This window comes from Lepidochelys kempii, chromosome 1 (assembly GCF_965140285.1).
Source record: "Lepidochelys kempii isolate rLepKem1 chromosome 1, rLepKem1.hap1, whole genome shotgun sequence".
NCBI classification, from domain to species: Eukaryota; Metazoa; Chordata; order Testudines; family Cheloniidae; genus Lepidochelys; species Lepidochelys kempii.
The window spans coordinates 34,015,376-34,087,031 of NC_136380.1; the positions used below are offsets into that span (position 1 = coordinate 34,015,376).

The 71,656-nt window shown below is 42.1% G+C and overlaps 3 protein-coding genes across 3 annotated transcripts; all 3 read right to left on the reverse strand.

The window, feature by feature from the left end:
• Positions 1–6,426: 6,426 nt before the first annotated feature.
• Positions 6,427–10,420, reverse strand: LOC140909315 (interstitial collagenase). Its single transcript, XM_073338337.2, has 4 exons — positions 10,295–10,420; positions 8,764–8,923; positions 6,942–7,045; positions 6,427–6,705 (listed from the first exon to the last, which is right to left on the reverse strand). The coding sequence occupies exons 1-4, from the start codon at positions 10,401–10,403 to the stop codon at positions 6,605–6,607; spliced, it is 474 nt and encodes a 157-aa protein (XP_073194438.1). The 5' UTR covers positions 10,404–10,420; the 3' UTR covers positions 6,427–6,604.
• An 11,114-nt stretch (positions 10,421–21,534) lies between these two features.
• On the reverse strand, positions 21,535–30,339 carry LOC140909305 (stromelysin-1-like). Its single transcript, XM_073338310.2, has 10 exons — positions 30,161–30,339; positions 28,871–29,115; positions 28,610–28,758; positions 27,470–27,595; positions 26,816–26,977; positions 26,472–26,628; positions 24,619–24,752; positions 23,883–24,042; positions 22,324–22,424; positions 21,535–21,827 (listed from the first exon to the last, which is right to left on the reverse strand). The coding sequence occupies exons 1-10, from the start codon at positions 30,257–30,259 to the stop codon at positions 21,727–21,729; spliced, it is 1,434 nt and encodes a 477-aa protein (XP_073194411.1). The 5' UTR covers positions 30,260–30,339; the 3' UTR covers positions 21,535–21,726.
• Positions 30,340–35,163: 4,824 nt separating this feature from the next.
• Positions 35,164–44,135, reverse strand: LOC140901166 (stromelysin-1). The gene is made up of 10 exons (XM_073319555.2): positions 43,985–44,135; positions 43,582–43,826; positions 43,115–43,263; positions 42,895–43,020; positions 40,388–40,549; positions 39,394–39,538; positions 38,183–38,316; positions 37,418–37,577; positions 35,547–35,650; positions 35,164–35,356 (listed from the first exon to the last, which is right to left on the reverse strand). The coding sequence occupies exons 1-10, from the start codon at positions 44,090–44,092 to the stop codon at positions 35,253–35,255; spliced, it is 1,437 nt and encodes a 478-aa protein (XP_073175656.2). The 5' UTR covers positions 44,093–44,135; the 3' UTR covers positions 35,164–35,252.
• Positions 44,136–71,656: the final 27,521 nt, after the last annotated feature.

The following is a 71,656-nucleotide window of genomic DNA, read 5'->3' on the forward strand; positions in this document are numbered from 1 at the left end:
AAAGGCAGGTGGCAACAGAAGGTGACTGACAGTCAGCCGGCAAATGAGTGGCTGGAGAGACGCAGCGAGTGGCCAGCAGGGCGGCTGGTGGAGAGGCACAGGGAGTAAAGTGCCTCCTTATTTCCACCCAGGGTGGGAGGTGAACTCTGCAGCTGTACCTCTGAACTCTAGCTCCACACTGACCAAGGTCTCTCTCACCAACAGAAGTTATTCCAATGAAAGGTACTAAGTTAACCACCTTGTCTCTCTAATTTCTTAGATAGTCATCATTAAAAAAAGTTGAAGAATGAGTGAGGATTTTGTTTCTCTACCCACACAGAGCTAGGATGAAGAACAAATCCATGACTTTTAGCTTCTATTATTGCACATGCTTCAAAGTAGCCAAAGAATATTTGTTAGGGTGATTTTTGTGGCTGAAGAAAGCTGACTCACTTTCTGTCTGTCTGTGGTACTGTGACTATCCCAAAATTCAGCCTCAAATTAGTATTGGTCTGAATTCCAGCCAAAACTCGAACACCCAGCTTTAGGTAAATACATTTTTCAGCACCTGTTTGAAACTGAATAGTAAGGAGGTAGCACAACTTAGTCCCTGTGAAGACTAAGAAAGGAAGCTAGCAGACTGAAAGGAAGCTGTGTGGGAGGGGAAAGAGACTATTTGAAATGGAAAGATGGCCTATGATAAAACCAATGGTGTGGAAGTCAAGATCTGGGCTCCATTTCTGCCGAACTGCCTGCATCACCATGGGCCACTCTCTCAGTCTTTCTATGCATGGATTCCCATGTATAAAAGGGGGATAATAATAATTCCTTTCTCTTGCAAGCATTTGCGGACAGGAACTATATTTTACTATGGATTTGTACTTCCTCAATGATAGCTTGAGCCTCTCAATGCCATTCTAATAGTAAAGAGCGATATTAATGTTTTGTATGTTTTCAAATTCCAGTGGGCATATAGGCCAGGTTTCATTGTAATGAAACATAGAAAAATGATCCACTTGACTATCAGTGGCTGATCTCAATTATTAGGGATGAATTCCCAGCATTGTCTTGTAAAGTCAGTTTCCTCTCCTCAAATGACAGCAACAGTAACAAAGATTAAAGCAGTTCCATATTTGTATTTAGTGGACATGTATAAACAAATTACTTTAGCCACATTTCATTTCCCAGCAGGAATGTTTAATCAGGAGGTTTTTTTCCCCAAATATGTGATCTTAAGTAGTTTTATAATTTGTTGTGATTATGTCATGACTCTTAAAACCAGAGATAGGCCTAAGCAAAACACCCCACAAGTTTGAGGAATGTGGGAAGGAAATCTAGATCCAAATTTTGAAACTTGAGACCTTCTCAAGAGAGATTTTCTGTAAAAAGATCCTGTCATTCATTTCAGGAGATCAGTTTATTGGAGCTAGGTATTCACTTTAGGAACCACCCAGAGTAATGGGTAGTGCAGAAAAGCAACAGGTGTCACCTCTGAGACACAATTCATTTGCTGCTTCCTTCTTGCTCTGCTGGCCTCTTCTAGTTTCAAATTGTGACACCCTCCCACCAAACCAGTTCAACTTCTCTGGCCACCAGCTGTGGGGTGCGACCAAGTCACTACCCCTCTTCTCCAGCAGATGCAGGGAGTAAGTAAACATGCAGCACCCATTTAATTTTATATACATGAATCTGGGTAGCCTGTATAGATGAGTAAGGTGAGTTCTTACTTCCCCTCAATCCCTTGCATAGGTGTTTAGTCTGAGTCACAATCTAGCCCGCAGTGATTTCTGCTGATGTAATCCACACACCTCCTGGGTGTGGTGTTCTGTCCCATCTAGTGGCACTGAGACCAGTTAGAGAGAGCTTATGACTCTGCTCTACAGCCTTAGTTAACATTGGGCATGGGGAAAGAAAGTGGGAGGTTCTGCAAATGTGGACAAGAGAAAATTATCGGTCTCATTGGTCTTATACAGGACATTTCTTATTTTGGGTATTCAGGGAATCTTACCAGGGACCCCGTGTCACCGTGCCTCAGTGGATCACAACTGAGAACACCAAATTCAGGACAAACTGCTGAGAAATAGGGCAGACACACTCCAAAACTGGTGGGTAGTCTTCCATAAAATATACTACCAAACCAGCAAGAAAAGTAAACTTCTGTCTCAGCACACTGGCTAACAAGAAGTCAGAAATGCAGCCTCCTTAGGTATTCCAGTCCTGGATTCAACACTAGACTTAATGATGAGTGGTTATTCAAAACCAATGTAATCAAACAAAGGGTTCTTGTGATCCCAAAGGACCAACCACAAACCCAGGTCAATATATAACTCAGATCTTACCCAATAATCACGCTGTTGCCAATCTTTTAGTATCTAAAGGTTTATTTATAAGAGAAAACAAAGAGGTGAGCGTCCATTAGGTGGGGATGGGCTTCTCCCATGGCCCATTGTGTTCATTGATGGGCCGTCAACTTAAACATTCCCTTCACAATGTGCTGGCTAGACTGTATGTAAATACCTTGTGGGTGTTACCAGGACCAAACACATTTGAAATACAGTTACATAGTCAATATTCATAACTCCAGATACAAAAATGATACATGCATACAAATAGGACAATCACATACATCAGACCATAACTTTTCCATTGACACCTTACATGGCATACTTTGTACAAGATTTATTGCAATTGTATAACAGTGGTAGATCCAATGAGCTACATGGTCATATTTTACTCTTGTAAGGTCACACCTTGCTCTTAGATTCATATTGTTTAATGCAAAACTGGTAACTGATACAATTCCCACCATCTGTGATTTAATCATTGATATGGTCTTTAACTCAATGGCCCCTGAGTACTGGTCCATGACTGAAGGGCCTAGGTGCTAACACGATATACATACCTAATAATGATCAGTGGCTGGTGAGTCGCACCCTTGTCCTTGGGGCTAGTGACAGGAAGTGGAGGAAGCATTGGGCCCACTTGTTCCTGTAAGGGGGTGCTAATATCAGCAATAATCGTTGACATTAATACTTCTCTTCAGGTGGCTATTTCCCTGAAATGAGCAGCAGTTAGGGCATTATTCAGGAAGCCATTACTGGATGCTGGCAATTTTGCCAGTTATTGCCCTGTTTTTAATCTTCCTAACTGGGGGAAGAGTACTGCGTATTGATAACAATAGTTGTCAGCTGAAGCCCTCAGATTTCCTTGAGCAGTTTCAGTCGTATTGCAGCTCTGGGTATGGGACAGAGACCATATTGGTCTTGTTGTTTGTAGTTCTCCATGTGGTGGTCCACATTCACCCTTAGAGAACTGTCAGTAACCTTTTATACCACTGACCATGGATAACTCACGCACAGTCCCCACCTCATAAACAGGACCTCTTTAGAGTGCTGCTGTCCTTTTACCTCTGACAAGGGTCCGAGGGCTGCTTTAGGCTGCGGTTCTATTTTAAAGGCTCTGTTTTGTGAAATGCTGCAATGGTCTGTTTTGTATATGAGAGCACCAGGGGAAACAGTGAGACGTTCTGGGCCGGGCTGTCGTCAGCACACAGAAGTGGTGGCGCACAGCTCCATACCTTGTCTCCATCATACTTGGATAGTGCACTGTCTGTGCTTCCCTTAGTGCCTGGCTAAGATTGGGACTTCCAAGATGGCAGAAGAAGAGGGGAGCCTGCGACTGTGCTGAAAGTGGAGTTAGAAAGTGCTAAATGAAATTCAACTAATCATTAAGAAACATACTGTAGATAGCTGAGTAAATAAAATTACTTAACCAATATGTGTTTTACTCACTTAATAGTACTGTTCTCACAGGAAGAAGAACATCCATGTTTTACAATGTATTTTTAAAAAATTATAACCCTCATGCTTCAGGACATATGGCAGTCCCTAGCTGTCTGAAATTAGGAAGAAATTCATCTTATGTGCAACTTATTCCATAAATGAGACATGAATCACTACTTTGATTTGGTGTAGTAATTCCTACGTCTTATGTTTATAAGTAGAACTGGTAGAATACTGCAAATTCAGCGAGTGTTCCCTCAAATGCTGAATGACTGTTCATTTTCACTAAGGCCGGTTGAAAACTTCCATCTAAACTATTTTTCAATGGAAAACTGGCCTTTCAATTACATAACATTTTTAATGGAAAGCGATTTTTGACAGAAAGTGGCTCTTGGCTACAAATTCAGTTTTTCTGACCAAGAAAAAAAAAAAAAGAAAAAAGAAGAAATTTGCATTGGGAAAAAGCTCCTATTTTGCAATCAGCTCTAATTTCAACCATTTGTTATTTATTATTTGCTAGCATTAGTGTGAAAGGGTTTCACTCCTATCCGGGAGGAACGGCTACTCTTTTTATGAATACTCATAGCGCATGCAAAGAAAAGTATGCATGTAAACAAGAATGTTAACTATTTATTCATCATCTGTTATTCATTACTCTCTCATTTTAGAAATTACAAATGCAGTTTTGAGGGCAACTATATCACAGAAACATCATCTGCAGCCCAGTATTGTAGAATTAGGCTCTGGGCAACTAGGTTTGCCTGAATTAGCTACTTTTGTGGCTTTTCTGTGGAATCTTCTTCTCCTATTGCTTTATGTCTGTCCAGTGCTTAAATCCCATCACTGTTCTGCTCTCCAACTGAATCAAGTTTAAGCTACTTGTTCTTCTTTTCATGGCTCTAAACATCTTTGTTTCACCTTATGACGGGTTCTGTCACAGAGCTCCCCTTGGGACAGTCACCTGATGTGCTGAGACTAACTCTGAGCTCATTTTCTCTGCCAATTTGGGCCTCCAGAATCCTGCCTTGTTGAGCCAGACATGCAAGCTTGCTGCAACACAGATCCAGGGTCTGAACCATACCCCCAAAACTGCAGACTTAACTGAAAACAATTAAGTGCTCCTTATTCCACCCAAATACCCAGCTCCCAGTGGGATCCAAACCCCCCAAAAAATCCCTTTGACTCTGTATAAAGCTTATACAGGGTAAACTCATAAATTGTTCACCCTCTATAACACTGATAGAGAGATATGCACAGCTGTTTGATCCCCCAGGTATTAATCACTTACTCCAGGTTATTAATAAACAAAAGTGATTTTATTAAGTATAGAAAGTAGGATTTAAGTGGTTCCAAGTAATAACAGACAGAACAAGGTAAGTTACTAAGTAAAATAAATCAAAATACACAAGGTTAACTTAATACACAGTAAGGATCTAGTTACAAATACCAACTTCTCACCCTAGATGTTATCTCAGGTACAATCCTTTTCGGACCAATGTTGTAGTTTATGGCCTGGGTCCAGCAATCACTCACACCCCCGTAATTACAGTCTTTTGTTCCAGTTTCTCTCAGGCATCTTTTTGGGGTGGAGAGGCCATCTCTTGAGCCAGCTGAAGACAAAATGGAGAGGCTTTCAGGGCCTTTTATATTCTCTCTCTTGTGGGTGGAAACCCCACTGTTCGTCTGTGCAAAATCACAGCAACAAGATGGAGTTTGTAGCCACCTGGGCAAGTCACATGTCCATGAATGATTCAGCTTTTTGCAGGCCAACACCATTGTTTACATGTTAATTTGAACATTCCCAGGAAAGCTCAGATGTGGATTGGCATCTCCTAAAGTCCATTGTTAGTTAAGTACTCCCAATTACTTAAATAATCCTTTCACATATAGGCCAAACCTTCCCTATGTGTTTTCTACAGCAAACACTTTAAATACAAGCATAGAGCCAACGCTCATAACTTCAGATATAAAAATGATAGATGCATACAAGTAGGATGAATATATTCAGTAGATCATAACCTTTGCAAATATATGTTACATGGCATATCTAACGTAAAGCATATTCCAGTTATGTCATATTTCCACTCATAAGCATATTTCCATAAACAGTGCAATGTCACACACCTTAATTGGAAAATGAATGTGTAATATGTAGGTGACTATACAGCATCAAGCTCTCCACTTATGTTGCCATTTTGTTTTCAAGTTTTAAAATGTGGATTCTCTTAGGAATTAATTCTGGGCTGTAAATCTTCCTGAATGTAGAAGGAGTAATGCAGCTCCACTGTAGGACAAAAAGGATGCCATGAAGTTCAGAGAAGCAGAGCTCAGCAGATGGCCATGGAGAGAAATCTGGGTCTTGGGTGGGCTGGAAAGGGGAGAGGTTTGAGTATGACTAATGGATTGATGAGAGAGGGGGTATATTGGCTCCACAGAAATTTTCCAGTGGGCCATGGATGGTAATGCAGCCTAGAGCAATGTGGCTGCTCCATTCTCTGCTTTATACCTTAAGTCTCCATGTAAGTTCCCTGTGCACAGTCCATTTACTCAGCCTGTGCTTGGGAGCAGAGTGTAGCTCTTGAGAAGTGGTAATGATCACAAGACACAGGAAGTGGTAGCACAAATATAAAATACTTTATGGGTAATCGAAAGTCCAGCCTATAATAATATAATAATTTACATTATGACAGTATTATAACATTCTGTAGTTATTCAGACAGAACTCCCAGAGGATCAGGCCAGAGAACAGTACAATTTTTTTGATTTTTTAAGATCTATTAATAGATTAATAACACTGCATATAAAACAATTGCAACACGCAAGAAGGAAATCAATGGAATTAATCAGCAATTAAACCAGCTATTGCTTTTCATGACACTGACCACTCTCTTGATGTTAGGATCAAACTGGAACTGTCTTGTTCCTTGGAAGAAATAGATATATCCTAGAAATAAAAATAAATTGAATGTTATATTTTATAGGTGAAATGTTTTCCAACAAATATTTCTATAAAGCAAAATATAACATTGACAGTACCTACATATTCATTTGTGTTAATTTCTGACCTTAGTACAGTAGTGAAAATATGAATAATGATTGTCTTTTAAAAGATTTCTTCAACCTAGAGAAGCACAAATATTCTAGCATAGTAAACTGTTTTTAAAGGTTTGTTTTACTTACTACCATGCTGGAAAGCAGCATCAATTTTTTTGCTAATTCCTCGGAAGTCATTGATTATCTTCTTTGGATAACCCTGATCCATGGACCGACTGTTTTCATCGTATCTGAACAGAAGAAATATATTTATAATGTATGGTAAATAAATGACATTTAAAAAGTCGAAAACAAACCCTGACACATAAATGAGTCTATTCTTGGTAGAAAATCCATTAAGAATGAGCTAAACTAACTGAACTCTTAAAATCCTTGCTATTATGTTTTCAGGTTTGCGTGCATATGAGAGAGTCTAGAGGTGGAAATTCTGGCCCCATTGAACTCAGTGGCAAAACTTCCATTGAGCTTTCACCTCAGGAGTGTGTGTGTGCACGTGTACAGGAGTTTTGGCTGAATGGGCAGGGACAGGCAGGAACTGCATGTGTGGTAAAGATAAGCTAGAGACTGAGCTGGTGAGTTTGCTGGACAGTTTTGCAAGGCTGCCCCAAAGGAATAAAACTCTTCTTGCCTATATACAGCTTTGGCCACCACATCCTAGCCAATCAGTGTTTCCTGGGAAAGTGGAGCTCCAGCACGGGGAAGCAGAAGCCCTGTATGTGTAACTCTGAAATCATATTTGTCTTAGTGTCAACTGCTCAACAGATATATAATTTATTAATTAAAAGTCTTCTGTATCTTTGAGGGGTTTACTGTTATATTATGCAAGGGTGGCACCAGCTCCCAGTGGAGGGGCTGAGGTGGGCCAAACAGAAAATTGCCTCAAGGCCCTGCCCCCTCCGTGGCACTGCCCTGGGGCCTGGTCAGAGGCTGGAAGCCAGAGCTGGGCAGTGCAGGGTGCTGGCTGCTCGCAACTGGTAAGAGCTGCCCAGGCAGGGAACCCAGCTCGGGGGCTGGCAGAGCCCTTGGGGAGCAGCAACTGTGGGGTGCTGGAAACAGAAGCCCAGGCCAGAGCGGTTCAGTCTGGGCTTCTGTGGGGTAGCCCTGGATCCTCCACCTGCCCTGTGCAGCGTGCCCCAGCAGGCAGGGACATGGGCTGGGGACTGCTCTCAGGCACCCCAGTACCCCTCCAGGGCTTACTTCTCCGCTGCTGCTGGAGCTGGGCACCCGGCCAGCAGCTACCACTCTCTCCACTGTGCCTTCAGAGCTGGATGGCTGGAGAGCAGCAGCAGCTACGGGGTGGCTGCCGGGGAATAAAGGCAAATTTTGGAGTGGCAAGCCCCCACTCCTGCCCTTCCAGCGCTGCTCCTGATATTGGGATTCCAAGAGCTCCATTCAACTGAATTCTAAACTGTTTTCAGAGGAGAAGCCAAAGAGCCATTGCAATGTGATGCAGGTATTAGTTCAGCGAGGTAGTTTATTGTAAAAGTTTACTGAGCTCCTATGAAATATAAACAAACCGTAACCACAAACTACTGCATAATCAAACCCATTTGACTGTTCACACCGAAGGAACAAAAATCCAGTATATTAATAGTTCTGTTAGCTTGAAGTTTGAGAGACCCAGGAGTACAATTTCAGAACCTTACATCCTTTGCATAATTCTTAAAGAACTTACTAGGTTTCTACAGGTTTTGTGTCTCATCCTCTAGAATGTAATTACATCCCTGCCACAGATTTCTACCGGATGATTGGGAAAAACCTATAGAAGAAAGGTTAGCGTTTTCTATCAGACTCCCTAGGTTTTAAAACTAACTTCCATCGAACCCTATTCAGTTTTGCGGAATCCAATTTGTTTAATCCCTATTACATGTTATTTTATGTTTCCATATTAACCCTCCAAGCCTAAAGAGAGAAATATACCTTAACTCTGTTGAACATTAAATCTTACCTCCAGTACTTGTCACCTGCAAAGAAGTATGTTTTCCCTGAATTCTTGTCACTGAAAGCTGCATTAATTCTCTTAACATTTTTTGGGAAGCCAAAGTCATAGATGCTTTTTGGGCGGTTATACACTAAGTCATACCCACTGAGGACCCAATACTTGTTCTCTACAAAGAAAAAATAGAAGTAAAGCTTTCACCAGCAGCTTCTGCTCATACTAAACAACATCTGATCATGGCTTCTGGCTTAGTACTTTCATTACAATGATGATAACAAAGCAACTTAATTTGCAACAGACATGTACAGATGAGATTTCATTCTCCCCTCTTTTTTCAGTAAATTAAGGAATGGCACTGATCGTTGTATTTTAAACATAGCATAAAGCCCAGAGGAGATGTCCTTCATGTTTCTGAATTAGACCTTGGAGCAATGAGTCCAAGAAGAACCCTTCCCGTACACTTATACACTTTATACATTTTGGGAGAAGACTCCTTGAATTCTACAAATTGTTAAGTAATCCACCAAGAATTGTTTACTGGGATGCAGAAGATTAACAATACTTGGGTTGTGTTCAGATACTTTGGTCATGGAGGTGTATACATGTCTAAATAGATGTATATACAGAACCTTAACTATTAATAAGTGCACGTCTTATCTAAATGATCAGGTGATCTTATTTATAAAACCCTGTTCTTTTCTCTTTCTCCCCTCCCCACTTAAGAGTATAGTTGCTTGAGCTGGTTGAACTATTTCAAACAGACAGCTATTTTCATCAACAAACGGCCTTTTTTACTAAAACAAAATTTTTCACAAACGAGTGTCAGCATTAGCAACATTTTGGGTAGGGAATGGGGATTGTGGAAAATTTTGTAACCCTTTTGATATTCTTGTCAAAATTTGTAACACAAATAGTATTGAAATGCTTCTTAAAATGTTTGCTTACCAAAAGTGTTCTCTTTTGAACACTTCCAAAGAAAAACAGTTTTGAAATTTTTCACTCAAATAGGTTTTCATTTTTTAACCACCTCCAGTAATTACCCTCATCTGTATGTCCTGTCTTCACCTAGATTCTAAGATTCTAAGATCTCTGGAGGTCTCTGGAGGTCTTTTGTTCCCTGTGTTCCCTAAGGTGCCTAACAGACGTTTGGATGTGGCATCAATAATTAACTAATTCACCAATACTCTGCTGAATGCTTTTCAAAACAGCTGCTAGTTATTTGACTTAATACTGACAATTTGTATCTTACTTCAAGGCCAGAAGTGATCTAGCAGATTAATAGCCGTACGTTATGTCCTATGATAAAACTAGATTTGAAGGAAAAGTGAAGCCATTTTCATATCTTGCTTTTCAGAACATTTACATTAAATAGATAACCGACCTTTAATTTCACTATTCACACATTTTGGGGGCTTTTGTAATTTGAACATTTGAGTTGTTTCATGCAGTGTCATCTAAGGAGAATTGCACGTTCTGTGGAGCAAAGTATTCCCAGTAAATTCATATGTCAGAAGAACTAACACATTTTGGATTCCATTACCTTTAAAAAGAAAAACTTGATCCCTTTCAACATTTTCATAAGCAGCTTGAATTCCAGATGGCAGATTTGGCCAGAATAAAGAAATGAAATTGAGGTCGACCTCTGTCATCTGAGGATGCTTGTGCCAGAAATACCTGGTTTAAATAAAATTGGTATATTATAAATTGTTCCTGCACATGCCATAAATGTAATACAAAGGTGAAGTGTGTCTAATTCTGTCTCCCTTTAGAGTTTGATCCACAGTGAGGAAAAGAGTCTGCTATGACTGATACCTACTAGAGCTAATCTTTTAGCCAATGAGCTACAATGTGGTGGGGTCATGACAAAGTAGAGTTCCAGTGTGTCACATAAACATACCAGTTGCAAAACATGAGTTTGCAGCTGCCCTCTTTTTAACTGAATGTAGAGTGGTAACAAACCTATCATTCCACTGATTACAGCGGCAGAGTAGTTGGAATAGAATCTAGGGGACAGTCCTGACTCACCTTCACCAGCCTTAGCCACTAGACCACTAACATTTAAGTTCCTCTCCTCTGATCAGAGCTGCGTATAGCAGAATCTGGGTCAGAGTTCCCATTGAAAAGAATTAGAATTCCTTAGAAACTACAGTACAATGGTTGGTGCCCTATAGCCATTTCACCATTTGATGCAGCCACTTTGGAAACAGCTAAAGCATTTTGTCATGCCTGAGAGAAATGTTAGGTAAAGCTAGGCACCCATCGTCAGAGAATTTGGTCCTCCTTTTGTATGCGATTTTTATTGTTAGTGCTTGTCATAAATATAAAGGGAAGGGTAAACCCCTTTAAAATCCCTCCTGGCCAGAGGAAAAATCCTCTCACCTGTAAAGGGTTAAGAAGCTAAAGGTAACCTCGCTGGCACCTGACCAAAATGACCAATGAGGAGACAAGATACTTTCAAAAGCTGGGAGGAGGGAGAGAAACAAAAGGGTCTGTGTGTCTGTCTATATGCTGCTTTGCCAGGGATAGAACAGGAATGGAGTCTTAGAACTTTTAGGTTTCAGAGTAACAGCCATGTTAGTCTGTATTCGCAAAAAGAAAAGGAGTACTTGTGGCACCTTAGAGACTAACCAATTTATTTGAGCATGAGCTTTCGTGAGCTACAGCTCACTTCATCGGATGCATGCTGTGGAAACTGCAGCAGACTTTATATATACACAGAGAATATGAAACAATACCTCCTCCCACCCCACTGTCCTGCTGGTAAGTAATCTAGCTAGGTATGCGTTAGATTATGATTTCTTTAAATGGCTGAGAAAAGAATTGTGCTGAATAGAATAACTATTTCTGTCTGTGTGTCTTTTTTGTAACTTAAGGTTTTCCCTAGAGGGATTCTCTATGTTTTGAATCTAATTACCCTGTAAGGTACCTACCATCCTGATTTTACAGGGGTTATTCCTTTACTCCTATTTACTTCTATTTCTATTAAAAGTCTTCTTGTAAGAAAACTGAATGCTTTTTCATTGTTCTCAGATCCAAGGGTTTGGGTCTGGTCACCTATGCAAATTGGTGAGGATTTTTACCAAACCTTTCCCAGGAAGTGGGGTGCAAGGGTTGGGAGGATTTTGGGGGGAAAGACGTGTCCAAACTACGTTTCCCAGTAAACCCAGTTAGAGTTTGGTGGTGGCAGTGGTTATTCCAAGGACAAAAGATAAAATTAATTTGTACCTTGGGGAAGTTTTAATCTAAGCTGGTAAAAGTAAGCTTAGGAGGTTTTCATGCAGGTCCCCACATCTGTACCCTAGAGTTCAGAGTGGGGGAGGAACCTTGACAGTGCTACATTTCTAAATTACTGTTTCCCCTCATGTCTCATGGGAATTAAATGATCAGAAATATTGTTTTCTTTTAAGTACTGCAGTTCAAAGGGGGCGGAGGGGGGTGAGAAAACCTGGATTTGTGCTGGAAATGGCCCAACTTGATTATCATACACATTGTAAGGAGAGTGATCACCTTAGATAAGCTATTAGCAGCAGGAGAGTGGGGTGGGGGGAGGTATTTTTTCATGCTTTGTGTGTATAAAAAGATCTTCTACACTTTCCACAGTATGCATCCGATGAAGTGAGCTGTAGCTCACGAAAGCTTATGCTCAAATAAATTGGTTAGTCTCTAAGGTGCCACAAGTACTCCTTTTCTTTTTTCAGTTCAAAGAAGTAACTCAGAAGTTCTTTGCTGTTATCTGCCCTTAAAGAACGGCAGTTCTCCACGCATGGTAGCGACGGCATCAAAAGTCAATTTTGGATCACAAGTTACTGGCGTTGTGGGTCCGGTTGGTTGAACGGGGTTATCTGACTGTCCTACATGAAGATTAAAGAAAAATTGGCATTGTATAATATGGAGAAATACAGCTGAAAACCAATGTTATGAAGGACTTGGTGGACACACAAAACCTTCCCCTGAAAAACTGTGGTGGTGGTCATTAATCATAGAATCATAGAATATCAGGGTTGGAAGGGACCTCAGGAGGTCATCTAGTCCAACCCCCTGCTCAAAGCAGGACCGATCCCCAATTAAATCATCCCAGCCAGGGCTTTGTCAAGCCTGACCTTAAAAACTTCTAAGGAAGGAGATTCCACCACCTCCCTAGGTAACGCATTCCAGTGTTTTACCACCCTCCTAGTGAAAAAGTTTTTCCTAATATCCAACCTAAATCTCCCACACTGCAACTTGAGACCATTACTCCTTGTTCTGTCATCTGCTATCACTGAGAACAGTCGAGATCCATCCTCTTTGGAACCCCCTTTCAGGTAGTTGAAAGCAGCTATCAAATCCCCCCTCACTCTTCTCTTCCGTAGACTAAACATCCCCAGTTCCCTCAGCCTCTCCTCATAAGTCATGTGTTCCAGACCCCTAATCATTTTTGTTGCCCTTCGCTGGACTCTCTCCAATTTTTCCACATCCTTCTTGTAGTGTGGGGCCCAAAACTGGACACAGTATTCCAGATGAGGCCTCACCAGTGTCGAATAGAGGGGAACGATCACGTCCCTCGATCTGCTGGCAATGCCCCTACTTATACATCCCAAAATGCCATTGGCCTTCTTGGCAACAAGGGCGCACTGTTGACTCATATCCAGCTTCTCGTCCACTGTAACCCCTAGGTCCTTTTCTGCAGAACTGCTGCCGAGCCATTCGGTCCCTAGTCTGTAGCGGTGCATTGGATTCTTCCCTCCTAAGTGCAGGACTCTGCACTTATCCTTGTTGAACCTCATCAGAGGTTCCCTAATCAAACTAAATTTCTCTGTATCTTTTTGCATTCTAGCCACTGCAGACTAATACATCTTCTGTGAGGTAAACTATGAGAAACTGGCACAGGAAGTTGCAGAAATAGGGAAGCAACACATGACGGATCTCCTTTTCAGCCAGACATATCTTCAGTCTCAAGATTCATCATCCAAAGAAACACAATTTTTGATTATTCTTGTTTCATCATCAATTTCAGGAACCAACAAACAGTGGTACGTATATCAGACACAACTCCCATGACATGATATGTTCAAAGTTGTCATGCTCAAAGCCAATGGAACTCTGGCATCGACTTCAGTGCCCTTAAATAGCAGCAAACATTGTGTTCGAAATAAAAAAAAAATAGGTGGAGGGATAGCTCAGTGGTTTGAGCATTGGCCTGCTAAACCCAGGGTTGTGAGTTCAATCCTTGAGGGGGCCATTTAGGGATCTGGGGCAAAAATTGGGGATTGGTCCTGCTTTGAGCAGGGGGTTGGACTAGATGACCTCCTGAGGTCCCTTCCAACCCTGATACTCTATGAATGTTCTATCTATGCTCTTATTCATCCACTTGGGGCTGAAAAAGCTGTCCTTGTTTATCTAGTCTAGTCCTGTTTATGAAAAAGAGACTTTTCCATAAACACTTCTCCTTCTTGTGTTTTATACAGGCTATTGTATTTTTAGCTTTGCTCAGCTACCCCATGGGTAACAGTGCTTTGCCTTCTTCCTTTCTTTTATCATTTTGTCTTTATTTGGTTTTTGAAGGAAAGCTAAACACATTTAAAAACACACATACATGCAGCACAAAGGACAGACAAATATTAATGAAAAATAATGTCAGTTATTAACTTACAGGGTATTAGCAAATCATGGTGCATCCTAGATTGCATGAAAAGACCCATACATATGAGATTTTGGCACAAGATTCCTGGGTAAACATCAGCTCAGGCCAGATTTTAAAATATTATGAACAAAAGGATCATGACCAATGCAAAGGGAGAGAAGAAGACATGAATATTTTCCACAAGGCCCTAAATAGGTGATTTTTTTCATGCAGTTTTCACAGCTCACTTAAATGTTTCCAGTAGCGCTATAGATTCTGAATATGTCACCCTTACTCACAATGAGCAGCATTTTACCATACAGGTAGTCTCAGTGAAAACTGTTACATGACTAGGGCAGTAAGGTACTGCTGAGGATGAGTAAGAGTAGCAGAGTTGGACCCATAAAGAATAGCTCACGTAACCAGAATAACTAGAGGGGATTTGCATTTTTCATTTCCTAAGCATTCTCCGTTTTCTCACTAATATTACAATCAAGAACCATTTTATATGGTTAACTTTCCACCAGTAACTCTTATTCCATATGCCACATTTATATCCTATTATATCTGCATACCTTTTCATATGAATGACTTTCACAGACTTCATTTGTCTGCTATATGCAGGATATTACACCATGCTACAAAATGCTACACATGCATATCCGAGGTTGTAGAAAATGTTATATAATAATAATGCAGTATTTGAGAAACAGGGTGTGATGAAAGACTGTGTTATGATGCATACAAACACTGGATGGATTTGTGGTTGCTCATTATGGAACTTGTCTTCCAGCTTGCTCTTGTTCAAGTCCCATTCTCAACTGGGCAGAAAGCAGGGCTGGCCCGAAAACATTTTATGAAATGTTTTGAAGTTTTGAAATAGGTGGAACAAAACAGACCTTTCAAAATTAAAAACAGAACAAAACAAAAGCAAGAGAGAGACCTACTCAAGAACAGCCAATACACTGATATTTAGGCACTCCCCAGTGATGTGGGAGACACAAGTTCAAGTCTATGCACTACACAGTTCAGAGCGGGACCTTAAACCCACATCAGAGGTGAGTGCCCCAACCTCTGGACTATTGCCTCTTCTGGAGTGGGGCTTTCTCTCTCTCATTGAAACTAATACATTTCCACACAAAGTTTGTCTTCAATGAATCAGCATTTTCCACTGATTAAAACATTTAATCAAAACATTTATGACCATCCTGAGCAGAGTTTCACTTAGTCTGTCCCCAGACAGTTCAGAGTCCCCTCTCCATATTTAACATTGATCTTACCTGAGACATACATTTCCTCATTTACAAAATGGCACCTCTGTTATGCATATCTAGGGCACAGCTCTTTAACTGGACCCATTCTTGCTGCATTAGCTTCTTATTCTTGATATGTTAGGACCCCATCTACATTGGAGCTCAAAATTGTTTGAATCTGCAGGCTACTTTCCTTTGTTCCTTATTTGTAACTGATAAAATCTTTAAATGTTCTAGTGATTTTCATCCCCAAAGGGCTGGACCCAGGGCCTCTTCCTCTCAGGGGATCCTGCCCTCCCCCTCTCCCACCTCCGTAGCCCCCCGACAAAACAAGTCAGGAAAAATTCCTCAAGGGCAGCCACATTGGGGTTTCCTCCTTCTGCGGGTTTTCCTTCATGAGGGGGCAATTTGGCCAGTAGTTTTTCCATTTATACCATTTTTAGTACTATGAAAATTAAGAACAATAATTTGCAATTCAAAGAGCTGGTTTTAACAATTTCAGCATTTGCTGTGGCAAGAGCTATAGTCAGTTATACTTTTCCACCAGTAGGTGGCACTAGCAAGTTCTGTATTTGTTCTAAGAGGACAATTTGTACCTTTATGTGCAAACATCTTGCAGTGCCATTTGTACCCTAACGGGGTCTGCTTTTCATCTCTTCTGAAGCAATAAAAAGTAATGTCTTCATGCAAAATAATGTTATGCTGAAACAAGCTTTTTTGCTAATGAGTCACTTTTTTATGCACAAAGTTGAACACAAAAGCCATACACTGTGCTATTGTATATCAGTGTTGTATATCATGCTTTCTTTAACCGCTAGAAAATTCACACTGGGGCCCTGCACATTTTGATACTAACTTGAGAAAAAGGAGGCCTCCCCATGAAATTTGTCTCTTTAAGACTTCATACAAGCTCTTGATGTGTGTTATCGTAAATGAGGTGATAGCTAATGTTGGACATTTTCTTTAACCAAACAGTGTAGATTCTGCTTTAGGAGAATTATCTATCAATCAATCAATCAATCAGATAAAACAAACAAAATGCCCAGTTTCACCCAAAAGTCATGACTTCTGTGACGTCGGCTCAGGCCATCAGCAAAGCCAGGAGGCTCATATTCCCTCAATTCAGAGAGGTGAGGAGAGGGCAGGGGAGGAGGGATAAATGCTGAGTTAGTATAATTAGTCAGTTGTATTTAAACAGTAACACTCTGACAGGTGATAGATGGGGCCAGCTCCTGAGTTACATCTCAGTGACTTGCCCAGTCTCAGACGTAACGTCATCAACTGAAATCAGTTGGATTCTATTTTAAGGATAGGCAAAGGAGTGCCACCTTTAGAAGCCAATAAACTGTTTCCTGAGTACAAAAACAATATGGGATAGATTAATCATTCTTGCAGGCACACCGCTCTGTGCCAGCCTGGACTGCTGAATCCCAGGCTGGAAGTTACCTGGGAAGGGAAGACTGGTTGGGATCCCCTGGTGCAGTTTCCATCAGAGTCATACACTTTGTTTGCCACTCCGCTTCACAGATATCCCCTGATTTGTATAGATTCCAGGGAATCTACAGGAAATATGAGCCACACTCTTTATCTATTACTCCCTCTGGAATACCCACTGCATCAAAAAGAAGATCACTGCCATCTCTCTGAGATCTGGATAACCTTCTGTGAGCCTGCATCTACACTTACTGATGTGATACTTCTTTTCCTTACATCCCTAACCCGAAATCATCCCCAAAGAACTACAATAGGGGCCACTTGACTCCTCCCATCCCTCCTCCACTCCATTTGACTCTAACCTCCTGACAGCTTCTCCAGTCAACATCTCTGCACCTTTCCCTACCACATCCTCAAAGCCCTTCCTGAGCTGGTCTGCAAAGCTGAAATTTTATGTGTTGTTTAGGAAAATGTAAAGCATTGTAAAATGTTGACATTTAACTCATTGTCATTAGGCTTCAGAGTTAATCTCTATTGAGTCAAATGACAGCAATATATTATCTTTTAGAGCTACTGCTTCTGCCCATAATTATATTCAGACAGGTCTGCACTGGGTTCCATCTGGGAGGTCTTCTTCACCAGCAGCAAGGCCAGAAAAGGAATTTTAATTACAACTTAAATCCTATAGACAGTGAAGGGGCCACCAAACCATTCATGAACGGCATATTGGCCAATACTGACTCAACCATACACATTCCTTCTATAGGGGAGAATATACAGTGTGAATCCCTGACCCACTCAGGTCAATGGCAAATCTTTCATTAACTTCAGCGGGGCCAGGATTTCATCCTTAATAGTGAGTACTTTTGAAAATCAAAATGGTTACTCAATTTATGTTCTTGTTTTCTTTTTTCTTGCTTCTATGATGAATGTAGACATAATTTAACATTGCCATGAACAGATGCATTTGATTGTCAGCACAATCGACAAAGGAAAAATACTATTTTATGTTGGGTTTTTAAAATTGTTTTGGTTGTTGCAGTAAATCATCATTGCAAGTTAGTGTTTGAATGGACAAAGGTGCAAAATAAGACCAACCTTTTTAATAGTGCGGGTGTTTTATCCCTGGAACAGTTTACCAAGTAAAGCGGTCAATGCATCCTCAGCTGGAGTCTTTAATTCAATGACTGGATGTCTTTATCAAAGGTATGGCCTACTTCAGCCACAAGTTATTGTGCCTAATAGTGCTCAGTTATGTAGTAGGAAACATAATTCCCTCCACTGCAGCATAAACTGGGTAAAATGTTATGGCCTGTGTTATGCAGGCGGTCAAACTAGATGATCACAGTGGTTTTGCATCCAAGGATCGCATTAGCCCTTTTGGCCAAAACATCCCACTGGGAGCTCATGTTCATTTCCCAAAACTTTTTTAAAGTCACTGCTTTCTCGGATAAAGTCCTTGGAATATAGACTACATTCTTTGTTCCAACATGTATAGCTTTACATTTAGCCATATTAAAACACATATTGTTTGCTTCCTCCCTGCTTACTAAGCGAGCCAGATCACTCTGAATCAGTGACTCGTTCCCTTGATAATTTACTATTCTCCCAATATTGGTGTCATCTGCAAACTTAATCAGAGATGGTTCTATGTTTTCTTATAGCTCAGTGGTTTGAGCTTTGGCCTGCTAAACCCAGGGTTGTGAGTTCAATCCTTGAGGGGGCCATTGAGGGATCTGGGGCAAAAACTGGGGATTGGTCCTGCTTTGAGCAGGGGGTTGGACTAGATGACCTCCTGAGGTCCCTTCCAACAATGATGTTCTATGATTGATAAAAACAGTTAAATAGCACAGGAGCAAGAACTGATCACTGAGAGACCTCACTAGCAACACACCTGCTCAGTGATAATTCCCCATTTACAATTACATTTTGAGATTTATCAAGCTTTTAATCCATGCCATGTTAATTTTATCATTCTACTTTGTTAATCAAAATGTCATGTGGTGCCAAGTCAAATGCCTTAGAGTTGTCTAGAGAGACAAGGTGGGTGAGGTAATATCTTTTTTTGGGTCAACTTCTGTTGGTGAGAGACCCAAGCTTTTGAGTTTACACAGAGCTCTTCTTCGGGTTTGGGAAATGTACTCAGAGTGTAACAGCTAAATACGAGGTGGAACAAATTATTTAATGTAAGTAGTTAACACATATTTGAAGTGACCATTCAAGGTGAAGTGGCCAGTTAACACCTCTGTAGTCATAGGGGGAAAAGGGAGGGGGGAAAAAAAAGCTGCGGGGGGGACACTAGTGTGTTATGGATTGTTGTAATAAACTATAAATCCTATGTGTCTCTATTCAGTCCGTGATTTTTAGTGTCAGCCAAAGTTATGACAGGTTCATTTTTTGAAAATGTTGTGCAGGTTTCCTTTGAGCCGGGTGAGGACTGATAGGTCAGATACAGAGTGATTGCCTTGTGAAAAGTGTTCACCCACAGGTGATAGGTGTTCTTTGCTTTTATCATTTTCCTGTGTGGGTTCATTCAGGAGTGTAGTGATTTCTTGATTTCACCCATATAGTTGTTTTTGGGGCATTTAGTGCACTGGATGAGGTATACCACATGTTGTGATAGGCTTGTGTAGGACCCTGGATCTTAAAATGTGTGTTGTGGGGGCGGAGGGGTGTTGATCATTGTAGAAGTGGAGATGTGTCTACAGGTTTTGCATCTGTTGTTCTGGTGCCACGTTGAGCTGGTGTGTCTTGGTCTGTGGGGAGCTTGATGATGAGCTTGGAGAGGTTGGAGGGCTGTTTGAAGGCCAGACGTGGGAGTTCAGGAAAGGTTTCCTTCAGGATGTGGTCTCCATCGAGTATGGGTGGTAACTGTTTGATGATACCCATATGGGTTCCAGGCCTTGTCTACATTGCCACTTTACAGTGCTGAAACTTTCTCGCTCAGGGGTGTGAAAAAACACCCCCCTGAGCGATGCAAGTTTCAATGCTGTAAAGTGGCTGTGTAGACAGTGCACAAGCACTGGGCACCGTGCTCCCAGCACGGGTAGCTACTCCCCTCATGGGGGTAGGTTTTTTATAGCACTGGGAGAGCTCTCTCCCAGTGGTGCCATGGCTACACAGCCATGTTAAAGCACTTCCGCGGCAACGCTTTAACGTTGGCAGTGAAGACATACCCCCAGTGTGGGGTGGTTGGTGACAACTAGGGGTGTGCAGTTGGAGAGGCTAAGTATATTACACCAACATAATTACCTTTATCGACCAAATTAGTAATCTCATCAAAATGAGGTATCAAATTAGTTCGATAGTGTCTATTTTCCGTAAACCCATGTTGACTGGCATTAATTCTATTACACTCCTTTAATTCTTTATTAACCTAGTCCCATGTCAGCCGCTCCATCAGCTTGCCTGGGATCAATGTCAGACTGAGAGGACTATGATTATCCAGGTCATCCCATTTATCCTTTTTAAATATTGGCACTTCTTGAGGCTTTCTTTCAGTCTTCTGAAACCGTTAGTGTTCCAAGACTTATTGAAAATCAGCATTCATGGGCCAGTGACCACCTCAACCAGCTCTTTTAAAACTCTTGGATGCAAGTTATCTGGGCCCACTGATTTAAAATGTTTAACTTTAGTAGGTGCTGTTTAACATTCTCCTGAGATACTAGTGTAATGGAAAGAGTGTTATTATATGTTAGGACTACATTATCTGTTTTTTCCCAAATATAGAACATACATTTTGACTGAACACTTCTGCCTTTTCTGCGTTCGTATTGATAATTCTACCCATCTAGTAATGGGCCAATACCATTATTAGGATTTCTTTAGTTCCTAATATATTTTTTAAAACTCCTTATTGTCCTTAAGTTTGCTGATCATAGATCACTTCTTGTTTCCCTTTGCTTCTTTTATCAATTTGCTAGAATTCCTACCTTCTGATTTATATTTATTAGTATCAACGTCCCCTTTTTTCCATTTGTTATATATATATATATATATATATAATTTTTATAGCTTCCTTCACTTCCTCTCTAAACCAGGTGGGTTTTTTTTTACCAATCGTCCTTCTTCCTCAGTTATGGGATTTGGGGTTTTGGGTATCTAGTAAAGTGTTCTTAATCAACCCCCAATTATCTTTCTCATTTTTGTGATTAAATTCTTCCTCCTAGCTGATCTGGCTCATAACTGTTTTCAGCTTTCTGAAATTGGCCCTTTTAAAGCACAGTATACATATTACTGGTCTGGACTTTATTCTATTTGCATATTATAAATGTGATGAAGTCATCAGTATTTGTACCTAAAATACCATTCATTTTTAGTTCTATGAATCAGTTCCTCTTTATCTGTCAAGATGAAATCTAATATAGAATTCCCATGTTGGGTGCAACACTTTTTGAGTTAGGAAATTATCATCTTTAGCAAGTAAATACATCTATCTGGCAAGTAAATACAAAATATCTATATATGATATATATTTATTTATATATACACAGTCATGCTAAGTAGTGCATTTCTGTTATTTACAGAACTGCAGATTTTACAAAAGCTATAGTTTGAATTGTGGACATACGCTGAAACCTAAAGAATCCTGACTAGATGTTTTAGAAATTAATTAGTGAAAAGTAATCCCTGGTGTATTTACAGTATTGTTTACTTCTTTTATACATCTTCCAGGACTTCATGTTCTTAACATGGAAACCAGAAGTTAGTCCTTAGGACACGAGTAACTTTCTTGGCAATAGGATCAAACTCAAACTGCCGTGATCCACGAAAGAAATAGAAGAACCCTAGGAATAAAAGCAAGTTGAATTACTGTATTGCACAAATAAATATTAAGCGGTTACAATAAAGGTTGGAAAGGGCTGGAAAAGTCTATTTGAGTCACCCACTCCAGCAATTTGCAGAACTGTTTTATCTAAATAATACCCTATCTGACATAGGAAAAAAAAACACCTATTCCTGATCATTATTCTCAACACTGTAACTTTATTGTCTTAGGGCCAGACTGCGATATCCTTATTCATGTTGAGCAATACCTTACTTCACAAGTGGTCCCATTGACTTCAGTGGAACTACTTATGGTAGAAGGTACAATACAACATGAGTAAGGGTATCCCAATCTGTCCCTTAGTACCGATCTTTTCATAGCGCTGTCCAAACATTAATTAAGCCAGTATTAATATGCAGAAGTTTCTGGCTCTCAGTAGTGTGCACCCCATTTAACCATGCCTCTTATCACTTCTGAATCATTTAATGCTTCCTTACCTGAGAGTTTCCACTTACTTTTATACTGGAAAACAGCATCAATCTTCCCATTAATTCCTGGAAATTCATCTTTTATTAGCTTTGGCTTCTTGTCCATGGACTGTCTCCTTTCATCATAACTGAGGAAAGTTAAAAACAATAAGAAGACACTTGAAAATAAGCCAAATGGCACGTAAGCCAGCCCCACTCTTTACAGAGAGCCCATTAACAGTGAACTAAGCTCACTGAATACTTAGCTATTCTTAAACCAGATGCATAGGTGACATAAATCAGGACACCTCCCATGACCTCAGTTGAGCTACATCAAATTACACCAGCTAAGGAGCTGGCCCCTTGTGTTAATTACATGTGCATCTTTGAACATCATTACTAATTTACTACTAACTTACTAATTACTAAATTACTACTATCATTACTAATAACCATTACTAATCATTACTAATCTGCAAAAATTATTATGTTTATTTTTTTTTTTGCCTAATAGGCAGGATGTAGAGAAGTGAATTATCAGCTATTGTATGGGAAACAGGAGACTATAGACTTACCCTTAAAAATGTATCGTTGCAATGTTCGCTGTCCACAAGTAGTGTTTATCAGGAGATAATGATAATGATCCCTGTGGGATCATTGTTATATCACATACATTGAGGTGCTATATGGCTACCATCACTGTGCTACCATCACACAGGCTATAACAAAGTGTTTGCTGTAATATTTTTACTCAACGTAGAAATTAAATCACAACCAACTGTGTTCAAACAAGATGAATGGCTTGACCAAAGCTCTCCAAGCAGTGAGTTTTAGGAGTGGAGGATCAGATTGAATCCTTTACTCACCCGATACAGTTTACAAACTGTAACAAATCTGAAATCTCTGGGAGCTAGGCACCTAAATAGCTTTCAGGATCTGAGCAATCGTCACTTCACAGTGATCACTGTGCTGCACACCGTGGCCACTTAGAACTATTCCACAGTGATACAAGTCACATCATTGTGCTCCACATATATAGGTCACTATTACTTGTGCTAAAAGAGAATCTCCTTTATCTGTTAGAAGTATATGGGTTATGACACATAAAGATGAGCAGTTTTGATTGCATCCAATAGAGACAATGATGAACATGCACACAAGCCAATTCACCGCAATATATGGCACATGCTTTGTGGCATAATAATGCCATCTCTTGGTAACTGGACAGAGGAATTGAGGATAATAATCTGAACCTTTTTTTAACCCCAAGAAAAGGTTCTGATAAAAGCATTGTGCACACTTACGACTCAGTATAATTAGGAATTATTGTTTGTTTTAAAATGTGCAGTAAAGCTTTAGATATCTTTTTTCTCTATGTAAGTAAAATTTAAGCAAAACTTTATGTATTTTGAAAAGAACTGTTTCACCGGCCTTTCAAGAATATTATTTTTCTACAGGCAGTGGTGACAGTGTAAAAGACTGGCTAGCAAGTACGCTACTAAAGCATCATAAGGCAAATTAAGGGTAGAGTTATTGGTGATGTGGGTTTTGTTTGCTCAGTGGTCCCTATTACCAGAGACTCAAGAATGTTGAACATGAAATCTTACCTCCAATACTTGTTAGACACAAAGAAGTAGGTTTCCCCTTTATTTGCATTATAAAGAGCTGCATCAATTTTCTTCACACCCTTTGAGAAGCCCAAGTCATGGATTTTCTTTGGGTATCCAAACAGTATAGTATCTCCTTTGACAACCCAGAATTCATTTCCTATCAAGAAAAGTTGTTGAAAACATTTTGCCTGGAACTTCTGTTGAATTATACAACATTTGTGTAGGGTCTTTAACTGTATACTACAATCAAACCAATCTTTTTACGGACAAATGTAGAGATCAAAACATGCATTCCTTGCTATAAGACAGTCCTTCCTGTGGCTACAGTAAACAATGGACCATCACCTTCTGTTGTATTTTAAACACATCTGGCAAAATCCATCCCTCATGTAACTCTTCTGAATGCTAAGGATGAATTTGGGCTTCTATTTTTAATTTAGACAAGTAGTTTTACAGAAAAAAGTGCCATTTCACATTTCCTTGGATAGAGCTTGATTTGTTCGGAAAATTTAGCTTCGTTAACATTAATCAAATAAGTGACATGCATTTTGATGCCGAGTGTGGTTTTTGTTAGCAATTTAATTGCAAAACAACAGCAGTACACTGGATTAGCGCCGAGTTAATGAAATCCCATTAAAAGAGTACAAGGTTCAATTTCCTTAACTATTTTCAAAGCAGGTAAATTCCATTCGTGTCACATGTAAGAAGAACATAGAGAAACTCAAATTCTTACCTTTAAAAATAAATGTCTCATCTTTGTCCGTAATTTCATAGGCAGCATCCAAGCCAGATGGCAGAGGTGACCAGAATGAAGATATTAAATTAAAGTCAACTTCTCTGCTTGTAGGGTGTTTCCGCCAGAAGTGCCTGATCCAAATACAGTACAACTTGCATATTAAATCATATCTTTATACGTAACAATATGTGGGATTTTAACCATGGCAATAAGAGTTTACAACTTCTACAGCCCAGAAAGTATTGTATATTGGCACACATACAAATTCCAATGCCCCCAAATCCTATCTTCTATGCATTTACTTAGCTTTTTGACTTTTGAATCACTTAGAGCTAAAACCTGCCTTTACCACTGAGGTTAGAGAGGGTTCCCTGACATGGAACAAATGCAGTTCTGCTACACAAAAGGGAAATGGGACTCAGTTCTGCAGCACACCACTGAGAAAGGGAGGTGGTAGAGTTGGGTGTCACCAGAGGATTCCCACTTCCCCCAGGTGTCCCCCCAATATCTACTCCAGATACTCATGCTAGGCTCTGGGCTGAGAGAGTTTATCTCTGGAAAAATCTCTGGATTTCAGAGAAAGCAGATTTCACAATACTTACTTGCCTGCTCTCCCGGCATTAGTATATTTTGAATGTGAGAATACAACATTATAAACTCCTTTAGACTGTGAAGTCTTTAGGCAGGAGCAATCTACACCTTTGTACAGCGCTGAACAAATGATAAAATATAACAATAGTAATTGGTTTCATTATCCAAAATCATTGTTGCAAAGGGTGTGCATGTAGACTTGGTGTTTGGGATGGCAAATGTTCAAAGTTTTACAAGGCTGCAGTTAAAGATGGGTAAATGGCTAACTTTAGAGTCCCAAGTAGTGGGTTCAGAGGCCAAAACTGAGTTCTCCTGAATTCTGAATGTTGGGACCTGTTCTAATATAAAACTTATCCATGTCTTTTAAGGCACCCTTTCTAACTCTCTCTCTCTCTGTCTTCTCTGCATCCTTCCCTCTTCCTCTCCCTGCCTTTTCTTAATGCAACCAGATCTCTCTCTTTACCCACCAATACTTACCTCTTTCCTTTTCCCAACCCCCCTTCCCTACCATATCATATCCCAGGTCTCCACTAGGGACCTCCTTTTACCCCACATTCCTCTTTTGGGGTCCTCAGAATCCATAGTCTATTCTCTTTAACACGTTGAGAGCACCAAGTTTTAGTGATTTTCCATGGAGGAATGCTTCAGATTTGGCACACTTACTGCTAATCTCTGGTCAGTTGTTTCAATCAATGAATTGTCCTGGGAATACTGCAGCACCCAAGTAGCCAAGTAAAACTTGCCAGTGTTAGATGTCATGTTAGAGTCCAGCATATAGAGGTCACAATGAAGAAGTCAGAATTTGTCAACAGTTACCACAGTGTTATCTACATTTGACAAGTTTTCTCCTATGATTAGAATGGGAAATAAGTGTGGCAAGTGTGTGGTGTTGTTGTTGTTGTTATTAGAATTTATCATTTGCATTGTCGTAGTACCAAGGACCCCACCTATGGACCTGTTGTCCTAGGTACTGCATAAATGTCCAGAAGAGAGAGAGCGCCCCTGACCCAAAGAGCTTACAGTCTAAGGAAATATCCCTTAATGATCACCTCTGTGCTGAGGTAAGTAGCAGGTCGGTTGGCACTTGGGAAGAGAGATTGGTGATATTTATCTGAACCTTCTTTGAGCATAATAAAAGGTATTGGTTTGATTAACATGCTGGACAAAATTCTGAATATTTCTTATTTTTCCAAACTATTGTGCCATTAAAGGAAGATTTAAGCAAAAGATGTGATGCTGCTTTAAGACAGTCAGCTTACTTGTCTTTAAAGAACATTATTTCTCCACGGAAAGTGGTGACAGCATCGAAAGTCAGTTTAGGGCCACAGGTGTTTGGTGGTAGAGGTTCTGTTGGCTCCATGGGTTCTATGGAGACCGTAGATTCTGTTGGATCTTCAGGGGGGTTAGATGAAGGTCCTAAGGAAAACAATTTAGAGAAGAAAATAAAACTAGTATTTGATATTATAAAATTCAGATAACTTCAGTGGATCTGTCATTTTTTTTCAAGCTATAGTTAATACAACCATTCAACATGGATTTCATTAAAAGTTATTTGAACTTGTGAGAGGCTATAAACATTGAGCAATTAATAATGTTTGATTACCATAGAGGTATTGAATGCCATTAATATCATCCTGATGAAGACGGAAAGTCTTGGAATCAAAGTATCTGTAAACTGGGTACATCAGTGAATCAGGGTGTCTAGAATGGAAGAGTCCCAGTGAATGGCCAAACTCATGCGCAGCCACGAAAAACAAATTGGAACCTAAAACCAGCAAACAAAATGTACAAAAGAAAGTTACGTCTTTTCATGTTCTTGCCCATCAATGTGAAATACAAGCCAGCCAATTGCACTCAATACAATAGAGGTTTTTAGTGCTTATAGTAAACTCAGATATAGTTGAAATACAACTAAGTACAATGAAAATACATTGAAGCACATCAAAAGTGCAAAGGTGCGGTGCTTATAGGCCTGATCCAGCACCCAACAACTTCAGCAGAGATCAATGTGGGTGACGGAGTCCAGATGTTGTGATGCCTTTGGAAAACTGGGGCCTGAGGAAGCTAATTATGTGGGATGGTTTTCAAAAGTGCTGAGATCCTAACTTTGTTGGGCACTGTTGGTTGTTCAACGCTTCTGAAAATCAGCCACTCACTTAGGCATCTAACTATGGATGTAGGAGTCAAACTTTAGGTGCCTAGTTTTGAAAATCCTACCAAGCCCAGGTATGTAATATTAAGAGTTGGTTTTACGTACCCTGTGAGCCTTTGGTCCAGTCTTCATCCTCATCAAAGTGAGCATCTCCACCAAGACCATTGCCAGGTGCATAGGCATGAGCAACAGTCCCACCAGGACCATCAAAGGGATTGAAATCATTGTGAACTAAGAATGGAATAAGGTGCAATAGAACTCTTTGTTAGTTTGCAACACTCCAAATTCCTCTTACATGCAATTTTGACAACCCCATTATTTGTTAATTTTTACTGATAAGCAGAAATTTTTGACTTTCTAGTAGATCTGCAGACACTAAACAATTGGAAGTGAAACAAAAATCTGTCAAAATGGAAGTGAGATCATGAAGCAGTGGGAACTGGGCAAAGATTGGAGATGGGCATGAATGCAGGTACAATGGCTTGGTGGGAGGAGAAATGCAGAGGAAAGGAAGGTAAATAAAAATAATGGCAAGCTGTTGTACAACTTGTATTTATAAAGTCGAACCGCAAGACAAGCATGTGAGAAACCAAAAGAATCACGTGACCTTTTATTGTTCCCTCCACCATCCTCCGCTACTTTCTGTTCTCTTTACCCACTGCATCATGTCTAATGATGATCCTGCTACCTCCTATGCACATAGAAGAGAGCTTTGGCGGGAGAAATCTCCCTGAGGAGCCACCCACATCAGCCCAGTAGGGGGTGGAGTTTGCCCTCCTCCACCACAAAAAAGCCCTCGAAGGGGAGCCAGCCCCAAGCACTGAGCTCTGTGGCCCCTATCTAGCAAAGCACTTCAACCTGTGCTTAACTATAAGCATGTGAGTAGTCCCAGTGACTTACATGGAACTACAGCCATGAGTAAAGCTATGAGTAAGACCCACAAGCCCAGATTCTGTGCAGATGTCTGCCCAGGCTGAATATTATACACTATGCGCAGTCCTGTTGAACTACACACAGTGTGTAAAGTTATGTACAGATACAAATCTTTGCAGTATCACAGCCTTAGATTGTAAACTCTTTGGGGTTGAGACTGTGTTTTTGTATGTGATTGTATAATGCCGAAAACAATGAGATCCCCATCCTAATACAAATGATAATAATGAATAATAATTTCAGGACAAATCTTTCACAGACCTCTGGATGGTAATATTTACAATGATTCTATATATATATATATATATTTACCTCTGGCTGCAAAGGAGATCAATATATCTGCATCACCTCTGTCAACCCGGGTAAATGTCAATGGGGTCACTTTGCTCCAGACTGTAAAAGCTTTCTTGATGGCTGCATCTACATCAACTCGGGCCATGTCTGGTGTATAGTTCAAAATCCTTTCAAATTTAATATAGAGAAACAGCTGAGTTCTTTACAATATTTACCCTCTACTTGGAGCAACTTATCTCCCTTTAATGCAAGAAAACCCCTCTATTACTGACTAGTTACCTGTATGTTAGATTTCTTTTCCCCCATTTTGGTTGTCCTGCAAAGGTGGAGAAATCAGCAATATCAGGGACTCCACACCGGGGTTTCTGCATCACCTCCAAAGTGTTAGAATCCAATTTCCCAGTCACCTCCAATCCAATGAATTCCTGCATTTCTTTGATTTTGTTGACCATAGGACTATCACTTTTCCATCTTAAAACAGGCTTCCCATCTGTCTTAAAGCTGTAGTAATTTTCCAGGTACTTCTGATGAAACAGATAGCTATTAAGACACTAGATTCTTTTTTAGATCTTGCAAAATAATATTAAATATTATGACATGACATCTACCCTGGGCTTCTGCTGCTTGTTCCTGTGTCTTAGGAACTCACTTTGTTTAGAAACTTTGTAAAACTGAAATTAGTTACCATTTTCCATTTATATTAATACCTTGATGTTATATTGTTCTGTGATAATGTGGCAACAAGAGTTCTGCATGAACATTTTGCAAAAGTACAATAGGATTAATGCTCAGAACACATTCAGAATAAACATTTGCCCTGTAAATGGAACATTTTGTGACAAAACACCTTAGGCTCACTATCTGTTCCAGCACTCCAGGCAGTATTTAAAGACAGACAAAAAACAGATTTTTGAAGAACATGATTGAAAGCATGATTTTCCAATAGCATTACATGTTATCATGTGCAATGATTTGGACAAAATGAAGATCCTGATCTTACAACCACTTATGCATGAGACTATCTTTACTCCCCCAAGAGAGCCAATAAGATTACTTGTGTGTAAAGTTATTCAGATATTTAAGTGTTTGCAGTATCAGGTCCTCAACTGGTGCACTGTAATTTTAAAATGCTTCCCGCAAAATAGTGCAAACCAAAATAATAATAAGATGCTTCCCCTGGCAAATTTCTAAGGTTCATGATGACAGGGCTGAATTATTCTTCAGAAATATTGCCTCACTTTGAGCATTGCACATCCATTAAAACAGCACCCAAGGCAAGCAGTTTCCAAGCTTTTGAAACCAAGCACCCTCTTCAGGAAAATGAAACAAGTCATATCCACCCTTCCACCCCACCATTTTAGAAGGGCAGCCTTGGGGAACCTTTCACAGCCAGTATGGCACACCCCTCGGGGGGGGGCATGCTTCTATTCTTTGGGAAATACTGAACCAGACTATTCACCCCATCAGCATGTATAGGGTCAGATCCTCAGCTGGTGTAAATCAGCATAGCTCCATTAACTTCAATTAACTCCAGCTCAGGATCTGGTCCTTTGTGTCTGCAATCATTACCTGAACAAGCTTCGTATCTTCTTCTGCTTTCCTTTTTGGATGTATAGGAAAAGCACAAGATGCTGCACATAGTAACAGCAGAAACGGAAGATTCTTCATTCTTTTGCTTCTATGTCTTGTCTTTATGAAGATCTCAATCTCCGCCCGCTACATACAAGTCTCTCACATATCCCTGTTTATATAGTACTTGTGTGCTTCATAAAGCTGGGGTAGCCTGACTCACAGTTTAGAACAGCCTCCAATTAGCAACAGAAGATATGCAAATAACTGGTTTAGGCATGAAAAGCTTGACAGATTTCATGTAAACTGTCTCCCATCCCACTCCGCCCCTTTGCAAATTTTGCAATTGGCAAGATGATTAATGCTCAGGAAATAGGTTGATATTCCTTTCCTTTAGAAACTCACTGTTATCTTTAATAAGGTTCTTAGCTCTGTTGGAACCACCCATGACTCTCTCTGCCCATTGCTCCTGCCTGTACTACCAAGCAACAATCCCACGCAGCAATTAAAACTTGATTCTCAGGCCTGGTTAAGCTAAACTGAATGCAGGAATAGGGGATGGGGTAAAGGACTGTTGCACCACAATCTTAATTCTGGAGACAGCGAAGGAAGAGAACAATAAAAGCTAGAAAAGTCCTTAGGAGCTGGTCTATCTTACACTGTGCTGAATATGGTACAGAATAGCAGGAATGTACTGTGCTCTGACTAACCAATTTATTTGAGCATAAGCTTTCGTGAGCTACAGCTCACTTCATCGGATGCATCTGATGAAGTGAGCTGTAGCTCACGAAAGCTTATGCTCAAATAAATTGGTTAGTCTCTAAGGTGCCACAAGTACTCCTTTTCTTTTTGCGCATACAGACTAACACGGCTGTTACTCTGAAACCTGTGCTCTGACTATATCTCCTCCTTCAACATGTCCCCCCATAATCCACCACCACACCCCTGGTGCTCCCTTACACTGGGGGCTGTTAGGGGAGTGATATGGGAATGTCCTGCTGGCTCTATTTTACCAGAATCTCCCTTATGCCAGGGTGATTCCCAAGTGACCAGTTCTGCCTCCTTTGTGGCCCTGTTATACCAGCAAAGCCCGAGTACTGAGCCACCACAGAGCCCAGATCCGGGCCTAGCTCCTATGCTTTGGATAATATGTTCCCCACTATTGGTCAGGAAACTTTCTCTCTGCTTCATATGGCGCATGCACCAATCAGCAGCAGCATCCTGGATATTGGGCATGAGGCCTTAGAAAGTCCCCCCAAAATTCGTAAGTTCAAATTCTTCACTAATGGTTTAACACCATCATCTCCACCTCAGGGTGGAGAATTATCTTTTCTTTCATTCTCCATCACAAGGGGCACAGGCTGCCACAGGAAGCAGGCAGAGGGACCTCCATTCAAAATATAGTGAGGGATGGCAATAGCAGAGATTTCTGAAAGGAGAGGTACATACATTACAGAGACATTTGCTGAATTATTTCCCTTTGGGACACATCAATGGAATCCATCAGAAAGGAGCCCCAGGAGATAGATGTCATGAAGAAGTCTCAAGTATCTGCTTTCTCCCCCTGGATGGTTGGTTGGTCTTGTTGAAACAGGACACAGGACGGAGATTCAGGAGGAAGCAGACACTTGGTCATGGGGCCTAAATTTTCCATACTCATCATTGTTTGTATTTGAGTGCTCATCCACAGGGGCACTGGGAAGGTTTTAGTGAGGTTGTTGTGGTTCTTCAATTGGCAGGACTCAGCAACATTGTCAAGTGTGCCCTGTTACTAACTTTTGCCCTCTTATTCTGTTCCCTCTTTTCTCCCCATTTTTTGGTGCTGTCGATCACCCACTAAAATCATTCACTTTTCTTAGTATATCATCCCATGTAGAAACTTTCATAGCCGCAGAGATGTTTTTTGAGGCCTTGCCCATGAAGAGATCGAACCTAGAAATGATCTCCATAATGAGAATCTCTTGTTCTTCCACAGAGATTTGACTTGCTGATTGCTACACTCTCCTTTCTCAAAGCCTCTCTCTCAGGAATGTCTCATACCATTGTCTGGCCCTTGCTATGCCAGGGTTGATACCCCCACCAGCAGCATTCCCTTGGCCAGAGCCCCTAGTAGCAACACCAGAAGAAGACATCATCCTCCTGTGGGTACAATGCTGAGTAGGAGTCTCAAAATTTGACCCTTTTCAACTGTGTCCATGCATGGAAGTTGCCAATCAGCATATGTAAATGCTATTTTAAATTGTACAAATACAAACCTGAAAGGAAGAAGATAAGACTGGGGGTGACACACAGCTTGCCTGTGAGGTAATGAGTAAGGTTTGTTCTGAAAATGCTTCACACACCCAGCCCTGTTCTGGCCACAGTGTACTCTGGCAGCAATTTGAGCGCCACAGGTTAACGTACAAGATTGAGGACGCACACACGAGGAGCTTCTGAGCTGTAAAACTGCAGCTCTGGCTGTGCCAGTGTTGAGTGGCGTCTAACCGAGAGATGTATACATCTCCCGCCTGGCTGCGTAGTTTACTGCCAAACCCTGAGGCTAGTGTGTGTAAATATGGAGCCATAGGTATTTATGATGTTGCTGAGGATGCCAGCAGCAGAGGGAGAGGCATGTACCCCTCTTCTGACAGCTGCATAATGACAGCTCATATGAATCAGATTTCAGAGTAGCAGCCGTGTTAGTCTGTATCCATAAAAAGAAAAGGAGGACTTGTGGCACCTTAGAGACGAACAAATTTATTAGAGCATAAGCTTTCTTGAGCTACAGCTCACTTGAAAGCTTATGCTCTAATAAATTTGTTCATCGCTAAGGTGCCACAAGTACTCCTTTTCTTTTTATGAATCAGATAGTCTTTGTTTAATGGCAGGGCTTGCTGTCTTGCTTGTGCCTTCTGTGTGGCTCCTGGTGGGTCTCCCTTCCTTTCCAGCCTAGGGTGTGTGTTCCTCCCAGAAGCCTAATCTACCATAATTTCCTCTTCGACAATAAGGATGCTGGATCCACTAACATCCCTTTGTGCAGGAATCACTTCCAGGTCAGACTCAATTCATTTGAAAATCTCCATGCATGTGTGTCTATCTAGAGAGGGGACTAAACACTGCCAGGCGGGGCAATGGTGGAGCTGAATTTCCAAATCCTCTGAACATTCATCTCCTATTCAGGCCATGCGAGAGCAATCTTTTCTCCAGCAGGGAGGTCTACACTGCACCTCCTCTGGAAATTGCCTGCTAGGAGCATTATAACTTGTGTTCCTCTTTCCTATGAAGCAACACACTGGCCACTGCTGCATACTGGACTATACTGAACAATGATCTGATTGTTGATGGAAAATCTCGACTGTGTATACGCATTTGTGACAGTAATAAGCAATGAGATACATTCTCACAGTGTGTGTGATTATTCAGGGCCTGATACTACTCTGAATGCAGTCATTAGGTTTGCACATAACTTTTGACATCAGTGAGAGCAGGGTTAGGCTCACACGCCATAGCTGAGATTTTCAAATGTGATTGGTGATCGTGGGTGCCTTGGATTTTGGGTGCTCAATTTAAGACACCATAAAGGGACCTGATTTGGGTAAGTGCTCAGTGCTCTATTTATGAACAATTTCCACCTGGTGCTGACATAGCTATATCCAGTTCCAGTCACCAACAATAGAATCATAGAATCATAGAATCATAGGTCTGGAAGGAACCTCAAGAGGTCATCTAGTCCAGTCCTCTGCACTCAAGGCAGGACTAAGTATTATCTAGACCATCCCTGACAGGTGTTTGTCTAACCTGTTCTTAAAAATCTCCAATGACGGAGATTCCACAACCTCCCGAGGCAATTTTATTGCAGTGCTTAACCACCCTGACAGTTAGGAATTTTGTCCTAATGTCCAATCTAAACCACCCTGGCTGTAATTTAAGCCCATTGCTTCTTATCCTATCCACAGAGGTTAACGAGAACAATTTATGTCCCTCCTCCGTGTGACAACCTTTTATGAACTAGAAAACTGTCCCCTCTCAATCTTTTCTTTTCCTGACTAAACAAACCAAGTTTTTTCAGTCTTGCCTCATACCTCAGACTGACCTGAGCTGCATTCAGATTAGAGGCCTGAAGGATATAACCCATTGTCACTCCCTTGAGCCACCAAATCTCCTGCCTTTGCCATCCTACATCCCCCATCTTTAGCAATGCCATTATCTAAGGTTATGTCAGTCTCTTCTGCTTCATTACAAAAGACACAAAGAAATTATAACAGTTCAGGTAGTGTGTGATGATGGGATCAGTTGTTTAGAATAATAGTGTAATGAACAGGGGTGTGACTGCCCTTTACTGGATGGAATCAGAACTACTCAACTGCGTGTCATAGGCCCTGTGCAAAATAGCTCACGTAGTTGAGATGTGCTTTCAGAGTAAACATACTTGTGTGCTATCATCAGAGCACAGTGAACTTCCACATGGCCACAGTGTCCAGCATAATGCATGACAAGGTCTTAGATGGCTTATAGGAGTCTTAGAACTATCAACTCTTATGAAGCAAGGAGTGAACGTCTAGTGCTGTGCTTCTATCTTCTTCTTCTTCTAATATCTATCCCCTTCCCTTAAGATCATTTCCCCTTGCTTCTACCCTGGAGCTGCCCATTTACTTCTGCCTCCTGCTCTGCCTCTCCTCTACAGCGAATGGAGTCTCTTAAAGTCATCATATTGCCTGAAAGGCTGAGCTGGGAGTTCAGACTGCAGTGCAATTAAATTAAATTAAGTGGCCCCTTCTCTCGTACTGCTGACCAGAAAGACCATGAGTCTGGACCAAAAGAAACAAAGACTGTTATATACACAAACATAAAATAGCTTTATTGCTCAGTGACAAATAGATTAATAAATAGCCTAAATACAATATGAAGATAAGTTAAAACTATATATATTAAATTTAACATTTTTCTGTTATTTAAACTAATATTTATCTGGGATCGCAGCTCTTATGTGACTCTGACATAAAGTAAAAGATGAATAACACTGATTAAAAACAAAAAATCTATGAAACGCCATCTCTAATGCATACAAAATTGCGTTCTGCTTCTTTTGCATCGTCACCTTGTGTGTCTGCTCTTATTTGCAACCAAACCAACTATTGCTCTTCATTTCACGAATAACTTTCTTGGACTTGGTGTCTATTTCATACTGCTTTGATCCATGGAAAAAATAGAAATGTCCTAGAAATAGAAACAAAATGAATAATTACTTTGTACAAATGAATATTCATTCTCTTTCCACAAACACTGCTGCAAATTAAAATGTGTACACCTAAAGAAACACCCTTACTAATTTCTATAATGATTCTTGAGTCTATGGAAATGCAAATTTTCCAGTATATTCAACTATCAAAGTATTTTTTTTATTTACCTTTTTTCTGAAAGGCAGCATCGACCTTATTGCCAATTCTTGGAAAGTCAACTGATATGCGTCTTGGATAACCCTTTTCCATGGATTCGGTGACTTCATCATAACTGAGTGAAGAAAGGAAATGAAAATAATACATGAACATGTGATATTTAATATTGAGTCCAACTGACTTTTACAACAAGTAAGTCCTGCCCTTAGCTAAAACTCACTAACCATGAGCTACTATAACTCATTGAATTGTTTAAATCCATACTATATGAATACTTTCACCTTGACTAATCGATGCACAGTCGTCCTCAGCTAGTCTGACTAAATAGTTTGTTTTTCCAACTTGATTGCTGTAGGAGGAGTGGTGTGGGGCGCAAGTGGGCAACCTTGACATCTGGGCCCTCATCCTGCAAAGACATTTCTGTACATGACTTGCTTTATGAGTTGTCAATGGGACTAGTCACCTGAGTGAAGCTAAGCATATGCATAAGACTTTGCAAGTGAGCCCTTAGTTATGTGATAACTTCTTCACCCAAGAAGAAATAGGGGTGCTTTGGGGGGGGGGAGTGGTTACAAAACCCGTCTATTTGTAGAACTATTTTCTTAATTTAATTTTAGAAACTGCTTGAGTGCAGTTCCCCACTGCACGGGACAGCAGCAGTGCTGTAAAGGCCAGCCTTGCCCCAGCCCTGATCGGGTAGGGCTTAAAACAAGAGGAGGGGCTGGTCTTTCCACCCTCACACAGCTACTGGTGGCTATAGAGCTGATAGGAAATCCCACCTGCTACTGTAACACCGACAGGCCCTGGTCATAGGGATCAAACCTGAGACCTCTGGAGCTAAATGCATGAGTCTCTACTGCATGAGCTAAAAGCCACGTGGCCATTAGCTAAGGCTGTAGAGCAAACTCATTAATCTCTCTCTAGGTGGTCTTGGTGCCACTAGAGGGGACAAAGCACCACCCCCAGGAGGTGTGTGGGTTACATACTTCCCCTACCTGAGGAAGCGCATCCCGAGCTTCAGAGACTTCCCAGTTGAAATCCCGGATGAGCCCCCACTTGTAATACTGACAGACCCTGGTCGTTAGCGGGCGGGGTTGAACCTGGGATCTCTGGAGCTAAATGCATGAGCCTCTACTCCATGAGCTAAAAGCCATGTGGCCATTAGCTAAGGCTGTAGAGCAAACTCATTGATCTCTCTCTATGTGGTCTCGGTGCCACTCAGTGGGACATGGGAGGGGCTGTGGGATGCCAGATCCAGGGGGTGCTCACCTTGGGGGGCTCGCAGCAAGTGATGACCTCTCCCTACTGTTCCTAGGCAGAGGCACAGTTGGTGGCTCTGTGTGCTGCCTTCTCCCGCAGGTGCCACCCCCGCAGCTCCCATTGGCTGCAGTTCCCAGCCAATGGAAGCTGCGGAGCCAGTGCTCGGGATAGGGCGGGGGCAGAGCACGGAGCTGCCTAGCTGCATCTATACCTAGGAACAGCAAGGACGGGTCACTGCCTGTGGGGAGCCGCCTGAGGTGAGCGCCCCCTGGATCCGGCACCCCGCACCGTCTCCCACATCCAAACTCCTTCCCTCTTTGTTAACCAGAATTTTTCACTTACCAGCACCCCCCCATTCCCACGACATGACGGATAAAAAAGCTTTTACTGTACTAGCAACGAATGGAAAATGTTCTGTAACTCAAGTGTTTTAAGGAAAAGGAAGAGCTGAGTTCTATCTCTGTTGTCACTGACATTCAGCTTAACAGATGGGGTGTGCAATATACCAGTCATGAACTCATACTCAAGGTAGCCACACATTTGTCATAATTCCAAATGTAAAAGGGTTAATGAGGCTTTAAAGAAGCTGCATGGATTATTTGCTGGGAGAATATAATCTTACCTCCAATACTTGGCACCTACAAAGAAGTACGTTTTTTTGGCATTCTTATCATAAACAGCGGCATCAATTTCCTTAACATATCTTGGAAAGCCCAGGGCATGGATGTTCCTAGGAAAACCTGGCTGTACAGAGTATCCACTGACAACCCAGTATTGGTTGCCTGTCAAGAAAAACAAGATAGAAAAGCTCATTAGGGACTTCTGATGAGAGAAAACAGTATTTAATTACAGTCTTGGAGCTTCCCCAAGGAAACTTTTACCTTCCCTATGGGGTGAATTCCATTAGATAGCATTGAATTCCTGTAAAGAACACTCCTTTCCTGCAAGGAATGTTTAAGGTTTCAGGACAATGGATTTTTTGCTTTATAAATTCATTACAGTCGTTAAAAAAACATTTCCTCCCACCATGGGAGCTGGGACTGCTCAGCACCTCTGAAAATCAGGCTACTTAGTTAGGTGCCTAAATATGAATTTAGCTGACTAAATGAAAGCACTCCATTTTAAACACTTTAGCTCAAATATATAACTGATCCTCTCCTCTACCTTAAGCACATCAGTTAACTTCACTCTCAGTTTTCCTGATTATGAAATAGGCATAATATCTTATGTCACAGGACTGTTGTGAGGTTTAATTAGTTAATGACTGTGAAACTGAACTTTGAAGGTGAAAAGTTATGTCAGTGCTAGGTGGTGTTGTTGTTATTAATAATAATTGCTTCTTCATTTCCACATGTAAGAAGAATGTCTAGAAATTCAATAGAAATACCTTTAAAAAGAAACACTTGATCCTTCTTGTCAATTTCATAAGTGGCTTGAAAGCCAGATGGTAGAGTTGGCCAGAAGGAAGAAATTAAATCCTGCTCAATACCTGGGAAATAAGGACTCTTGCGCCAGATGTACCTGATTGAAAAGACAAGTTGCTTGTTTATATAATTATATGTTACCATTAATTCATGAGATCATCAACAGGGAAATTTAATAAAAATTCCTACTACATGAGCTGTACATTTGTTCACTAGCTGCTGGCAGTGGGACATGCCCGCAACCCACAGATCATGTCCACTTGGAGATGCAATGCCCATTTGGTAGTGCCCTCTTCAGTGCTACAGAGAAATCCTGTCCCATTTATTTGCACTGGGGTTCTTCCACCCTGCCCTTTTACCTCACCCTTTCCCTCCCATTCCTTTGGACTCGAGTAAGGCACAGGGAAGAGCTGGGTCAGGAGGAATCCTTTTGCCCACCATGTAAATGCAGCCATCTCTTCGGTGCAATGTGTCAGCTCTTTAGTAGTGCACAGCAACACTAAACTGCACTTTTTAGGAGGGAAATTTAAGAGTAATTTCTTCATTTGAACCTTCAGGGGGCATTTATGTAGGCAGAATGTCATTCCCTGCGTTGGTATTTGCTCAAAACCCTGGGGATGCCGCTTTTATTCCATCTTCCAAGAAGTGCATTGGGATCTTTAAATGACCCATTAAAGAGTTAAGTATCAGATGTCATTGAAAAGATGGCACCTCTAACAGTAGAATGTTGCCAAGCACTGCAGCTGGGGCCTGGGTTCAATGCTCTCTGGAGGCTAGGAATGCCACCTACTGAATCACCAACAACACTTTCTATAGCCCCATAGTTTTCCCTTTCGATCTGCCATCCATAGCCTGACACCAGTCTGTCAAGAACAATGCTTCATGTGATATGGCTTCAGGCCAAAGTGCTCTGATTGCTCTGATTGCACAGTTGCCATGGAAATGTAACAGACCGTGCACAGGATGACTAAGGATGATTTAAAATATTATTATTTACTCACCCTCAGGAAGCCCAGTTACTTCGCCCAGGTTGCATGAGCAAGTAGAAATTTGTGAGGTTGTGTTGACTATACATTTGGAAGGAAACCCCCCTTCTTGAACTAATTGTCAAAGCATTGCCATTACAAGTGTAATCTAAGCAAAACTTGATGTTGACAAAACAGAAATAATTTACCTGTCTTTAAAGAATATTATTTCCCCACGGAGAGTGGTGATGGCATCAAAAGTCATGTGAGGGTCACAGCTGTCTGTTGCTGATGTTTCTGTTGGTGTTTCTGTGGATGGTATGGAAGCTGGTGGCTCAGTAGAGGTTGGGGGTCCTTAGGGAAGAGGTTAAAAGCAGAATTGGAAGGTCAGTTAGTATTGCTGTTACAGAGCTTGGAGAACAGCATTACTGGGCCAAATTCTCAGTGGGTTTGAAACAGTGTTTTCCCATTCTATCAAGGTAATTATATATATGGCCACCACAGCCATATTATCTGAGCTCTTCACAGTCTTTAATGTATTTATCCTCACAACACCCCTGTGGGGTAGGACAATGCTATTATCCCCTTTTTACAGATGAGGGAACTGAGAGGACAAGTGACACAGACGCTCTATGGCAAGGCAAGAAATTGAAGCCGGGTTTCTGGAGTCCTAGCTTAGTGCCCTCACCAATGCCTCTCTGAACTCCTCCTTGACTTTAATGGAGCTGTGCCAATTCACATCTGCTCAGGAGCTGGCACAAGACCGTCACAAAGTTTCATACAGAAACATATTTAAACCTTTCGGATTAGTGATGCCCAGGAAGCACTCACCTCTACAGGGAGGGGGGTGCCTAATATACATGAAGAAGGGGTCACACTATGTGCTTCTCATCACATATAGCGAGCTGAGCTGGCTCATGCAGATGGAGATAGAGTGAGCCATGGCCTTACCTGCTTCTCATCCCTTTCGCTATGATTAGCAACCAAGAGGATACAAGAGGGATCACAGTCCCTGTGTAAAGGTAAGAGCAAGGACTGCAATTACAGCCAGCCCCTGTACACTGCTCTCAGCGTGGAGGTTCCTTATCCCCTTCACACCCCACACAGGTAGGCCACAGTGTGGCTCTTGGTTACACATTCTCATCAAATTATTTGTAATCTGTATGAGAGAGACTTTAAAAAAAAGTGATGTTTTCTCCTTACCATATAGGGTCTGAATGCCATCAACATCATCCTGAGGAAGCCTGTAGTTTCTGGTCTCCATCTGCAGATAGGTTGGATACATCAAGGAGCCAAGGACATTGGAATGACCAAGACCCAATGAGTGGCCAAACTCATGAGCAGCAACAAGGAACAAGTTGAATCCTAAAAATATAAAAAGCATAGCATGCATGTAAATTAAATACATGTCCCCGTAAAACAACAGGAAAGGACAGGTGAGGTCCCAGAGGAGTGGAGAAGGGCAAACATAGTAGCTATCTTTAAAAAAGGGAAACAAAGGGCATGTATACACTACACTGTAAACCTGGCTCTGTGGGACCTGGGACTGAGAACGCAATGTCCCCAAGCCCATGCTTAAGCATCCATACTGCATTGTAAACCCAGGACTCACAGCCGTATTAGCGCATCCATATGGCACTACACACACCTTCTGACTCTGGTCTGCAGCTTGAGCTGTGTCCATACTGCAAAATGACTGAGCTTGGATCCAGGTCACAGTGGAACTCAGGCTCTGAACCACCACCACCCCGTCTCCTCCCACCTCCTCCCCCCCGCCACACACAGCAGAGTCCTTGGACCCAGGTCCTTAGTGCTTGCTGATCTAGATTAGACTGATTTGTGCGTGGACAGAAGTGGGGCTTGGGTGCAAATCTGAATAAGAGCCTGGGCTTAGTGTGCAGTATTGACGTACGCAAAGAGGACCCGGGGAATTACAGATCAGTCAGTCAAACTTTGAGTTAGGTACTCAAAAAATTCTTAAACAATCACTTTGTAAGCACCTAGAGAATAAGAAGGTTATAAGGTATAGCCAACATGGATTTGTGAAGAAGAAATCATGCCAAACCAACATCATTTCCTTCTTTGACAGAATTACTGGCCTAATGTATAGGAAGCAGTGATATGTCTTGATTTTAGTAAGACTTTTGACATAGTCCCACATGACATTCACATCAACAAACTAGGGAAATCTGGTCTCGATGAAATTACAATAAGGTGGGTGCACAATTCGTTGAAAAGCCATACTCAAAAGTAGTTACAAATAGTTCACTGTCAAACTGGGAGGATGCATCTAGTGGGGTTTGTCCTGAGTCTGGTACAATTCAATATTTTCATTAATGATTTGGACAATGGAGTGGAGAGTGTGCTTTTAAAATTTCCAGATAACATCAAGCTGGGATGAGAGACAAGCACTTTGGAGGAAAGATTAGAATTCAAAATGACCTTGACATATTGGAGAACTGGTTTAAAATCACCAAGATGAAATTCAATAAAGACAAGTGCAAATTACTACACTTAGGAAGGAAAAATTAAATGAACAACTGCAAAATGGTGGATAACTGGCTAGGCAGTAGTACTGCAGAAAAGGTTCTGGGGTTATGTTGGATCACAGACAGAACATCAGCCAGCAATGTGATGTAGTTGCGAAAAAGGCTCATATGATTCTAAGGTGTATTTACAGGAGTGTCATATGTAAGACACAAGAGGGAACTGTGCTTCTTGTGAGGCATCAGCTGGAGTACTGTGTCCAGTTTTGGGTGCCACAGTTTAAGAAAGATGTGGACAAATCAGAAAGCATCCAGAGCAGAGAAACCAAAATGATAACAGGTTTACAAAACATGACCTGTGAGGAAAGGTTAAAAAAAGCTGGGCATGTTTAGTCTTGAGAAAAGACTGTGAAAAGAATTCGTTTTGGACTATGTAGAGGCCTGGTTATTACTTTTTTTTTCCGTCAAAGAAGCAAATCTGAGGCCAGCCACCATGAAAGCATCTGTTCATACTGCAGAAATATCCCTCCTTACATATAACCAAGGTTTTGTTAATTTTGATGAGTTCAGAGGCCAGAAGAGGCTATTATGATTGTCTCGACTGACTTTCTGAATAACACAGGCCATGGAATTTCACTCCGTAATTCCTGCATTGAATTCTATAGCTTGTGATCCCATAATATATCCCACGATAATGCACACTAGACAGAAGTACTTAACATGCACCACAAATACACTCATCCACTGAACACACATCGTTTTCCCTGCACAAGGTTGTTAAAAGTTATCATCACTTTAATACTTTTTTTTATTTAAAAAGTGGTGAGTTCAGTACTTTACAACTGCTAAGAGCCTCACCCTGAGGGCACAGTGTCATGCCATATTGTCTAACTCAGTAATGCCTATTGTCTAACTCAGTCAAACCAGTCCACCTCCAGAGTAATTCCAGTCACTCCACGGGAGCCACAGTTGTAGTCAGTGCATTGACTTCAGTGGCATTACTATGGATTGTCATGGGTGTCATTGAGATCAGAATCTGAACCACTGATTTCAAGGAGAACTCCGCTGAGAAGTACAGCAGGTTCCCACCCTGTATATGTAGTTATTGCTAAGCTGCATTACTTTTGCGCCCCCATCTCTTTCCAGTGTAAAAATGAGCAAATAGCTCTTAAAATCAAATACTGCACAGTGGAGAATGCTAGTGAAATAGTAAGGGATTCCTACCTTTCAAATCTTTTGTCCAGTATTCATCCTCATCAAAGTGGGCATCTCCACCAATACCTTCACCCGGTGCATAGGCATGAGCGAGACTTCCACCCACTCCATCAAAGGAATAGAAGTCACCATGAACTAGAAAAGGATACATAAAAAGTATGATTCTTCTCAATTGGGACTGTAAATAAATGTGTCAATACTTATCATTGACACATGGGGATTTTCTTACATCCAGCCACAAAGGAGATCATTATATCTGCGTCGCCCTCGTAAACTCTGGTGAATTTCAGTGGGGTCACGCTGCTCCAGACGTTCCAAGCCTTCTCAATCGCTTCATCTACATCAGCGGGTGCCATGTCTGGTGTATAGTTCAAAATCCTTTAAATACATAATAAGGAAATAAAGATAGGCAATTAAAAATGCGACTGACAGGACATGTACTTCAAGTTAAACATTTTGCTTCCGTGTTGTCTGTATATTACTATTTGTATCTCTTGTCTTTTTAGGCAATATGCTTCTTGATACACAACATATGTCTATCTCTGTGTTTGTTTAGTACCTACTACAATAGGGCTGTGATCCTGATTCAGGCTCCTAGGTGCTACCATAATGATAAGAATAAATAATAATAAACATAGAAAACTAGTTCCTTCTGTAATTCCCAGTAGCACTCAAGGAAACACACTGAAATATTACCTATATTTCAGATCTGTTTTTGTCCATCTAGGAGACCGTGGAAAGGTGCTGAACTGACCGACATCAGGTATTCCACACCTGGGCTGCTTCATCACCTCCAGAGTATTGGAATCCAGTTCCCCAGTCACTTTCAGCCCAAAGAATGCCTGCATTTCTTGGATTTTGTCACTTATGGTTTTTCTGTTCTTCATTTTAAAGATAGGTTCCGCCTCTGTTTTAAGTTTATAGTACTTTTCCAGATATTTCTGATGGGAAAAAACACCCACATTTTATGACATTCATGTTTCTTTTAGAATGTATAGAATAATCTTAATAGTTATACAGTTATTCCTGTGATCTTAATATAATAAAAGACTAATTCTTCCTATCAGCTTTAATCATATATACTGTCTACAACCATTACCTCAGCAAATTGCATGTCTTCTTCATTTTTCTTCTCCATTTCTGGAACTACTGGAAAAGCATAAGAAAATGCTACACAGAGTAAGATCTGGAATGCAAGATTCTTCATTTTCAACGTCACTTCTTTATCCTACCACTAGTTTAACAAAACCTCTCAGTCTCTAGCTTTTCTATGCATGTCTCCTCCGTGACCCAGTATATCTAGCACTTGGGCGCTCTATAAAGTCAACAGTGACATGACTCACAGTTTATAACATCCTCTGATTTTCCACAAAACATACACAATGTGACTTTTAACTGAAGTGTGATACACTACAGGTGGCCTCGTCTGAAACCCCCTGATTTTGCAATATTGTCAGAGGCTGTCCGGGATACTTTCCTATTCCTTTCCTTCCCATTTTTCCCCCTTTCCTTCCTAAATTAGGCCAACATTTTCAAACTTGAGTTCAGCACCAAAAGTCACATCTAGGCATCTGCATAAAAGTAGTCTGATTTTTCAGAGGTGCTAAAGGGCTGCAGTGTGAGAAAAAACATTATTTTAGCAAATGTTAGACTTGTCTTAATCAATTAAATTGTTCCAATTTGTTGTCAGTAGTTTTCTTGTTTTATAAGCTAAAATTGTAATATGAAATTGTTTTGCTTTAAAATCATTTTGTTTTGTTACAAGTCTAGTCTGCTTGTTAAAAGATTGTTTAACTGTTCCCTTTGCTGTTCCCTTTAATTGCTCGTTAGAACATTGTTTAGCCTTTCTTTGTGTGAGTGAGGATATAAGTGTGCGTGTAAATAAGAAGAGATGCCAGCAGCAGATGGGCATAATCACCAAAGAGGGAGTGAAGAAATGAAAACGCCAGTATTATCTTGACCTGATGGCCAAAAAATGCAGATTAACAACCCTAAAGTACAAAGGTATCCACCCAAAAACAAGAACAAAATGCCATATAAGAAGATGAAAGATGGTTATGTATACAACCAGTTCTGTGATAAACAATGCAAGCATGACACAGCAAGACCCATAGACTTGCCTGAGAACTAACTACTATAAAAGATGTGTGAGAACCACAGGGCTTTGAGTTCATTCTGCAATAACAATGGAGCATCAGACACGTCCAATTTGAGGCCTAGATCCCTCCTTGTGTTCAGTCTAGCTGGCCACTAGGCTGACTCAAGCAACAATAAAGACTGGTAACTCTAACACTAGCTGCAGAACCTTTGTGGGGTGTGTGTGTGTATGTATATGCATATACTGATTTTGAAACTTGTTTAGCGTTTTAAATAAACGTGGCGTATTGCCTTGTCCCCTGGAAAAGATTCTATGAGTTTTGATAAGAATAACAGCAGTTCCCACGAAGGTGCATCAGAGCAGGATTTTCTCCTGTGCACAGTACAATATCTGCAGAAGTTGTTCCTTGACCTCCTTATGCCCTACAAGATTGACCCAGGCCTGAGGATACGGCCTCTGTGCATCTTGAAAAGTCAGTAGGCTCCCTTCCCTCAATCTCAGTTGTTGCCATTGATTTCAGCAATAGAGGCTGCCACGCCAGTTAAGCTGCGTGTGCGTACATGGCCCTTAGCATACAGTCTGGGGCAGAGGTACTTGGAGTCTGAGGAAGAGGAATCCTCTCTCGGGGTATCCCTACACAGCATTTTGGAGCAAGCCTCCCTGCCTGCATCAGCTGACTCGAGCTAGCAGGCCTTGCAATAGCGCTCTGAAACAGCGGTATAGGGAGCACTTTGAAATTGCAGCTCAGGGATCCGAAGCCCGCCCCTCTACCTAGGCCGAAGATCCCGAGTTCCAGTCCAAGCTGCCACTTCAAAGCACTGTCTGTACAGCAATTTTTAGAGCGTGAGCATGAGCCCCACTAGTCCGAGACTCTTGACGAGGTTGGGTGGCTTGCTCCATAATGCTATGTAAACATACCCTACGGGGGCTTCAGCTAACCCAAAGGCTGGAGTAGACTCTGCTGCCCCCTTTTGTGGCAACAGTGAATTTTTGGCTCTGTCTCCTGGCCCACCCATATCCCCCCCACACACATACCCCTCGTACACAGTGACATGTAAGGGGCCTCAGTAGAGCACCCCAGAACCACACTGGACCTCTGCCCAGGGAGTCTCCATGTCTATGGAGGAAGGGACAAGATTTGCCCTCTGATGACCTGAGTGAACAAATCTAAGTGTGCTCAGTATCTGGTTTTTAAATGTGCCTAACTAGGTCAAATCAAGACCAGTTTCCTTTGGAACAAGGCCTTGCACTGTTCCTCAGGCCAGATGTCAGCTTGCAGATCTCAGCCACTGTGGTACTAGGATTCTTTTTAAAAGGCTGTAAGAAATTTGCTGTTGCTGAAAAAGTGTTTTCTTTCTTTCTTTCTTTCTTTCTTTCTTTCTTTCTTTCTTTCTTTCTTTCTTTCTTTCTTTCTTTCTTTCTTTCTTTTCTCCCCCCTCACATTCAAAAATGACTAACTTGTTTTTCAGAGCAAATTTCCACTCCCACCCTCTCCTTCCCAAACCAAGTTTGTGCACAAACCAATGATGGGAAATGTCAGCTTCCAAAAGTGAACGTTTCAGAATGATGCAAGCAACTAGTGACAGGACTAAAATGGAAATAGTTGTGCAACCTTAACTCTGGAGCAACATGATTCATGATAATAATTATATCCCCTCTGGAAGGAGCAAGCTTAGCTAATAGTGGGTGTTGCCACAGTAGGCTCTGGTATGAGTATCCATATCATAATCTTATCCCAGTTTGATTGCTAATACATGGGCCCTACCATAGGACTTTATGAGGGAGAATAGGACTTTGACCTCACCTTTTTCCTGCCTCTCCACAATGCTTGAAATGCTGTATCTCATTCAATGGCATTTGACACATGGGACTATAATGTTCTTATCTGTAAACTTCAGTCCATAGGATTGGCAACTGAACATGTTAGTAACTAAAAAATTACAGACCAGATTGTGCCTGGCTCTCGCCCAGGGCTCTCAGAAGGGTGAGGCAGGTGAATGAACAAGTTCAGTTTCCAAGCCCTGCAGATTTACAAGCTTACAGATAATGATTTTATGGTTCTGCATATCATTTGTGATGAACTGAGAATCGGCATGATGTGAAGGCCCAGATATGCAAGCCAGGTCAAATTTACAGCCACAGAGGTGAGTTCTGCAGATTGTCAGAGAACAGTTCACACATTTCTAAGTAATGGTACAAGAACCATGACAGGGGTATCCAGGAGACATTGTGACTCAAATCATTCCTCTGAGGCAGTGGTTTTCAAACTTTTTTTCTGGTGACACAGTTGAAGAAAATTGTTGATGCCTTCAAACCAATGGAACTGGGGATGAGGGGTTTGGAGTGTGGGAGGGGCTCATGGCTGGGGCAGAGGTTTGGGGTGCAGGGGTGGGGGCTACGGATGTGTGGGGGTGAGGGCTGTAGGAATCAGGGGTTCAGGCTGTGGGAGGGGGCTCCGGGCAGGTGGTTGGGGTGCAAGAGGGGGGTCAGGGTTCTGGGCTGTGGGTGCAGGCTCTGGGGTGGGGCCAAGAATGAGGGGTTTGGGATGCAGGAAGGGGAGGCCGGGTTTGGGGGAGGCTCAGGGCTGGGACAGGGGATTGGGCCGCCATGACCCAGTCCCTTCCATTCTGCGACCCAGTACTGGGTCACAACCCGCAGTTTGAAAACCCCTGCTCTGAAGCACAGTTCCTTCTTTGCTTCCCCCTTGCTCTGGGGGTAGACAGGGAGAGATAAGTAATCTGCTACTGGCCTATACCAGTAACACCATTACAATCGACTGCACTGCCTGGTGAATGTGTGTGTGTGTGTGTAGGGGTGGGGGGAAGCCCAGGAGCTTTATCTATTTGTCCTGCTGACTGCAGACCAATGAAAACAATGAAGACAAACTAATCCAGTGCAAAATTGGAAAAAGCAGTCTGAAATTTTGTTTCTAGTGCACAGAAATTTTCAAGTTTCTGAAAAATGGCTACTCATTTGGTAAAGGTTCCATAAAATTCAAACACAGATACATCTTAATAAAACAGTCTGATGTCAAAGAGACTACAGCTGGAAAAATCATCCACTGTAAATAAATTACCTGATGAATTTAACACTTTTTCTGTGTGTTTGAGAATTTTGTGTGAACTAATTCTGATTTCTGCAAATATCTTAGTTATTCACAAATATGACCCAAAGAGATGGAATTAACATGTGCCAGGCTATGGCTTGCTTGCAAACCCTTCATTTCAACTATCCATTCCTTGTCATGTGAGACTGGTCCGCTGTCACATGGCATAATTTCAGCTTCCTAATTGGTTGTCTGCGACTTTAAAAAAGGAATAAAAAGTAACAACTTTGAATAACAAACAGTGAATAATGAATAATGAAAAGAGGACAGTCTTGGACACACATGTGAATGTGTACATTTGTATGAAGAACAGACATTCATATGAACAAAAGCTGCTCATGTGAATGTTCCTGAATAGCAGTTACTTATGTAAGAGTCTAAATGAACTGAAAAGGAGTACTTGTGGCACCTTAGAGACTAACCAATTTAAATAATAAATTTAAATAAATTGGTTAGTCTCTAAGGTGCCACAAGTACTCCTTTTCTTTTTGCGAATACAAACTAACACGGCTGTTACTCTGAAACCTGTCATAAATGAACTGAATGAATGCTTCCCTGACAGCTAGCTGGGTCGGGGAGAGATAGAGCAGTGTTTTGCTCAAAGTAATCAACTTTGGCTTGTGTTGGGTTACAAATCACTTTAGTACTAAATGCAGGGGTAGTGAAATGCTGTATGTTGTAATGCCAATGTTGTAATTATTATAGGAATACAGGGAAGCAGGACTGTGCTAACCTTGTCCCAAATAAGGGGGCCACCCTTTGCTGAAAGGACCTCATTTAGCCAGGGGCATGAATGCCAGAGCCCTGTAAAGGTAAGAGGGGTGGGGACAGGTGTCTTAGTTATGAGGATTGCAAACCCGCCCCAAGGGTTCCCCCTGGAATCATAGAATATTAGGGTTGGAAGAGACCTCAGGAGGTCATCTAGTTTAATCCCCTGCTCGAAGCAGGACCAATACCCTGGTCTGGTTTAACCTGTTCCTCCTCACTCTTCAAAGAAAGAGCTAACTAGGCTTAATTAGGAGTCTCTTTTGTTATTTTAAATGCTCAGTCACAGCTGAAATCACTTGAGATGGGGCAGTGTTTCTGCCCAGCCTGAAAAGAGCTGAAAATCATTAAGAGACTGATGTACACAGCTCACAGCAGAAAGGCAGGTGGTGAATGAATGGCTGAAGAGGCACAGCGAGTGGCCAGCAGGGCGGCTGGTGGAGAGGCATAGGGAGTAAGGTGTCTCCTTACCTCCACCCAGGGTGGGAGGTGAACTCTGCAGCTGTACCTCTGAACTCTAGCTCCGCACTGACCAAGGTCTCTCTCACCAACAGAAGTTGTTCCAATAAAAGGTACTAAGTTACCCACCTTGTCTCTCTAATTTCTTAGATAGTCATCATTAAAAAAAGTTGAAGAATGAGTGAAGATTTTGTTTCTCCACCCACACAGAGCTAGGATGAAGAACAAATCCATGACTTTTAGCTTCTATTATTGCACACGCTTTAAAGTAGCCAAAGAATATTTGTTAGGGTGATTTTTGTGGCTGAAGAAAGCTGACTCACTTTCTGTCTGTATTTTTGTTGGTACTGTGACTATCCCAAAATTCAGCCTCAAATTAGTATTGGTCTGAATTCCAGCCAAAACTCGAACTCCCAGCTTTAGGGAAATACATTTTTCAGCACCTGTTTGAATCTGAATAGTAAGGAAGCAGCACAGCTTAGTCCCTGTGATAACTGCACCATGGGTCTTTTCCTGATGGCAAGGTCAGCCTGGTTTGGGTGAGGAAAGGAGGCTCTGTTCTCTTTTGGTCTCTCCTCACATCACCAACTATTTCTTCTCCCCTTCTCCTTATTGTTTATTAATGACAGCTCCCCTATTGTGCTGTTCCCCTGTCCCATTCAGGCACTTCTTCCCTTCTCACGGTTACTGCCATCCCACTTTCTTCCCCAGTGTCAGATTGCTCCCTACTTGTGAGCCAGGCAGACTGAAAGGAAGCTGTGTGGGAGGGGAAAGAGACTATTTGAAATGGAAAGATGGCCTGTGTCAAGGTTCCTTCCCGACTCTGAACTCTAGGGTACAGATGTGGGGACCTGCATGAAAGACCCCCTAAGCTTATTCTTACCAGCTTACGTTAAAAATTCCCCAAGGTACAAACTTTGCCTTGTCCTTGAACCCTATGCTGCCACCACCAAGTGTCTTACACAAAGACCAGGGAAAGAGACCACTTGGAGACATCTTCCCCCAAAATATCCCCCGAGCCCTACACCCCCTTTCCTGGGGAAGGTTTGATAAGAATCCTCACTGATGTGTACAGGTGAACACAGCCCAAACCCTTGGATCTTAAGAACAATGAAAAATCAATCAGGTTCTTAAAAGAAAAATTTTAATGGAAGGAAAGGTAAAAGAATCACCTCTGTAAAATCAGGATGGTAAATACCTTACAGGGTAATCAGATTCAAAACATAGAGAATCCTTCTAGGCAAAACCTTAAGTTACAAAAAGACACAAAACCACAAATATACATTCCATCCAGCACAGATTATTTTACCAGCCCTTAAACAAAAGGAAATCTAACACATTTCTAGCTAGATTACTTACTAACTAACAGTTGTAAGGCTGCATTCCTGATCTGTTCCCAGCAAAAGCATCACACAGACAGACGAACCCTTTGTTCCCCCCACTCCACAAGCATTTACGGACAGGAACTGCTTCAATGATAGCTGGAGCCTCACAATTCCATTCTAATAGTAAATAGTGATATTAATGTTTTGTATTTTTTCAAATTCCACTGGGCATATAGGCCAAGTTCCATTGTAATGAAACATAGAAAAATGATCCACTTGACTATCAGTGGCTGATCTCAATTATTAGGGATGAATTCCCAGCGTTGTCTTGTAAAGTCAGTTTCCTCTCCTCAAGTGACATCAACAGTAACAAAGATTAAAGCCGTTCCATATTTGTATTTAGTGGACATGTATAAACAAATTACTTGAGCCACATTTCATTTCCCAGCAGGAATATTTAATCAGGAGGCTTTTTTCCCCCAAATATGTGATCTTAAGTAGTTTTATAATTTGTTGTGATTATGTCATGACTCTTAAAACCAGAGATAGGCATAAGCAAAACACACCACAAGTTTGAGCAATGCGGGAAGGAAATCTAGATCCAAATTTTGAAACTTGAGGCCTTTTCAAGAGAGATTTTCTGTAAAAAGATCCTGTCATTCATTTCAGGAGATCAGTTTATTGGAGCTAGGTATTCACTTTAGGAACCACCCGGAGTAATGGGTAGTGCAGAAAAGCAACAGGTGTCACCTCTGAGACACAATTCAGTTGCTGCTTTCTTCTTGCTCTGCTGGCCTCTTCTAGTTTCAAATTGTGACACCCTCCCACCAAACCAGTTCAACTTCTCTGGCCACCAGCTGTGGGGTGCGACCAAGTCACTACCCCTCTTCTCCAGCAGATGCAGGGAGTAAGTAAACATGCAGCACTCATTTAATCTTACAAAATTATCTGTCCCATTGGTCTTATACAGGACATTTCTTATTTTGGGTATTCAGGGAATCTTACCAGGGACCTTGTGTCACCGTGCCTCAGTGGATCACAACTGAGAACACCAAATTCAGGACAAACTGCTGAGAAATAGGGCAGACACACTCCAAAACTGGTGGGTAGTCTTCCATAAAATATACTACCAAACCAGCAACAAAAGTAAACTTCTGTCTCAGCACTCTGGCTAACAAGAAGTCAGAAATGCAGCCTCCTTAGGTATTCCAGTCCTGGATTCAACACTAGACTTAATGATGAGTGGTTATTTAAAACCAATTTAATCAAACAAAGGGTTCTTGTGATCCCAAAGGACCAACCACAAACCCAGGTCAATATATAACTCAGATCTTACCCAATAATCACGCTGTTGCCAATCCTTTAGTATCTAATATCTAAAGGTTTATTTATAAGAGAAAACAAAGAGGTGAGCGTCCATTAGGTGGGGATGGGCTTCTCCCATGGCCCATTGTGTTCATTGATGGGCCGCCAACTTAAACATTCCCTTCACAATGTGCTGGCTAGACTGTATGTAAATACCTTGTGGTTGTTACCAGGACCAAACATATTTGAAATACAGTTACATAATTAATATTCATAACTCCAGATACAAAAATGATACATGCATACAAATAGGACAATCACATACATCAAACCATAACTTTTCCATTGACACCTTACATGGCATACTTTGTACAAGATTTATTGCAATTGTATAACAGTGGTAGATCCAATGAGATACATGGTCATATTTTACTCTTGTAACGTCACACCTTGCTCTTAGATTCATATTGTTTAATGCAAAACTGGTAACTGATACAATTCCCACCATCTGTGATTTAATCATTGATATGGCCTTTAACTCAATGACCTCTGAGTACTGGTCCATGACTGAAGCGCTAGGTGCTATCACTATATACATACCTAATAATGATCAGTGGCTGGTGAGTCGCACCCTTGTCCTTGGGGCTAGTGACAGGAAGTGGAGGGAAGCATTGGGCCCACTTGTTCCTGTAAGGGGGTGCTAATATCAGCAATAATCGTTGACATTAATGCTTCTCTTTAGGTGGCTATTTCCCTGAAATGAGCAGCAGTTAGGGCATTATTCAGGACGCCATTACTGGATGCTGGCAATTTTGCCAGTTATTGCCCTGTTTTTAATCTTCCTAACTGGGGGAAGAGTACTGCGTATTGATAACAATAGTTGTCAGCTGAAGCCCTGAGATTTCCTTGAGCCCTTTCAGTCGTATTGCAGCTCTGGGTATGGGACAGAGACCATATTGGTCTTGTTGTTTGTAGTTCTCCATGTGGTGGTCCACATTCACCCTTAGAGAACTGTCAGTAACCTCTTATACCACTGACCATGGATAACTCACCCACAGTCCCCACCTCGTAAACAGGACCTCTTTAGAGTGCTGCTGTCCTTTTACCTCTGACAAGGGTCCGAGGGCTGCTTTAGGCTGTGGTTCTATTTTAAAGGCTCTGTTTTGTGAAATGCTGCAATGGTCTGTTTTGTATATGAGAGCACCAGGGGAAACAGTGAGACGTTCTGGGCCGGGCTGTCGTCAGCACACAGAAGTGGTGGCGCACAGCTCCATACCTTGTCTCCATCATACTTGGATAGTGCACTGTCTGTGCTTCCCTTAGTGCCTGGCTAAGATTGGGACTTCCAAGATGGCAGAAGGAGAGGGGAGCCTGCGACTGTGCTGAAAGTGGAGTGGTAATTGGGATTGTTTGAATTTTCTGCAGTCTCCATCCTCACCAAAGGATATTTTCAAAACCTGCCCATACTGAATTCAATGACATCCAGCAATTCTTCCTATTTAGATGCTGTAAGAATCACCAGTGGATCGTGGCTCTGAAGTTGCCACTCCATTGGACAGGAATGCCTCTGCCACGTAGGCATACCCTGTGCTCCAGCCAGCCCTCAACCAGCTAAGAAATCCCCTAGCACAGGGGTTTTCAACCTTTTTCTTTCTGAGGCAACCCACAACATGCTATAAAAACTCCAGGCCCAGTGAGGAAGGGGGAGCTCTGGGTTGCGGGGGTGGCGTAGTTTGACTTCTATTTTGGGTGGGCAGGGCTCAGCAGAGCTCAAGCTAGCTCCGCATGGCAGGGTCCGGGAAGGGAGCACCACCTCCACCCCCGACTCACCTCAGCAGGCCACTCACCTGTCTGGGCTGTAGCGGGGTGGCGCAATCAAAAGTTATAACTCAAAGGTAGGGGGCTCAACTCAAAAAGTTTGAAAACAGCTCAGGGTGCAGGGAGAGGGGTACCTCAGGACTATGTGTGGGCAGGGGGGTAGCTCAGGGTACAGGGAGGGGGTAGTTAGGGGCTGTGTGCGGGCAGAGGGGTAGCTCGGTGCAGGGAGAGGGGGTAGCTAGGCACTGTGTTCCGGGAGGGCTCCCCTGCGGTCCCTGTTCCCCAAGGGCTCTGCCAGCTGGGTCCCCCAACCCGGGTGGCTCTTACCGACTGTGTGAGCAAAGAGGGCTGGGAGCTGAGGAGCAGCTTCAACTCCCTGCACCAGCAGCAGCAGCAAGAGAGGAGGGAACGCCGTGGCTGCCTGCTCCATGGCACCAGCCAGAGCAGCAGCTGCCCCGCACTGCCTGGCTCTGGCTTCCTGCCTCTGACCTGGCCATGGGATGGGGAGAGAAGGAGTTGGAGAGGGGTGTGTGAAGCTTCCCCGGGACTGCCTGCTCTTGCACTGTTGCTTGGGGTGAGGGGGGGAACACCCCCTGGCCCCCCAACTCTGCCTATGGGCTCAGGAATTCAGCCCAGCTGCTCTCAACTGCAGCCCCATGGGGGGCACCGGAGATCAGGGCTTCAACCCCACGGAGGGGTCGGGTGCCAGAGATCGGGGCTTCAACCCTGTAGCTCCAACCCCAAGGCTCCTGGCTTTAGCCCCACGGGAGGTGGTGGGGTTTGGATCTGAGTTTTAGCCATGGGGCCTTACAGCCCCCCTGAAAGGGTTTGCACACCCCCAGGGGTCCGCGGACCCCCTGTTGAGAACCACTGCTCTAGCAAAGGGGAATCCTCAGCTAAAGTGGTTCTGCCTGCCAGCATAGAAGAATCCTTGGCTGCTGCCTTGGGGCTGCTCTAAGTTCCCATTGCCACACTGCAACAGCATAAAAGGGATGTAGGAGGACTGAGTGTCTGGTCTATTGTCTTTATAATAATACTAAAAAGTAAACTATTCTAGAGCATCAAACCGAAGCGGTGATGTGGACAAATGCCTCTGTTGGGAAACAAAATTTGCTCAAATTGTTCAGCTAACATTATTGGCATTGATATGACTTGAGGAGAGGAAAATAACTTAACAAGTGAGTGCTGGAAATTACATCTCAGAGAACTGTGGTCAGCAAAAGCACCAGATGATAGCAAAGAAGATTGTTTACAATGTTTTGGCTATTTATCACTGGTTGATTATACTCATCTAAAAAAAAAAGTTCTGCACTCATGCAAAATGGACTTTGGCCAACATTTCAAACTTGTGTGGCCTGATTTTCAAAGATGCTTTAATGTAACAAGAGTGTTCTCTGTCCAGTTATTTGTTAATAGCTAGGTAATAGAAAATGTGCGGCTCTTTACATCAGGTAATTAGCGTGTAGCACCACTGAAAATCAGGCCAGAGTTTAGTAACCTGCCTGATATTAGGACTCCAGTTGGAACAGTTCCAAGCTGAGTTTGATTAAATACTAAAAAATAGTAATTTCATAGTCATTGTCATTTCTGTGCATGACTGGCATATATTCCTCATATAAGCTTGACCCTATGCCTACTGCAGGTAAAGGAAAAGTGCCCATTGATGTCAATGGTATAGGATGAGACCAATAGTAAGGCATAAATCTAAGTGTTTCTGTTATTTTTCCATTTTAGAAATGGCAGGAACTTGATTTAATCTGATTACTTGAAACACCAAATGCTATTAAGAAATATCAAGTTTGTCACATTCATGATACAAAGAATGACACATTTTCAAACTAAAAGACAGTTAAAAATATGCCAGATATAGTCATTTGATTTCTTATTTATTATAAAAATTATGGATAGTGTCAACAAATGAAGAACCAAATCTTGTCCATTTTATATTCATGACTTAGAGGTGTATGATGTGTATAACAAAGGGCAGAATTTGATCCTTAATATTAAATGAAACAATCTTTTTACACTGACAGTGGTTTCTGGGAATCTGACCTAAATTAGTGTTACAATGGTTATTCAATATGACTTTGACAAACAGTGGCTTCCACCTAATCACAAGAGTACAAGCAAGCCTCATCAGGATATTGCATCACTTCAGGTTTGTAAGGCCTGATCACAGTCTCATCCTTCTTTCTCCTAGCTGCAAAAGCCCATTTGGATGACTCTTCACACATTAGAGACCAATTAATTTGCTCTCAGAGATATGTAGACTAATTTGTGGTAGCAGACTATAAATCTAAGGCAAACTATTGAGGTTAGTCATGGACATTAGTATCCTGAAACAACAAACATTTACTGAGTTCACAATGACTGATCCAGTTACCCAGGAAGTAAAGTATTTTATTTTATGAATCAAGCATTATTGTTCTCAATACTTACAAACTTTGTATTCTTACCTGTTCCTCTTTTAATAAAGCATGTACAGGCATGCAGAAAAAGCTTTCTTACTCTGTCTATGATATATATGTATTTTAGCAATAATAATTTTTTTGCTTAACTTCCTCTTTAGTGACAATTGTTAAGGCTTAAAAATAAGTAATTTTTACATTTGCCTCTTGGATCGTGACAAATAAGGTGTGTCTTTACTTGTTTGTTTTCATTTATTCCATTTGCTTATAAATCAAAGAGAGAAAATATAAAAATAATTACTATGAAATAAAAAAATAGACTCTTTGGAGGAAAAGACTTGTTCATGTAACATACATGTGTCTTACAGAACTGTCAGTGGGCCCGGGGAATACACTGTACCATTATAAGTTATTGGGCTCAATACAGTGGTAAATGGGTGAAATTCTATGACCTGTGTTACAGACCACCGAACCAAACTAGAGAACAGGATGAGTTAATCCTTAAGCACCTGTGTGTAATGTATACAAAGAAGCATTGTATTGGTATGGGGGACTTCCGCTAGGGAGACAATTGCTGGAGGTGTCGTGCAGCCAGTAGTAAATCATCATTAGAGTTTCTAAAAGTTAGAGATGATACTTTTCTAACACAAAATATATTGAACCAAACTCTCCTTTGAACCTCATTATGATGGATAAAGATGGATTAATCACTGGACTAGAAATTGGTGGTTGCCTAAGGACCAGTGATCATGATTCAATTGCATTCAATATGGGCAGAGGACAGTCCTAACTAGTAATATATATACTTGGTGCTTCAAAAGGACTAATTTCCAAAAGCTGAGGAAAATTGTTAGCAAAATTAATTGGAAGAAAAAATGTAGACAGAAAAAATGTGAATGAAAATTGGGAGTTCTTTAAGAAGAGTGTATTAGGTAGCCAAAAAACCACAATTCCCTAATCAAGAGAGAGGACAATTTGGCCCAACTTGCAACATGGGTGAAGTGAAGGCAGTAATTAGAAATAAAAAGCAATATATAACAAATGGTAAAAAGGACAAATAGATAGCAATCAATATAAATTAGAAGTTAAGAAGTGAAGAAAATTTGTAAGAGAAGCAAAAGACATCAGGGAAAGATAGATGGCTGGAGGGCTAAGGTCAATAAGAATTTTTTAAAAAGTATATTACAACAAAAGAAACCCTAGCAGTGATATAATCCCATTACTAGATTTAGATGGTAAAATTGTTAATGATAATGCAGAAGAGGCAGAAATAGTCAAATATTTCTGTTCTGAATTTGGAAACAAGCAGGATGATATGTTTGTATCTTGTGAAGTTAATGAAATCCATTCCAGTCCATTAGAAACTAAGGGGGATGATAAATGACATTTGCTAGAGATAAACATTTATAAATCAACAGTTCTGGGTAACTTTCATCCAAGAATCCTCCAACAGCTGGTAAAGAAGATCTCTAGCAGGGTGACCTTCATTTTTAAGAAATTTTGGAATACTGAGGACTTTTCAGAAGACTAGAAGAGTCATAATGTTATGCTAATATTCAAAAAGGGAAAGCAAATCCCCTGCTAAAACTCATTACCTGTGTAATGTGAGTTGCAAGTTGATCAAAATAAAGAAAGAACCACAAATAGTAATAATAGCTTGCTTTCCTCTCCTCTTGATTTGCCAGTGCATCCTGTCCTCCTCTATATTTGCATTTTAGAATATGAGCTCTTCAGAGCAGGGAACTGTCTTTCGGTTTTCATTTTGCATAGGACCAAACACATCTTTAGCATTTAACAAATTAATAACTACCAGCAACAATAATAATAAGCGGTCACCTACCCCTCAGACTTAATTTGCTTTGTGGTAATAAATGTAAAAGACCAGAAGGAATAGATGGTAGCCTGCTTTCTCACATTTTTATTTCACTTTTTCAATATGTTTGTGTTTCTTGATTTAGTCACTAACTTTGGATAAGACTCAAGGCTTCTTTTCATGACAGGGGTAAGTCGACCTAAGTTACATGACTCCAGTTATGTAAATAATGTAGCTGGAGTTGACTTAGCTTCGGTCGACTTACCCCGGGTGTCTTCATGGCGCTGAGTCGATGGGCGATACTCTCCGGTCAACTTCCCTTACTCTTCTCAGAGAGCTGGAATACTGAGGTCGACCGGAGAGTGCTCTGCCATCGATTTAGTGGGTCTTCACTATACCTGCTAAATTGGTCCCTGCTGCATCGATTGTGGAGACCAGCCCATAGTGGACATCAGCCCTTGGGAAATGGGCATTAAAGCACAGATCTAGAGTGAGGTGGGAATATCCTCACAAGAGCTAATATTGTATTATTAATTGTCTTATGGGGATATTGCAACTGCCTTGGAACATCCACATTTGGGCCTGTCATAGACAAGGGTGATGATCTGAGAAATCTGTCATTGTACAGCTTATGAATACTTATTAATTTTATGAAATTGCAGTTCTATTGAATGCCTCAGTACGTAATACTCAAACATGGGCTGACATTGTCCCTGACATGCATCACCCACCCTATTTGGAAAAAAACTAGAGAACAATTAAAAAAACATTATTAACTTTAATGACTGTGCTCTCGCCAAACAATGGGTATGCTAAGGTGGGTGCCTGAACCAGAAATCCAATTTGACCAAGTTTATCTGCAAAGAGGGGGACGTGGAGACTGGAAAATCCCCAAACAGGAGGTCAAAGGGGGAAATGTGACAGAGAGGGAGTTCAAAAAGACAAATTAAGTTTAGGCAGGAGAGAAGAACAAAAGAGCATACTTTGGTTGCAGTGTGAACCTTTTCTGACTGAGGGACCAGCCAAGTTTTAAAATGCTGGCTGGAGGGGAGAAACCAGAGCAGCAGGTGAGAGAGAGAGACTCAATGATTTGGAGCAGAAACCATGTGCAAAAGTGGATATCCTAGAGGATTCTGACCAAATTCCAAAGAACACTCAAGGGTGGTGAAACAAACCGAGGCAGGGGATGGCATACTGTTGTTTTACTGTTTTTACCTAGTTCTGTATATTTCTTGTGCTGTCTAAAGTAAACAGTAACTGTGTTAGGAACCTTTACAAAGCTTGTGTGTTATGTGCTCCAACCATCACATATCTTGAAGAGGTAGACTGTAAACCAGATTGTGTATGGGTTGGAGCCCTGGAAAATGATGTGCTTAAGCAACTGCGGTGTTTTGGAGGTCAGTACTTGTCTTGGGGCCTAGAGCGGTTGGGCTGTGGGGTCTACTTGTGTGAAGGGATCGAAGACAGAGAGCCTATACTCAGGAAGTGTGATAGAGAGGTCAAAGAAAAAAGTGCAGGAGTCTACTCAGACCCAAGGATGCTTAAGAGCACATGGGTCCAGCATGGCGGGACCTAAAGACAACAGCCTGATGAGTGTCCAGCCAGGGCTGTGGCAACAGGATACTGGAGTAAACAGAGCATTGGTCTGTTCCAATAATGTTCATGTCCCTGTATCTGCTTTTCCTTTTACCCTGTGCATATACCTTATATTTATGTGCTTTGAGATCTACTGATGAAAAGTGCTATGTAACAGCTAGTTATTATTATGACTTCTTTCAGATGACATAAAAATCTTATAAAAAGAAAAGTATCTGTTTCCCACATATGTTCTGGAAAAATACACAATTTGAGCCATGCAAATAATTCTTTGACATATTCATGGGATAGTTTATTCAGTACATTTCATAACATTTTCTAATAAAATATTCAATAATATATTTTTTAATTATTTGCCCAGTGCTGGCAAAGGAAAAATTAATTCACAGTGAATTTTTACCAAATATTTACAAATAAGTTTTCTCTGCATCACTTGTGCATTTCCTCCCCTTCATATGAATATTTAAGGCCAGATTTGCCTCTTACCCTGGTGTAAAATTAGGAGCAGCTCTACTGAAGTCAATGGAGTTACACTTATATAAAACCAGTTTAAGGGAGAGAAGAATCTGGCTCTTCAGTCCCACTAGCATCAATCGGAAATTCATTTTTGCAAGAGGGAAGAACAGATTCCTAAAAATGAGAGAGAGAAAATATATTCAACTATAATCGCAATAATTCCTGAGCAAATAATGAAAAATATTGTTAGCCATTTGAAAAATATCATGCAATTGGTCAAAAGTCATTTACTGAACGTGTTCAGATTAGATATGCAAGATGACTAAAATGTTGTGTGAGGATTCTTCATTAATTGTCTCTCTCTTTCTCTCTCACACACACACAGAGTGAAAACTGTTTGGTGGCATCTCTGTATTTTTCTTTTCTCAGCCAATGCAGTTTCCTCTCCCAGGAAAGTTAAACAGCCAAATGTGTGCAAAATTCCCCAAATATATTTTTGCCTTCACCACTGTATATCACTTAATTTGCCTTGAAAAATAGCTCATTTGTGCTAGATTTAGAACCACTTGAAAATCATGGATTCTAGATAGAGACCAAAATTCAAAACACTTGAGGTAAGAATTCTGGCTGATTCTGGCAAGTCATGATTTCTGGGATTCTACACACATTTTTATTTTATTTTCCTGTCATAAATATAAAGGGAAGGGTAAACACCTTTAAAATCCCTCCTGACCAAAAGAAAAACCCTTTCACTTGTAAAGGGTTAAGAAGCTAGGATAACCTCGCTGGCACCTGAGCAAAATGACCAATGAGGAGACAAGATACTTTAAAAGCTGGAGAGGGGGAGAAACAAAGGCTCTCTCTGTCTGTGTGATGCTTTTGGCAGAAACAGAAAGGAATGGAGTCTTAGAACTTAGTAAGTAATCTAGCTAGAGATGCGTTAGATTCTGTTTGTTTAAATGGCTGAGAAAATAAGCTGTGCTGAATGGAATGGATATTCCTGTTTTTGTGTCTTTTTGTAACTTAAGGTTTTGCCTAGAGGAATTCTCTATGTTATGAATCTAATTACCCCGTAAGGTATTTACCATCCTGATTTTACAGAGGTGATTCTTTTACTTTTCCTTCAATTAAAATTCTTCTTTTAAGAACCTGATTGCTTTTTCATCGTTCTTAAGATCCAAGGGTTTGGGTCTGTGTTCACCTATGGAAATTGGTGAGGATTTTTATCAAGCCTTCCCCAGGAAAGGGGGTGTAGGGTTTGGGGAGGATTTTGGGGGGAAAGACGTTTCCAAGCGGGCTCTTTCCTGGTTATATATCTGTTAGACGCTTGGTGGTGGTAGCGAGAAAGTACAAGGACAAAAGGTAAAATAGTTTGTACCTTGGGGAAGTTTTAACCTAAGCTGGTAAAAATAAGCTTAGGGGGTTTTCATGCAGGTCCCCACATCTGTACCCTAGAATTCAGAGTGGGGAAGGAACCTTGACATGGTGGCAGAGCGGTGGGATTAACTTGAAATCCTTTTGAGATCAATTTGAGATTTTTTGAACCAGAAGCACAGATTTTAAAAGGAATTTTTTTTTCCTTTGGGCTGCTGGAAAGCAGGTTTTCGGCTGAAAGCAGTTAGATTTTTTTTTTGTCTCTGCTTGGGGGCCAGAGCAGAGACAAAAGAGAATTGTCTTTTGTGAGCTGGAGTTTTCTCTACCTAAAGGCAGCGTAGTTAACCTCCTGCAGGGAAATTCACAAGTCTTCACATACCTGAAATTGTTTTTTACCTAAGAGCAACTAGAGGGGTTTTCTGCCTATTTACCTGGAGACAAAGGTGTTAGGGTTTTGGGGGTTTTTTAAAGGATTTTTCTGTAGGCTGACAATCACTATCAGAAAACATAGGTATCCGGATAACACAGCAAAATTTTACAAGCCAAGGTTTTTTTTTGTTTTCTTTCTAACTCGTGGGTGTAAAGTTAGTTAAAAACAGAGAGGTTAGGATGACAGACTGCACTGTTCAACAGAAGCTGGAATTAGCTAGATTTGAGGCTGAGGAAAGACAAAAGGAACATGAAAGATTGGTACAGATGGAGATGGATGCACAAGTGGCCAAAGAAAAAAGAAATGGAGGCTGCCCACAGGAGAGAAATGGAGGCAAGGGAAAAAGAAATGTAGGCAAGGGACAAAGAACTGGAGGAGAAGGAAAAGGAGAGGAAGCATGCACTGGAGATGGAGAAGGCAAAGGTTCAGCAGAATATACCAACAAACACTAGCAATCCTTCTCCAGGTACCACTTCCCATCCCAGAAAGTTCCCCACCTACAAGGCAGGCGATGATACCAAGGCCTTATTAGAAAACTTCGAAAGGGCCTGCCTTGGGTACAGCATCTCTACAGACCAATACATGGTAGACCTGAGGCCGCAGCACAGTGGACTCTTAGCTGAGGTGGCAGCTGAAATGCCTAAGGAACACATGAACCAGTATGAACTGTTTAAAACCAAGGTGAGAGTCAGAATGGGGCTAATACCCGAGCATTCCCGTCGGCGGTTCAGAGCCCTAAGGTGGAAACCAGACATGTCATTTACCCGACATGCCTACCACATTGTGAAACATTGGAATGCCTGGATATCGGGAGCAAGTGTTAAATCTCCAGAAGAGTTGCCCTTCCTAATGCAAATGGAGCAGTTCTTAGAGGGTGTTCCTGAGGAAATAGAAAGATACATCCTAGATGGGAAGCCCAAAACTGTAATTGAGGCGGGGGAGATTGGAGCCAAATGGGTGGAGGTGGCAGAAAAGAAAAAAACTGGTCGCAGTTGGAGCGTATACCAGAAGGGACAACCTCAGACCACACCCTACTACCGGGGGCAGCCCAAGGCCCCAACTACCCCCCAAGTAACCCTCCAGACACCTTATCGTCCCGCCACACTGTTCTCCAGCAACCCACCTCGCCCCGGTGACCCGTCAGCTGGACAATGTTTTAAATGTAATGAGCCGGGGCATGTAAAGGCCAACTGCCCCAAGAATCCCAACAGATTACAGTTCATTGCACCAGAATCACACCAGAGGTCCTCAGGCCCAGACACCTCCCAGATACCCTCAGAGCGGAGGGAAACTGAGTGTGGGAGGGAAGAAGGTCACCGCATGGAGGGACACTGGAGCACAAGTGTCGGCTATCCATGCTTCCTTAGTGGACCCCAATTTAATCAACCCAGAGATCCAAGTGATGACTAAACCCTTCAAGTCAAACTCTTTTAATTTGCCTACGGCCAAGTTGCCTGTCCAGTACAAGGGCTGGTCAGGAACGTGGACTTTTGCAGTCTATGATGATTATCCCATCCCCATGCTGTTGGGGGAAGACTTGGCCAAACAGATGAAGCTAGCCGAGAGGGTGGGAATGGTCACCCGCAGCCAGGCTAAACAAGCTGTCACTCCTCGCTCTATTCTGGAAACTTCTACCAGGACCCGGTCAGAGGTGATGGAATCAGACCCCAGGCCAACATCTGCAACAGAAGTAGTGGATCCAGTCCCAGAGACCCAGACAGAGCCAGTCCCAGAACTGAAACTGGGGAAACAACCAGCACTGGACCCATTGCCAGCACTGAATCCAGTACTTGCAACCCAACACCAGAGGGCCCCACCAAACCTGAACCAGCAGCAGCTGATAACCCTACACAAGAGGCTCAGCCAGAGCCTGAACCCCAACATAGTGCACAAGCAGAGAGCGGTTCACAGTCATTGGAAACAGCCGCATCCCCTACATCGCTTCCAGAGGGACCAAGCATAGGTCCACAATCCCATGAGGAACTGATGTCTCCAGGATCAAGGGAACAGTTCCAGACCGAACAGGAAGCAGATGAAAGCCTCAGGAGAGCTTGGACGGCGGCACGGAGCAACCCACCGCCTCTCAGCTCTTCTAATCGATCCAGGTTTGTTGTAGAGAGAGGACTTTTATACAAGGAAACTCTTTTTGGTGGACACCAGGAAGACTGGCATCCTCCGAGACAGTTGGTAGTTCCAACTAAGTACTGGGTCAAGCTCTTGAGTTTAGCCCACGATCATCCTAGTGGCCATGCTGTGGTGAACAGGACCAAAGACCATTTGGGGAGGTCATTCAACTGGGAGGGAATGGGCAAGGATGTTTCTACCTATGTCCGGTCTTGTGAGGTATGCCAAAAAGTGGGAAAACCCCAAGACCAGGTCAAAGCCCCTCTGCAGCCACTCCCCATCATTGAAGTTCCATTTCAGTGAGTAGCTGTGGATATTCTGGGTCCTTTTCCAAAAAAGACACCCAGAGGAAAGCAGTACATACTGACTTTCATGGATTTTGCCACCCGATGGCCGGAAACAGTAGCTCTAAGCAACACAAGGGCTAAAAGTGTGTGCCAGGCACTAGCAGACATTTTTGCCAGGGTTGGCCCTCCAACATCCTCACAGATGCAGGAACTAATTTTCTGGCAGGAACTATGGAAAGCCTTTGGGAAGCTCATGGGGTAAATCACTTGTTTGCCACCCCTTACCATCAAGCAAATGGCATGGTGGAGAAGTTTAATGGAACTTTGAGGGCCATGATACGTAAATTCGTAAATGAGCATTCCAGTGATTGGGACCTAGTGTTGCAGCAGTTGCTCTTTGCCTACTGAGCTGTACCACATCCCAGTTTAGGGTTTTCACCATTTGAACTTGTATATGGCCGCAAGGTTAAGGGGCCATTACAGTTGGTGAAGCAGCAATGGGAGGGATTTACACCTTCTCCAGGAACTAACATTCTGGACTTTGTAACCAACCTACAAAACACCCTCCGAACCTCTCTAGCCCTTGCTAAAGAAAACCTACAGGATACTCAAAAAGAGCAAAAAGCCTGGTAAGATAAACATGCCAGAGAGCGTGCCTTCAAACTAGGAGACCAGGTCATGGTCTTAAAGGCACTCCAGGCCCATAAAATGGAAGTGTTGTGGGAAGGGCCATTCACGGGCCAGGAATGCCTGGGAACTGTTAATTATCTCATAGCATTCCCCACCTCCAACCAAAAGCCTAAGGTGTACCATATTAATTCTCTAAAGCCCTTTTATTCCAGAGAATTAAAGGTTTGTCAGTTTACAGCCCAGGGAGGAGATGATGCTGAGTGGCCTGAAGGTGTCTACAAAGGGAAAAGTGCTGGTGGTGTGGAAGAGGTGAACCTCTCCATGACCCTTGGGTGAATGCAGCGACAGCACATCCAGGAGCTGTGCACTAGCTACGTGCCGACATTCTCAGCCACCCCAGGACTGACTGAACGGGCATACCACTCCATTGACACAGGTAATGCTCACCCGGTTAAAGTCCAACCTTACCGGGTGTCTCCTCAAGCTAAAACTGCTATAGAATGGGAGATCCAGGATATGCTACAGATGCGTGTAATCCACCCCTCTGGCAGTGCATGGGCATCTCCAGTGGTTCTACTTCCCAAACCAGATGAGGAGATACGTTTTGGCGTGGACTACCATAAGCTAAATGCTGTAACTCGCCCAGACAACTATACAATGGCATGCACAGATGAACTATTAGAGAAACTGGGATGGGCCCAGTTCATCTCTACCTTGGACTTAACCAAGGGGTACTGGCAGGTACCACTAGATGAATCCGCCAAGGAAAGGTCAGCCTTCACCACACATGTCAGGCTGTATGAATTTAATGTACTCCCTTTCGGGCTGCGGAATGCACCTGCCACCTTCCAAAGACTTGTAGATGGTCTCCTAGCGGGATTAGGAGAATATGCAGTCGCCTACCTTGACGATGTGGCCATATTTTCAGATTCCTGGGCAGAACACCTGGAACATCTACAAAAAGTCTTCGAGCGCATAAGGGAGGCAGGACTAACCTGTTAAGGCTAAGAAGTGTCAAATAGGCCTAAACAGAGTGACTTACCTTGGACACCAGGTGGGTCAAGGAACTATCAACCCCCTACAGGCCAAAGTGGATGCTATCCAAAAGTGGCCTGTCCCAAAGTCAAAGAAACAGGTTCAATACTCTTAGGCTTGGCCAATTATTACAGGCGATTTGTACCGCAATACAGCCAAATTGCCGCCCCACTGACAGACCTAACCAAAAAGAAACAGCCAAATGCCGTTCAGTGGACTGAAGAGTGTCAGAAGGCCTTTAACCATTTTAAAGCAACACTTATGTCTGACCCTGTACTAAGAGCCCCAGACTTTGACAAACCATTCCTAGTAACCACAGATGTGTCCGAGTGTGGTGTGGGAGCAGTTTTAATGCAAGAAGGACCGGATCAAGAATTCGACCCTGTAGTGTTTCTCAGCAAGAAGCTGTCTGAGAGGGAAAGCAACTGGTCAGTCAGTGAAAAAGAATGTTACATCATTGTCTAAGCTCAGGAAAAGCTACGCCCATATGTTTGGGGATGGCATTTCTACCTGCAAACTGACCATGCTGCACTATAGTGGTTTCATACTGCAGCAGGAAATAACAAAAAACTTATTCAGTGGAGTTTAGCTCGCCAAGATTTTGATTTCGACATCCAACACATCTCAGGAGCTTTTAACAAAGTGGCTGATGCACTCTCCCATGAAAGTTTCCCAGAATCAACTGGTTAAAATCATTCTTGAGATGTGGAAAATATTGTTAGTCTTTATACAATTGGTAGTATATTTCGAGGTGCATGTGTCTTATTAACTCTGTTTTCTCCTAGAGCTCCAGGAAGAAATCACAGTCGGCGTTTCACCCTACCTGTGATTTGGGGGGCATGTGATAAATATAAACGGAAGGGTAAACACCTTTAAAATCCCTCCTGGCCAGAGGAAAAACCCTTTCACCTGTAAAGGGTTAAGAAGCTAGGATAACCTCCCTGGCACCTGACTAAAATGACAATGAGGAGACAAGATACTTTAAAAGCTGGAGAGGGGGAGAAACAAAGGCTCTCTCTGTCAGTGTGATGCTTTTGCCGGGAACAGAAAGGAATGGAGTCTTAGAACTTAATAAGTAATCTAGCTGGAGATCTGTTAGATTCTGTTTGTTTAAATGGCTGAGAAAATAAGCTGTGCTGAATGGAATGGATATTCCTGTTTTTGTGTCTTTTTGTAACTTAAGGTTTTGCCTAGAGGGATTCTCCATGTTTTTAATCTAATTGCCCTGTAAGGTACTTACCATCCTGATTTTATAGAGGTGATTCTTTTTCTTCTATTAAAATTCTTCCTTTAAGGACCTGATTGCTTTTTCATTGTTCTTAAGATCCGAGGGTTTGGGTCTGTGTTCACCTATGCAAACTGGTGAGGATTTTTATCAAGCCTTCCCCAGGAAAGGGGGTGTAAGGTTTGGGGAGGATTTTGGGGGGAAAGACATTTCCAAGCAGGTTTCAGAGTAACAGCCGTGTTAGTCTGTATTCGCAAAAAGAAAAGGAGTACTTGTGGCACCTTAGAGACTAACCAATTTATTTGAGCATAAGCTTTTGTGAGCTACAGCTCACTTCGTCGGATGCATACTGTGGAAAGTGTAGAAGATCTTTTTAAACACACAAAGCATGAAAAAATACCTCCCCTCATCGCACTCTCCTGCTGGTAATAGCTTATCTAAAGTGATCACTCTCCTTACAATGTGTATGATAATCAAGTTGGGCCATTTCCAGCACAAATCCAGGGTTTAACAAGAACATCTGGGGGGGGGGTAGGAAAAAACAAGGGGAAATAGGTTACCTTGAATAATGACTTAGCCACTCCCAGTCTCTATTCAAGCCTAAGTTAATTGTATCCAATTTGCAAATGAATTCCAATTCAACAGTCTCTCGCTGGAGTCTGGTTTTGAAGTTTTTTTGTTGTAATATTGCAACTTTCATGTCTGTAATCGCGTGACCAGAGAGATTGAAGTGTTCTCCGGCTGGTTTATGAATGTTATAATTCTTGACATCAGATTTGTGTCCATTTATTCTTTTACGTAGAGACTGTCCAGTTTGACCAATGTACATGGCAGAGGGGCATTGCTGGCACATATCACATTGATGGATGTGCAGGTGAACGAGCCTCTGATAGTGTGGCTGATGTGATTAGGCCCTGTGATGGCGTCCCCTGAATAGATATGTGGGCACAGTTAGCAACGGGCTTTGTTGCAAGGATAGGTTCCTGGGTTAGTGGTTCTGTTGTGTGGTGTGTGGTTGCTGGTGAGTATTTGCTTCAGGTTGGGTGGCTGTCTGTAGGCAAGGTCTAGCCTGTCTCCCAAGATTTGTGAGTGTTCCCTCAACCCACCCAGCAATATTGTTAACCTATCCAACTATACTCTTAGCCCAGCAGAAGCAGCTGTCCTATCTCAGGGCCTCTCCTGCTGCCCCTCCACCCCCACAAACATGATACAGTTCTGTGGTGACCTAGAATCCTATTTTCGACGTCTCTGACTCAAGGAATATTTCCAACACAGCTCTGAACATACTAATCCACAGAGACCTCCCTACCAACACTACAAAAAGAAGGATTCTAGGTGGACTCCTCCTGAAGGTCGAGACAGCAGACTGGACTTCTACATAGAGTGCTTCCGTCAACGTGCACGGGCTGAAATTGTGTAAAAGCAGCATCACTTGCCCCGCAACCTCAGCCGTGCAGAACACAATGCCATCCACAGCCTCAGAAACAACTCTGACATCATAATCAAAAAGGCTGACAAAGGAGGTGCTGTTGTCATCATGAATAGGTTGGAATATGAACAAGAGGCTGCTCGGCAGCTCTCCAACACCACTTTCTACAAGCCATTACCCTATGATCCCACTGAGAGTTACCAAAAGAAACTACAGCATTTGCTCAAGAAACTCCCTGAAAAAGCACAAGATCAAATCTGCACAGACACACCCCTGGAACCCCGACCTGGGATATTCTATCTACTACCCAAGATCCATAAACCTGGAAATCCTGGGCTCCCCATCATCTCAGGCATTGGCACCCTGACAGCAGGACTGTCTGGCTATGTAGACTCGCTCCTCAGGCCCTACGCTACCAGCACTCCCAGCTACCTTCGAGACACCACTGACTTCCTGAGGAAACTACAATCCATCGGTGATCTTCCTGATAACACCATCCTGGCCACTATGGATGATGAAGCCCTCAACACCAACATTCCACACAAAGATGGACTACAAGCCGTCAAGAACACTATCCTCGATAATGTCACGGCTAACCTGGTGGCTGAACTTTGTGACTTTGTCCTTACCCATAACTATTTTACATTTGGGGACAATGTATACCTTCAAATCAGTGGCACTGCTATGGGTACCCGCATGGCCCCACAGTATGAGAACATTTTTATGGCTGACTTAGAATAACGCTTCCTCAGTTCTCGTCCCCTAACGTCCCTACTATACTTGCGCTATATTGATGACATCTTCGTCATCTGGACCCATGGAAAAGAAGCCCTTGAGGAATTCCACCATGATTTCAACAATTTCCATCCCACCATCAACCTCAGCCTGGTCCAGTCCACACAAGAGATCCACTTCCTGGACACTACAGTGCTAATAAACGATGGTCACATAAACACCACCCTATACCGGAAACCTACTGACCGCTATTCCTACCTACATGCCTCCAGCTTTCACCCTGACCACACCACACGATCCATTGTCTACACCCAAGCTCTGCGATACAATCGCATTTACTCTAACTCCTCAGACAGAGACAAACACCTATAAGATCTCTATCACGCATTCTTACAACTACAATACCCACCTGCGCAAGTGAAGAAACAGATTGATAGAGCCAGAAGAGTTTCCAGAAGTCACCTACTCCAGGACAGGCCTAACAAAGAAAATAACAGAATGCCACTAGCCGTCACCTTCAGCCCCCAACTAAAACCTCTCCAACGCATTATTAAGGATCTGACAACCTATCCTGAAGGATGACCCAACACTCTCACAAATCTTGGGAGACAGGCCTTTGGTACTTTAAATAGAATAAATACAAATTAATGACCACAAAACATACACAATTAAAACCGCAATTCAAATCAATATAAAACCATAAATAAAATCAATTACACCAGAGGCTTCCCTGAAATCTCCAGAGTCTAACAATCACTTCCCATCAGAGCACTGGGGAGCTAGACACTCAGAAAGGTGCCTGTGATTCTACCTATGAAAGGTTTTAAAGTTAAGAGCAGGCCCGCCGACATGGGGTGGGGGGGCAAAGGGGGCGATTACCCAGGGGCCCAGGAAATTTAAAAGAGCCTGGGGGCCCCCAGCTCCTGTCGCGGTAGCGGTGGTGGTGGCCGGGAGCCCTGAGCCCTTTTAAATCACCCGGGCAGGCTGCAGGGCTCCCAGGCGCGTGTGGGGTGGTACCAGCAGCGGCAATCCCTTTCTAGGGGACCCACTGACTGTTCTGCCCTGGGGCCCGGAATTGCTGTCGGTGGGCCTGGTTAAGAGGAAAACCTTAAACTCAGTCTAGGCCCACACAGGCAGCTCCACAGCTCTGTGTGGCAGTGGGTGAACAGCATGAGCCTCTCAGGGCAGCAAGTACAATGGGTGTTTATTTTTCTGTGTGTGGAGTTTGAATCCCATTTACCTTAAACCTTTTTAAAAAATTAATAACAATTCTGGGGTTGGTGTGGCGAAAGGGGCTCTGAGGAAAGCCTGTTTATGGGTGAAGTTAGCAAGTGGAGGAGATTCCTCCTTCTCACTAGCAGAACCAGCCTGGTGAAGGAAGTAACTGGAAGTCCCTCTTCTGTGATCAGAACTGCTGTAGGGGGTGGAATTCGGCAGTTGAAACCATGTTCCCCCTCAGTAGCTCTTAGTCTCAGGCCAGCACAGCAGGACCATGGCTCTAATACTGAGAGCCATCTGTATGGTCCTAACATGATAACAATTCCACAGCCCCCTCTTATTAAAAGACATGGAGGCAAGTATGATGGGCTGTTGTGGAAGCTACAAACACAGTACAGTGTAAAGAATTCCAGCATAGGGACTGGCAAACATGGAAAAATCTGGTTACATGCGTAGAGATTAGAGCAACCCAGGGCACCGTGGTTGGGGATGAATGCCAGACTTATCTTTATTTCCTGTTCACACAGACTCATACCTCCTTACTATATATATGCCCTCAAGTGGCCACCCTGAAGAGTGCCTCGAAAGGTCCAAAACTAACACCAGACTATGTGCCTTTCCTGCACAACATATGTACAAATGTAACTGATCCACACATGGTAGTGGGAGGTTCATTATTAGGAATATAAAGGTAAACTGAAGGGGCCAGGCAAATGGAGAAAAGACAGCATGGCCACTTTTTATGGAAATTGAATGCAGAGGGCACAGTCGGCCTTACATCAGTATATTACATGCAGCAGTTGTCAGTGTGACTATGACAACAATATGTTGGGTACATTCATCAAGAGATGTTATCAAAAGAAAATTCCCCAGTGTAGTAACTGTTAACAGATGCCAATGGTTGGACTAACTTGTCTATGTTAGTGCCTCCTCCCAGGAGGCATTCCCAGAAAGAGATTGTCTAAGTTAAGGCATGTTTCTGCAAAATTAGTTTGATTCAGTGGTCCGTAGCCAGATTACTTGTACCTGGAGCTAATAACTCTTTAAGATCATCGACATGACACATGACTCATATGTTTTTGGTTAATTTAGCAGAATGATTAAATGATTAAGACCTGCTTGGGGCTCTAGTATT

What these genes read in the sequence shown, in the direction of transcription:
- LOC140909315 (XM_073338337.2), bottom strand. Translation starts at nt 10,403, where the DNA reads ATGACAGAGGTCGACCTCAATTTCATTTCTTTATTCTGGCCAAATCTG. An exon ending in TCAAGTTTTTCTTTTTAAAG is followed by an intron (nt 8,924 to 10,294) that starts GTAATGGAATCC and finishes TTTTCTTTGTAG; the next exon opens with AGAACAAGTATTGGGTCCTC. An exon ending in GCAGGTGACAAGTACTGGAG is followed by an intron (nt 7,046 to 8,763) that starts GTAAGATTTAAT and finishes TCTTCTGTTCAG; the next exon opens with ATACGATGAAAACAGTCGGT.
- LOC140909305 (XM_073338310.2), bottom strand. Translation starts at nt 30,259, where the DNA reads ATGAAGAATCTTCCGTTTCTGCTGTTACTATGTGCAGCATCTTGTGCT. An exon ending in ATAATGTTCTTTAAAGACAA is followed by an intron (nt 24,753 to 26,471) that starts GTAAGCTGACTG and finishes TATTTGGATCAG; the next exon opens with GCACTTCTGGCGGAAACACC. An exon ending in TGAGACATTTATTTTTAAAG is followed by an intron (nt 24,043 to 24,618) that starts GTAAGAATTTGA and finishes TTTTCTTGATAG; the next exon opens with GAAATGAATTCTGGGTTGTC.
- LOC140901166 (XM_073319555.2), bottom strand. Translation starts at nt 44,092, where the DNA reads ATGAAGAATCTTGCATTCCAGATCTTACTCTGTGTAGCATTTTCTTAT. An exon ending in AAGACATGCAATTTGCTGAG is followed by an intron (nt 43,827 to 43,984) that starts GTAATGGTTGTA and finishes TTTTCCCATCAG; the next exon opens with AAATATCTGGAAAAGTACTA. An exon ending in AAAACAGATCTGAAATATAG is followed by an intron (nt 43,264 to 43,581) that starts GTAATATTTCAG and finishes ATGTATTTAAAG; the next exon opens with GATTTTGAACTATACACCAG.